The sequence below is a fragment of the Miscanthus floridulus genome, chromosome 3 (assembly GCF_019320115.1).
Source record: "Miscanthus floridulus cultivar M001 chromosome 3, ASM1932011v1, whole genome shotgun sequence".
NCBI classification, from domain to species: Eukaryota; Viridiplantae; Streptophyta; class Magnoliopsida; order Poales; family Poaceae; genus Miscanthus; species Miscanthus floridulus.
The window spans coordinates 119,072,876-119,140,630 of record NC_089582.1 but is presented as its reverse complement, the minus strand read 5'-3'; the positions used below and the strand labels follow the sequence as shown (position 1 = coordinate 119,140,630).

At 48.2% G+C, this 67,755-nt stretch overlaps 4 protein-coding genes across 4 annotated transcripts; 3 read left to right on the top strand and 1 right to left on the bottom strand.

Annotated features, from left to right (window-relative positions):
• The first annotated feature begins 29,571 nt into the window (after positions 1-29,571).
• LOC136544284 (uncharacterized) lies at positions 29,572-31,041 on the top strand. Its single transcript, XM_066536502.1, has 2 exons — positions 29,572-30,105; positions 30,889-31,041. Exons 1-2 carry the CDS (start codon positions 29,572-29,574, stop codon positions 31,039-31,041), a joined length of 687 nt encoding a protein of 228 aa, XP_066392599.1.
• A 12,208-nt stretch (positions 31,042-43,249) lies between these two features.
• On the top strand, positions 43,250-55,851 carry LOC136542206 (ribonuclease 3-like). Its single transcript, XM_066534535.1, has 3 exons — positions 43,250-43,397; positions 54,589-54,750; positions 55,176-55,851. Exons 1-3 carry the CDS (start codon positions 43,302-43,304, stop codon positions 55,671-55,673), a joined length of 756 nt encoding a protein of 251 aa, XP_066390632.1. The 5' UTR covers positions 43,250-43,301; the 3' UTR covers positions 55,674-55,851.
• Positions 55,852-57,816: 1,965 nt separating this feature from the next.
• LOC136542207 (peptidyl-prolyl cis-trans isomerase CYP21-1-like) lies at positions 57,817-61,041 on the bottom strand. Its single transcript, XM_066534536.1, has 7 exons — positions 60,774-61,041; positions 59,956-60,031; positions 59,760-59,807; positions 59,242-59,265; positions 58,978-59,160; positions 58,330-58,405; positions 57,817-58,254 (listed from the first exon to the last, which is right to left on the bottom strand). Exons 1-7 carry the CDS (start codon positions 60,849-60,851, stop codon positions 58,089-58,091), a joined length of 651 nt encoding a protein of 216 aa, XP_066390633.1. The 5' UTR covers positions 60,852-61,041; the 3' UTR covers positions 57,817-58,088.
• Positions 61,042-62,557: 1,516 nt separating this feature from the next.
• On the top strand, positions 62,558-65,873 carry LOC136544283 (uncharacterized). Its single transcript, XM_066536500.1, has 7 exons — positions 62,558-62,669; positions 63,887-63,967; positions 64,325-64,460; positions 64,628-64,660; positions 64,754-65,258; positions 65,334-65,421; positions 65,575-65,873. The coding sequence occupies exons 1-7, from the start codon at positions 62,558-62,560 to the stop codon at positions 65,871-65,873; spliced, it is 1,254 nt and encodes a 417-aa protein (XP_066392597.1).
• The last annotated feature ends 1,882 nt before the right edge of the window (positions 65,874-67,755 follow it).

The window sequence follows — 67,755 nt, the reverse complement described above, 5'->3', positions numbered from 1 at the left end:
GGAGGAGTCTGAGGGCGTGAGGTCTGTTGTCCTGAGGCCGAGCTCCCTTAGGGCCCCGGTGACGAGTAGATTCAAAGCGCTTCCACCATCGACAAGGACTTTTCTAAAGAGCACCTTCTAGACAGTCACATCAAGGATGAGGGGAAAATGCCCTGTGTAGGGTATGTCCGCCCACTGGTCGGCCCTGCTAAAGGTGATGGGTATTTCAGACCACGGGTGATAGCTAGGGTTGGCGGTAGTTTCCTCTGAAGCAACAGTGAGCACTCATCGGGCGGCGAGCTTCCGTTCCCTTCTGCTCTCGTTAGCGGCGAAACCCCCGAAGATGGTGGCGACTACCTTGTCATGGTCCTAGAAGGCATTGTTATTATCCCCAGGTGGTCGGCATCCTCCATTCCCACCATTGTCGTCATTGTACTTTTTCTCCTGGAACTCCTTAGCCAAACCAAGGCAATCTTTTATCTTGTGTTTGGCATTCTTGTGCAGGAGGCACAGACAATCAAGGATCTTCTTGTACTGCTCATCGTAGTTACGCTTTGCGCGTGGCTCATTGATGTTGGCAAGAAAGTGATCTAGTCAGTGGCGGCAATTCTGACCAGGTTTGAATCCATCTGGCCGATCACGTCTGCTGTCTCGATGGAAACTATGGTCATCGTAGCAGCGATCGTTGTACTGTCGGTTGTCGTTGCGGTTGTCGTGGCGGCGAACGTTGTGTTGTCAGTCGTCGTTGCGGTCGTTGTGGTGGCAAGGCGGGCGATTAGTGCCCGTATCTTCATTAAAACGCACCTCCACTTCTTCAGCATCTATGTACTGGTTGGCGGTTGTGACCATCTCGCCAATGCCGGTAGGTGGCTTTCTGTTGAACTTAGAACGGAGTTCTCGGTGATGAAGTCCTTGGACAAAGGCGGTGATGACTTCGGCCTCCGTGATGTTGGGAATAGAATTCCTCATCTCGAAGAAGCGTCTGATGTAGCTGCGGAGTAGTTCGGACAGCTTTTGGTTGATGCGGTTGAGATCGTGCTTGGTGCTCGGCCGCCTACATGTGGCCATGTAGTTGTCGGTGAAGACTCTCTTCAGATCCTCCCAAGAGCCGATGGAGTCTGGGGCGAGGCTTGTGAACCAGCTCATGGCGGCTGGCATGAGCATGACAGGGAGATAGTTCACCATGACGTTGGTGTCTCCTCCAGCAACACAGATGGTGGTGGTGTAAGCCTACAGCCACTGAGTTGGGTTCATCCTTCCTTCGTAGGGCTCGACTCCGGTGATTTTGAAACCACGGGGCCACTAGAGCGTTTGGAGTGCCCTGGTGAACATAGGGGGGCCTTTCGGGCTGTCGAGGCTGACTTCGGTAGTATTGCCGGCGATGATCGGCTCTAGAGCTGAGTCCGAGTTGCCGTACTCTTGCTCGTACTCCTAGCGATGTCGTACTTCATCTTCATGGCGCCCGAAACATCGTTGATCGATACGCCATCGTGCATCCCGAAGGTTACTAAGGTGCACTTGGGCGTCCTGTTTGACCTCTTGGTCATGCTGGTGATGATGCTCGGCATGGTGGCCTCCAACTCCCCCCTAGGGAGGTAGTGACTGGTCGGCGAAGCGGCTTTGACTGGGGCGGCGATTAGATCTAGGATCGGCGGATCACGCTTGTGGAGCATGAAGGTCTCTAAACTTCTTGGATCTCGTTGACTTGATAGTGTGCCGCTTTAAGCATAGTGGGAGGTGAGCAAGTTTGTTGGCGGCCATGGCCAGATTGGCGCTCGGAGTCTTGAAAACGTCGTGGCCATCAACGCGGAGGAATTCTTCGTTGAGGTTGCGATGGAGGGGCCTTTCTTGTGAATCGAACTGGTTATCATGAGCAGCCTCAGCCATCGCAATGGCGCATTCATTATCATGCCGTTGCGCGCGGTTGGCATTCCTGTTTTCACAGGCGGCGCGTTCCTCATCTATTTCGACATTCTGAGGGGGGCTATCGATACTGACGTTGAAGATTGCGCCACCTCGAAAAGGCAGGAGAGGAGGTTGCTTGGTGAAGGTCTCAGCGAGGGGCTCGGTGGATCCTTGAGACTCAGAGTCCGGATTTTCCTCAAGGATAGTTTGGAGGGATGCTCCGAGACCCCGGCTGGCGTGCAGCATGTTGACGGTTGGTGGAAGCTAGTCGACGAGCCGGTCAGCGAATTTGCCCCTCAGGGCGTCCTGATATGTAGCTACGATGTTGGCGAGCCCGAAGGGCAGGGCGGCGAGCCCTGGAGTTTGCCGAGCATTGAACATCGACAGATCAGGATCGAAGGGTGCTCGGTGCTGAACAAGGGTGTCTAGAGTTGACTCAGCAATGGAGAGGCAATTGATGAGTTTCAGGCCAACCCAATCGATAGATTCGATTAGATCGTCATTGTTGACATGCCTCCTCTGGTAGCAAGGAAGCGAGCGGCGAGTGGCTGATGGAGTCGACCTCGGAAGTGGTTCTAAGATTGGATCTACGGTTGTAGGTGCAAGGGTGGTCGGCGCAGAATGGATCTGCACCAGCTCGAGAAGCTCTCCAACTCCATCGGCGTTGATGACCCACGTGATGGATCCGACCATGAAGATCTGGCCGGGCTGCGGGAGGGATGAAGAGCCTATGGAAAAAACCATCTTATTCAAAAGGAAACAGCATGCACACCCCTACCTGGCATGCCAACTGTCGATAGAATATCGTCGGTAGTCCATCGAGGGGCACCCCGCGATGGTAGATTGATCAATAGAGGAGCGTGTAATCAAGAACAAGAAGGCAACAGAGACACACGAGTTATATAGGTTTAGGCCATCAGTATGACATAGTACCCTACTCATGTGGTCTGTTGGTTTGTATTAGCTATTGTACGATTTGTCATGATTTCGTAGGGGGTCCCTGCCTGCCTTATATAGTCCGGGAGGCAAGGTTACAAGACGGTTAGATCTGAGAGATAACCAGAAAGTAATAACAGATTACAAGAAACACGAGATCATGCATATCCTATCAGGCTACGTGACATCTTCCGGATATCCTTCCCATGCCTTGCGGGAGGCGCTGAGCAGAATCGTGCCCCGCAAGGCTCCTTCTCATGGGCTGGACCACCCCTGGAGGCGTAGCCCATGTGGCCTGCCGAGGGTATCTAGGGTCATACCCCCCACAGGTGGTCCCTATCATCTTATGCAATTGTTCCAAAAAACGAGCAGTGAACTGAGGTCCTCTGTCGGATACAATGGTTCTAATAACACCATGGAGACATACTATTTGGTTAAAATATAACTCAGCATAGTCACTTGGTCGATAGTCAACTCTAACTGGTATGAAATGAGTAGACTTTGTTAAACGATCCACTATTACCCATATGGAATTAAAATTCTTTTGGGTAGGAGGAAGTCCAACAATGAAATCCATACTAATTTCTTCCCACTTCCATCCTAGTATAAACAATGGTTGGAGAAGTCCAGCAGGCTTCATGTGAATTGCTTTGACTCTACAACAATTGTCGCACCTTGCAACATAAGATGTGATTTCTTTCTTCATCTTGGTCCACCAAAAGCGAGATTTCAAATCTTGATATATTTTTCTACTTCCTGGGTGGATAGATAACTTGGATGAGTGAGCTTCTTCTAAGATTTGGTTTCTAAGCTCTTTGTCCTTCGGTACTACAAGTCTATCCTTAAACCATAGAACACCCTTCTCATCAATACGAAAGTGTTTTGTCTCTTGTTCCTTCATCTTTCTTTTGATGTGGAACACACCCACATCAGTTTTCTGAAGCTTGATGATTTTACTTTCCAGAGAGCAACTACGAGTAATACTGTGTAACACAGCAGGATGTAATAGATGTGCCAAATGATAATTTGCTTCCAAGAGAGAATTGCAATGAGATTTTCTACTCAAAGCGTCGGCAACAACATTTGATTTACCCGGATGACAATGGACTTCTAAGTTATAATCTTTAATTAACTCTAGCCATCTTCTCTGTCTCATGTTCAATTCTGGTTGAGTGAAGATATACTTGAGACTTTTATGGTCAGTATAGATATGGCACACATTAACGAGCAGGTAATGCCTCCAAATCTTTAAAGCATTAACAACAGCAGCTAACTCAAGATCATGAGTTGGATAATTGACTTCATGCTTCCTTAACTGACGTGAGGCATAAGCAATAACCCGGCCTTCCTACATAAGGACACATCCTAAACCAGAACCTGATGCATCACAAAACACATCAAAAGGTTTTTCAATATCCGGTTGTGCCAACATAGGAGCTGATGTCAACAAGGTCGTTAAAGTGCAAAAAGCATTCTCACACTCTGGAGTCCAAACAAACTTTACATCTTTTTGAAGCAACCTGGTCATGGGCTTGGCCACCTTAGAGAAATCCAGAATGAATCGATGATAATATCCCACCAAATCAAGGAAACTTCTAACCTCATGCACTGAAGTTGGTGCTTTCCAATCCATGACTTCTTGCACCTTAGACGGATCAACCGAAATCCCTTCATCGGACAACACATGACCCAAGAAAGGTACTTTCTTAAGCCAAAACTCGTATTTACTAAACTTTGCATAGAGCTTATGTTCTTGTAGCCTAGATAAAACAACTCTCAGATGCTCAGCATGTTCTTTAGCATTTGTGGAAAAGATCAAGATGTCATCAATGAAGATAACTACAAACTTGTCTAGTTCCTCCATGAATACAGAATTCATCAGATATACGAAGTATACAGGAGCATTGGTCAGGCCAAAGGACATAACAAGATACTCATACAACCCATATCTGGTGGAGAAAGCGGTCTTGGGCACATCCTCTGGTCTAATCTTTATCTGATGATAACCAGACCTCAAATCAATTTTGGAGAATACCTTTGCCTTAGACAACTGATCAAACAGAATATCAATGCAAGGCAATGGGTACTTATTCTTGATGGTCACAGCATTGAGTGGACGATAATCCATGCAATGCGCAATGACTTGTCCTTCTTCTTCACAAATATAGCAGGACAACTCCAGGGATAAGCACTAGGTCAGATAAGACCTTTCTCTAATAGATCTTGTAACTGAACTTTAAGCTCTACTAACTCATTGGGCGGCATCCTATAAGGCCTTCTAGAAATAGGTGCAGTGCCCAGCACTAACTCAATCTTGAATTCTATATCTCGATCCAGCGGTAAACCAGGTAAATCATCAGGAAATACATCTGGAAATTCACACACTACTAGGACGTCCTCAATTCTTGGGGTCTGGATAGCATTAGTAGTGTTGTGGAGTTCTAGCTCTCTAGGAAGTGGCACTAGAAAAGCCTCCTTACTAATAGGATCCCTCAACATAATGACCCTAGTGGAAGTATCAATGAGCACTCCATGATCGCTCATCCACTTCATTCCCAAGATTACATCTATCCCTAATCCCAGCAAAACTACCATATCGGCCATAAACACTCGTCCCTCAATTTCAATACTCACCCCTAGCACTATTTGATTAGTCGAGATATTACTTCCAGCTGCACTAATGCAATAACTACCCGAGGATACTGTAATTATCTTTTGATTGTATTTTGATGCAAAAGTTGGACTCATAAATGAATGCGAAGCACCAGAATCAAATAGTATAACTACCGGATGTTGATTCACAAGAAACTTACCCATAGTAACCACCTCTCCGGAGGGTATATCTATCACATTGGTGTAGTTAACATGTCCTTGACAAGCACCAGAATTCCCTTGCTTCTGATTGTTCTTCTGAGGATATGGACAATTCTTAGACCAATGACCTGTCCTGCCATAATTCCAGCAGGGCCTATTAGCTGGCGGAACAAAGGAATTTCTTAGTCCTATGGTGCCCTTTGGAAGAGGTACAGTAAATGCCTTCTTAAAACCAGTCTTTGCCTAATTCTTCTTTTGTGGCGGCCGGTACCTAACGGCTGTAGTCGGTGGGTGAAATTGAGTCTTCGCTACTGGAGCTTTAGCCTAAGAGACACCTGACTCAAAGGCCCTCTTGTGATTTTTGGAAGCAGCATAGACATTATTGTTATTCTCTTGAGTAAGAGCATCGCTTACGAACACATTGAAAGTGACACTCTTGTTGTTCCCCATGGATTTCATCAGTTTTGGACTAAGCCCTCTCTTAAAGCTGGCGATTTTCTTTGCTTCTGAATCAATGAATTCTGGAGCATACCTTGCTAGATGATTGAAGGCATGAAGATATTCAGTGAGTGTCTTGGTGCCTTGCACCAACTTCATAAACTCATTGTGCTTTATGGCCATCAGCCCGGGAGGAATATAATGACTCTTGAAAGCCTCCTGGAATTGATTCCACGTGATCTGGGCATTCTCAGGTAAGGTGGACCTATAATTACGCCACCAAATACCTGTTGGTCCTTGTAACTAATGCGAAGCATACTCCGCCTTCATCTGTTCCATCACCCTGAGCAAACAGAACTTGTGCTCAAGCGTGTTTAGCCACTCTTCTGCTTGGAGCAGCTCTTCAGCTTCCTTGAATACAGGCGGCTTAGTATCTTGGAATTCTTTGAAATCACTAAACTGGTTGGGCTCTGGTCCCTATCGTTGATTGTGGCCCTAGGCTTGATGTTGGGCCAGGGTACGCATAGCGTCCCCCAACACACGCTGACCTTCCACGAGCATGGCCAACAGATCAGACGGTGTGGGTGGTGGTGGCGGTGGAAGATCATCATCACCACTACCCCCAGCACGGCCTGAACGCAGATTGCGCGACATCTACAAAAGTGCATTTATGAGTAATGATGGACGATGTCGGAAACATTACAGAAGGATTGTAGAATTATGCCAAACTGAACTTAGTGGAGAGATTAATTTCATACAATAAACAGAGGCACAATAACTCATCATCATAACATCGCCATGACTTTACTCCGCACATTCACGCGATGCATATGCTTACATGCTAAATTTTTGCCAACATCAAAGCTAGACTTTTATTTAAAGCTCACATCCATATGGAGCCAACATGCAAGTTTTAGAGATTACATCACAGCATAACGAGGCGGCTCCGCATGTCCTACTAAATGTAGCACCCTCCACAATAGGGTTGGGGTGCCAAACACATGAAGGAATGTGTTGCTCCAGGGTGGTAGTGCTAGTGCGGCCATCTATAGTAGCATTGTAACTTGGGTGTGAGAGGATTACCTTATAGGATGAGAAATCTATAACGTAATAATTAAAGATAAGGGAGGGAGTGATGCAAAAATGTAATGGCATGAGTAAACATGATGCATGCACATTTCGTATGTCCTCATGAATCTTAAGAAAAATTTAACATTCTAGCGACATAGACGGTGGCATACATACGTCCTCTCATATATGTATCTAGTCGAGCTACACATCGCATTGTTAGTGTACCTGCAGACAAATTCATTGCAGCCCATCCCAACAAAAGAGAAATAAGCACACAATGAAAGCAGTAAACTAAGATACTCTCCATATATACATCCCTGGATATATATACTTCGGTATCCAAAGCTACCCGATAGATGCACCCATAATTAAGTACCTTCATATGTACATGTGTGCAACATGTAAACATTCCGGTAACCACAACTAACTCTCCCCTCGACCGATAGTTGGACGGTCATGCTCTCACAACTCACTTTACCTGGGCGTAGAGGCAATTGATCCATACATTACCACCCAAGCGGATGGCATCCATACAATAGCACGCCGTATGGACGACGAAATAGAATGCAAGCAATTTCCCCCCAAAGTCATTACTTAAATAAGCCACCTAAAAGTCCTTATTTGGGCATAGAGGATATAACCACTGGCACACTTAAGTAAAATTTCAGATTTGAACACACCTATATATAAGTAGCTATAAGTTGTCAAAACTGATTTTCGCAAACAAAAACCTTTGTTTTAAATACACAAGTGACATGTTTAATGTTGAATCTAGCTCTGATACCAGCTGTAACAGAACCAACCAATTTATAAGAGCATAAGTACGAAAGCAATCACCGGAGTGATCGAACCGTCATACTTGAACCCGTATAAACCCGGTAGTCAACTGAAACCACGAAGGATTTCAAACCAACTTGCATACAACCAAGATCACAGTAATTCAACATAATAAGCCACAAGTTACATCCATTTCATAAGTAGTTCACAAGTACCTCATACATCAGAGTACACATAGTTATTACAAAACGAGTTCACAAATAGCGGAAGCAAAGTAGTTTGAGACCATCACCCACACTTAGTTCAAATACAAGCCAGTTCCATAGTCATATCCAGCAAAAGCAGTAAGATAAGATAGCATAGATGATCATGCCCATAATCTAGTCTTCATCCCTCGCAGGGTGGAGACAATACTTGCAGTAGCCATTATAGAGCATGTCATCTGCAACAAGGGGGAATAAACCCTGAGTACGAGAATGTACTTAGCTAGACTTACCTGCCGTAGACCAGAAATAAATGACACCAAGGAGTATGCAATGCTTTATCGGTGGATCTTGCTTGACATCCATTTTGCATAAAAGCTTTAGTGATAAGAGAGCATAATTTAATTTATGAGTAAGTAGCAAGTTAATAATATTAACCTGTCAGCTAGGTTAGCACCTGTACTAGAGCAAGGAATTGATTAACTCCAAACATTAGTAACCATATCCGGTATAATGTTGTATCATCATCATCATCGATTTAACCATCAAGTTCAATTAAGTGCATCTACGTTGCCACTGCTCAGTCAAGTTCTCACTATCCGGGAGAGACGGCGATTCGAATCGATTCCTATCCAGCTAGAGGGGTATTCCTAACACAAACCCAGGCATACCGCGCAAAGGCAGCCTTAGGTCACCATTGGTACATCTCAGGAATCGCGGCTCCGAGCAGCGCTGCACCCTTAGGGAGTCCACGCTGCCAGGTGGTCAACCTCACCTTGGACTAACGCAATAGCTCCCCACATATCCTTACTACCTCCAGGGTGCGCACTTTCACTTCTCGGTCTTCCGGCCTGAGTTGAGCTACTCGGCTTCGCGGTCGGAACGAGTTATCCGGCCAACTAAGTGATAGGCATGCGTTCAATATGACATGAGGACGTACAACGAATTGGTCCTTAACCGACACAAACGGGGATAGATCCACACCCAAGACCTCCTTGCCTTGTTGCTTCTCTATCAACATCCCGCCCGGTCATAATTCATTATTAACACATGGTTATTTTCCACGATAGCAAATATAGCCAATCGTAACCAGACATCATCCTAACTTGCAGGTGACAGAAAATGACCTGACTTTTACCGGTCTAAGCAAGGCTAAGCTTTGATTTGCTCCTGGACCTAAATAGGATTCAGGGTACGTATACTGGCCAAGGAATAGATATATATGCAACAAGTGTTTGCATCCAATTCCTATCACTTAATGCATCAACAAATAAAGATACTCAAAGTAACCATTTTCAAAACATAGGAGACTTAGAATGCTCCGGGGCTTGCCTTTTAGAAAAGATGAAGGTTGGTGATTGGGGCACTCAAGAACTTCTTCATTGACTCCTTCGGGGGCCTGCAGCTCCTGCTCCTGAGCTTGCTGCTGCTCCTCCGGAAGTACTGGCTCGAATTCCAGAAGCGTGACTCCCTCTGGAACACATATTGCATGCATATGCATAGTATAAGAATCATGCATGCACACAAGATGGAAGGTGATGATGAAATGTACAGCCATGTATGAATGGACGCATGAAATACATAAGGATACAAGATTAACATCGATTTTTACCGAGTAGGTGCATATCTCTTTCAGAAAACAAGAACGGCACACTCACCAAGTTCTAATAACCTAAGATAAAGTTGTTTATCTTTAGTAAGAGGTCTAGCACCTGCAACTAACAAATTATCTTAATTAGCCTAGCATCTAAATTACCACATCAACTCATATAAAGCGAGCAAGTCATTCACTGCGCTCAACAGTTTTCAGGCTGCAAACAGTAGCTACAAGTTTGGTCCATAACTGGAGTTCTATAGATCTAAATACCATGATTTAAGACTTTCTGGAAAGCTTATCAAATTGTCTACAACTTTCATTTAATCACCAAAGACTAATTCAAACTCAAACTAGGTCACCCAGACTGATCTTGCAAAACTGTCCATGGATTCCAGAGAGTAGGCAGTTGGGAGTGCTGTCTTCCAACTGAGATAACTCTCAAACTACTAGGCCAAATGTCTCGAAATTTTGACACAAGCTATATAAACAAGTTTCCTACCACTTTGTTATTGACCAATTTCACAGCAAACATCAAATTCACCAGTTAATCTGCTTAACTCTAAAATTTGTCCAGAAAATCACTATAGTAGAATTATAGTGAAAATAATATTTTATTACATACACGAATAGCACCACGAGTACTACCAATATTACCAACAGTTAACATACATCAAATGAACAAAAGCAAACATAGTGGCCCTTCCTAAATAAATCATTTTCATTCCTTTATTAATTTATTTAGATAATTAGGTTAAATAATAAACACATATCCAAATATACAGAAAATTCTACAAAAATTATAGTAGCTTAGATATGTCTCCAATAGGCTACTACATAAATTTCACATCAATTGAACAAGTATCTCATCCTACACAAAAATGACAAGGCATAAAAGCTTAAAATGGCATAATTAGGAAACCCTAGTGAAAAGTGTCAAACAATAGATTTTATATTTTTCCTAGCATCCTTAAGGTACTAGGACATCCTCAAACAATTTTCATGGTCATTGGATTCATAAATAAATTACTAAAATTCCTACAAGGATCATCCAATGATAAAAGGAAAATCTATAAATCAAAAACCATACATGCTCTGACTCTCAGATTTTTACCAGAGCTTCTACTAAACAAGAAGAGCTCACCCACAAAATTTCATAATTTTTGAAGCTCAGAAACTCAAAATATAATTTAAACAAGTTTGCATGCTTTTAAAAACACATTTCAAGTTCCTATTTAATTCATCCAAAATTTCCACTTCAAGTGCTCATGTCATATTTTTATTAAATACTAGACTTCACTATGATTCTACCAAAATTAGAATCACTCCATTTGGATCTACCAATTTGGAGATACAAAATTCACAAAACAGCATCAAAATCTGAAATAAAGAACTAGCTTCACTGGCTTGAGTCACTGGCGTGTGGGACCCACCGGTCAGGGGACCCCACATGTCAGCGGCGCCAAAATAGAGCACGGCGGGGAATCAGCGCAGGAGAGATGGAGCTCACCGACGGTGGCTTCTCCGGCAAAACCGACCCTACCACGGCATTCACCTCACTCCCCCCGCATCGTTTCATACCGGTGGCCAGCCTAGAGGTGCACGGAAGGGGCTCGTCGCCGGCCATGGTGGCTAAGCAACGCGGCATGACGGTGCTCCGGTGAACCCCGGTGCTAGGTGCCCAGACAAGGTGCGCAAAAGCTTCAAGGGACCAAGGTGGACCTCACTACACTACTAGCACTGGATGCGATGAAGTGGTGGAGTGCAGCCACATGAGGTCACCGGTGCGGCCATGACGCACGGCGGTGCGCGGCCGTGATCTAGCTCGGCCAGACCAGCATTGATGAAAATGTCTATGCTAGAGCAACTACACGTGATGGAGAAGATGATGTAGCAAAAAAGGGACACGGAAGAGCGCCGGTCAGCAAGTTCCACGGCGAGCCCGCACTCCGGCGAGGCGCCGATCATGGCGGGGGTTACAGGATCGGCCAAAGGACCCTCACCTAGCCACGGACACGACTGTGGAGAGCTCGAGCGAGTAGAGCAGTGTAGGGCGCTTCTATGTGCGTGAGCGATTTCTCAGGGGCTGGCCAGCAGAGGAGCTACGCGACGGTGATGCTAGCTCGGCGGCAATGGTGCGACGGCGGCTTTGCTCTTGGTGGCTCAGACACACGCGAGAAGGAGATAGAGAGCAAGGGCGAGTGGGAGGGCAAGCGGGCGCGGCCTTCAAGCGATCGCCAGTGGGCAGCGGTGTCAGGCCGGCCACGGCACATGGTGGCCACACGGTGGCCGGTGTCTGAGCCCGATCGGCACAGTGCCGAGTTCAAAATTTTAGCATTCAGTCGCCGAACAACCGACTGACAACGCCTTTTCATCGCCTCCAAACTCAAAAACGGTGGCGAGTTAGCAATTTCTTCTTGAATCAAAGTTGTAGATCTACAATAGGGCTACAATATTGCTTTAGCAAGTATCATCTAACTCTCAAACAATCACGAGTTACATCAAGCCAAAGTCAGCTTCAACAAACTGTAAATGCAATCCAGACTTAGAAATTTTTCAAGTGTAGAATCAGCCCCCAAATCTAACTTGTGGGCCATGTTTGGGACTGTTGCAAACATTTTCATGACTTGACCTCTAAACAAAGTTTGTTCCATATATAATTTTCTAAAACTTTGCTTTAGGTTGCTTAGACATGCAAACACTCTAGGCTATACTTTTTAAGTGGTCAAACAACAGAGCTCTAGGGGTCAACACAAGTCAAGCCATTACTTGGAAGTGTAATTAGGCAATATGGTCAACATGAACATTGTTCCTAATGATATTCTAAGTATAGCTAAGTTGTTTAAGAGGATATTTGACACACATTTGCATAGACCACACATGAGCACACACAATTGCTAGCATAAAATCAAGCAGTTCAAATAGAAACACACATGAAATGATAACATTCATAATGGTATGATGCTTATGAATGAGATGATGATGCACATGCTCAAGTGATGCAAGTGTTTTAGTGCAACCATAACACTAAGGTGTTACAATCCATACCTCCAGATTCTGAGAAAACACCAACGGAGCTTTCTTTAGGTTGAGCTGGTGGTCGTGCGTCCACCGTCGATGGCCAATCATTTTTTGGCACGCCCGAGAAATACACTGTCCTGTCCTATGAATGGATCTTCACATGAGTGGATCAGTCTATTGCTCGACAATGACAAAATAAAAACTTCTCAGAAACACACAGTTGGGATATTCACCTGAGGAGGCAGATTCTTGCAGTTAAAGGGCTTTGTGTACCCTAACAATCTGAATGAGGCAAGCTGAGCGAACAGCTCAGCAGTCCACTCTTTAACGATGTTCCTGAATAGTATTTCTGGCCCCTCTCGGGTACAGTCGGTCTCCCCTTTGAATTCGAAGCCTGGGTGTGCCCTCTCTTTACAGGGCTAAACGCGACGCACTATGAAACTTGCCGCTACTAATCCGCCATTGGTCCTAACACCTTTTATTAAGCCAAGGAATTCCTTCACTTGCTCCATATCGTCGTTGCTCGGCAGCTTTGACCAACTCCTCTGGCTTTCTGGGATGTGGTCGGCGTCATAGCGAACCACTAGGTGGCTTTGTTTCATGTAGAACCACTTGGTGTTCCACCCCTTCAGTGATGTGTTCAGCGGCACGGTAAGGTATTTGCTCACCATTCCATCTCACAGCTGAAGGTACACCCCGCCGACCACCTTGGAACCAGTGCCGCCTCTTTTCTTTAGCCAGAATAGGTGACGGAAGAGATTGAAGTGGGGTTGGATTCTGAGGTATGCCTCACAAAAATGGATGAAGATGGAGATGTGCAAAATGGTATTGAGGTGGAGGTTGCACAGAGTAACCACCCAGAGCTCCAACATATCCCTCAAAAATGGGTGAACAGGAAATCCTAACCCGTGCTAGAAATAGTCCTCGAATACCACTGCTTCGTTGGTATGGGGTGTTGGGAAGGACTCACCGAGGGCTGGCCACCATCCGGCGGTAGCACGGTTAGGGAGAACGCCGGCTTCCACCAATCTGTTTAGCTCTGCTTCTCCTATTCATGACGACACCCACTCCTTGTCGCGTTGGGCCACGATGCCCGTCTTCTTGGGACTACTCTTCTTCGATTTCACAGCTCCCTTCTTTGGCGTCATCTCCCAGATCTGGTTAGGGTTTGGAGGCAGAAAAAATGTGGTTGTAGATTCAGCAGTGCGAGAGATGAGGAGGAAGATGAAGTGGAAAAGGTGGGAACGGCGTATGCGGCGGCACTGTTATAAAGGACTTTCCCCACCATTCCAAATTCAAGGGTTTTTTGGGAACCGTTCCTATGATCTACACTGCTCCGATTTCTCCACAGTGGTATATGGGCCGTTACCTGGGCTTCTGCGCAACCGTAGCCCATGTCGCCCATTTATCGCTGCCATCAGTTGCTACTCGCCAATAATATCGCCGACTTCTTTGCCATTTATTGAGGCTCAGTAACCGACACTATACAGCCGTTACTCCAGTTTTTTCTCCACGGTTTGATTTCTCCGATGTCTCTGCTTATAGCTCGAGGACTGGCTGCCTGCTCGGCTGGTCTTTGATTATTTTTCTATTTCTGATCCTAGCACCATGTGACTATGTCACCTACTATTAGGCTCGGGGACTAAGTGGGCACACTTCACCATACGGTGAATGTGTTTTGTCTCTTTTTGGGCCACGCCCAGTGACTAGCTACCTGCTCGGTTGGTTTTCTACTATTCTTCTAGTTTCTGACCCTGGCACCACATGATTACATCATCTACTATTAGGCTTGAGGACTAAGTGGGCACACTTAACCTCACGGTGAGTGTGCGGGATTTTTCCTTGAAGACTACATGCCTATGGAAGAAGATTAACTTCTACTACTTTGTTCAGACTCTAAGTGGGCACACTTGGTCCACTGTAAAGAAATTTTTGATTTTGAACTTGAGCTCCTTACACCCTTATGGCAAGCCATACTTGGGTCATACTGCTCGGCGACAGGTCACGCTACTCGGCGGCAGGTCATGCTGCTCGGCGACAGGTCACATTGCTTGGTGACAGGTCATGCTGCTCGGCGATGGTTCACGCTGCTCGACAATTCATCATGGTGGTTGGACCATGAGTCTGACTGCTCAGTGTTATTCATCACGGTGGCTCAAGATGGCGTTGCACAATGGGTACAAGGCACTCAGGGACTAGTTGTGGGGTGTACAACCCCAGATACCCATGACAGGCCACATGGGCTATGCCCCTAGGGGTGGCCTAGCCCACAAGATGAAGCCTTGTGGGGCACGACTCTGCTCGGCACCTCCTACAAGACACCAGAAAGATATCCTAAAGATACTACGAGATCTATTAGGATATGTACGATCCCAAGATTCCTGTAATCAGTTCTTACTTTTTGGTTATCTCTCAGATCTAACCGACTTATAACCCTACTCCCTGGACTATATAAGGTGGGTAGGGACCCCTCCAAACTCACGCAATATCATACGATAGCTAATATAAACCAACAGACCACAGGAGTAGGGTATTACGTCATACTGATGGCCTGAACCTATCTAACTCGTGTGTCCCTATTGCCTTCTTGTTCTTAATCTCATGCTCCTCTGCTGATCAATCTACCTTCATGGGATACCCCTCAGAGGACTACCGATGATATTCTATCGACATACTAATACATTCATTGAATTCCTAAAGAAACAAATAAAATTGAAACTAGTTACATCTCTGGCCTGTTCAAATTTACGCTGCTCGGACTATCAGACAAACATACGGTTTACGCTGCTTAGGTAAACATCATTTTGTCTAATATCATAGAGGTACATGGTCGGGGGGAAAAGTTGTGATCGTTTGCTGTAGAGTAAACATCCGTGGTATGGTAACTAGTTGCCATCTATAAGCATGATTTTGGTTAGAATAAATGTCAATCGAGATCCTCAAACCAGCATGGAACGCCATAATAAGTTCATACAAATAGTACGGTTTGATATGAAGCACATTACCTTTATTTAGATCCTCAAACCAGCATCGAACGCGGATGGGAAAATACAAACAGGTGAGGGGGAGCCAGAAAGTAGGCGATTGATGCAAATGTTATCGGATGAGGGAAGGGGGCGCTCCTTTCATATACTAGACCTTACACGGCTAACAAGAGTGAAGCGAATGCGGTAGGAAAGCTAGACACAAGAAGTGAATCTAGAGAAAGAGCTTTTGACCACCATGACACGCTTGACACCTGAATGCCTGGTGCGATTGTGATAGGTCTTTTCTGTTCTTATTTCACTCCAATCTAAGCAGTCATGATAGTCAAGGGGTAGACCGATTGCTATTCCTTATGATGCTTTATTCTATCCTATGAGATCAAATACTCAGCAGGTGGACTTTCTTGCATTCATAGTAAAAGTCAATAGCTATGGCTCCTCCATTCTACATTAGATCAAGGCAAGAGTTGTTCAGATGAACTCCTCGCTGCATGGTTCTTTCAAGGTCAACAAAATTTATCGAAGACATGGGTTGGCTTCAACAGTGACCAAAGGCACTCATGAATGTTTAGGATATTATAAATTAGATCAAAGACAAGTAGAAAGAAATCTGTAGCGAAAAACAACCAACAGAGGCTAGAAACCAGCAACAAAATGACCAAAAGACCTAAGCTACACCACCACGCTAAACAGAGTTTAACCCACCTAATACAAAGTTCAACAAAAGTTAACACCAACATGCAAATAAGAGTTCACATATTTGTAAGGGCATCCCATAGATCAAACCTATTCATGACTACTAATACTACTATTATGTCCCACAGATCAAGGGTCGAGGTTGGCATGCAGGATCAGCTCCATGTCCACCTTTGGTAAGATGACATTGGTGGCCGGCTCAAAACTCTCAATCACATTGGTGATGTCATTGTCCATCGAACCTAGTGGAAAACCCTACTTCACTACCTAGACGTTCACCACTATGCCAATCTATAGCTAGGCAGCAGCCAATGCCGTGGTAGCCCCCTGACGAATAGCTTCGGTCACCATGGCTCGAAGACGGGCCAGCAAAGCTCGAAGGTGCTCCTCTATGGTGACCGGATTGTCCGCTGTTTCCACAAGGAAGGCCATGTCACAAGCAGTTTGCATGCACTGCTGTAGGGTCTAGACCCATGTCCTCAGTTCCACAACCGGGGATCGTGCCATCATGCAGCGACAAGATGACTCCAGCAACACCAGGTGGAAGCCCCATGGCCAAGGATGGCACCATCATGGATAAAGCACTGCACAATGCACGCCAAGTTCAAGCCCATATAGGATAAAGGGGAGAGCAATCGAATTGAGAATGCAAATGACTTTCCGAACTGACTGGCGCAGCATGGCATGGAATTACGGGTGGTTGCCCCCATTGGGGGATGCCTTGTGCAGATGCTTTTCGAGCATGATCATGGATGAAGAACCAGGCTCTAGTGCCAACGAGGCTCAGGACGCCATCACACCCATGTTCACCTGTTGAGAAAGCAGGCAAATTCCAAATACTAGTTAAATTATACAGCATGAACACATACTAGCAAGTGTGAGCATTACTCGCATACTCAGTTAAATGAAGATAAATGACATGAACAATGGTATGGTGATGATCCACCTTTGAAGGGAGAACTGGTGGTGGGTGAGAGACCACACCGATGAGAGGTCTGTCTGTTAGAGGAGGATTGCTAGCATGGAAGGCATCCGGGGCCTCCCTATCACCATGATCCAGCGTGGACACTCCAATAGCTATCATCATCAGATCATCTACCTCCTCCACGTGGATGGGATGCTTGACTTGATTGTAGCATCCCTTGTGCCCTAGAACTCCCACTAGGGGTGGCCCCTCATCTTCAAGGCGAGTACCCGATGGCTGAAGAAGGTATAGATCACCCTCAATGCCATCAGTCCCTCATCCTTTAGTTCCTCGATTGCATCAAGCAATAAGTGCAAGTGTTGTGGTTCCAATAGGGTTGGCATCCTCGACCATGATTCTGGCATGTTAGGACACAGCCGGTCATGAGAAAAATTCGACAGCGGCTACCGCTCATTGTTGTTGACATAGAGCCACCTATGCTCCCAATCTAGGTTTGTGGCATAGTGGCAGTCAAGGCTCATGTAGTGCTCCTCCAATCTAGGACAAACTTCGATCGAGGCACCCCCCATCGGATAATGACGATGCCAAGAGCACACTGATGGAACCACCTAGAAAAGAATCTGTCATAGATCATAATGGACAGGTATTCCTAGGAAGCCCTCACACAGCATGATGAAGACTGAGAGGTGGAGGATCCCCTCTAGGGTTAAGTTGCGGAGGCAAAGCCTATAGTAGTAGAGCAACCAACTGAGTAAGGGGTGCGTCGGTAGCCCAAACCCAAGAAGGTGGAAAGGGACGAAAGAGACGACCTCATTTTCCTTTGGCCTCGGCTCCACTTTGCTTCTCGCCAGGACTCTCCACCCGAGCTCCTCAGTGGCCTCTGGGATCAACCCCCTCTCTCCGCCATGGTCCTAGCTAGAGGCATCAATGGCATAGTAGGGTGGAAGGAAAAGGCTTTGGGATGGAATTAGGAGCTCTAGAGAGAGAAGGCAGTTGGTATAACCTTCCCTCTCGCCCCTTGTCTCTGTTGCTATAGTTTGGGGGCCATCGATCACCCCATGACCGAGATGTTTGTGTGGATGGGCAGCGAGGCTTTGCCCTATCATGTCAATGCGATGGTTCTAGAGGCAACATCCCCTGCTATACCAGGCTACTGAGCCACCCACACGCGTGCACCTACGTGGGAATGCAGGAGCACGTCGTTCATCAATTACACTATTTGGGTAGTCAAGATTTTAGACAGTCGAACCTTGAGTGATCCTATGAAGTATAGACAGTGTAGTCTAATCCAAGCAGTCATGACAATCGAGGGGCAGACTGAGGACTTGCTTCAATTTCTCTTGGTTTGCAGAGGCACGCATCAGATTATACAAACCGAATTCTGAATAAAATTATCTTTGATGCTTGGTTCTTACAAGTTCAACAAATATTATTGTCGGGTTCATAAACCCAAGGTCCCTCATAGACCGGCTTCCCAACTGAGGCTCGGCCTAGTAGGCAAATGTTGCAAACAACATGCAACTCATGGGCTGGCCCAAGTACCTAAATAATAGGCCAGAAGGGTGATCCAATCACCGACCGAAAGGCCTGGCCGAGGAGGAACGGCGCCCATTTCTGACTCTAGCCCACCTCTCCGACTAGAGTGCTTGTTTCGGTCTCCAGCCCACATTTGGATGGCCTCTTTGACTAGAAGGCCTGGCCAAAACACCACTTCTGACTTCGACCCGCACCTCTGACTGGGATGCACCAAACCCCTACTCACTGCTCTTCTCCAACTAGCGCATTTAGAGCCAACTAGGACTAACCGACTGGGGACACCCGCTCAATAAGGATCAGGGAACAGACGGATAAAGTAAGGTAGGACGCATAAGTCAAACCGCAATACCGAGGACCGTACCCTGTCCACCTGTAGGAATAGTACCCTGCGACCTCCCTAGCATGACAGAACCCAAGCAGTGTTGTAGGTGTCAATATTTTCCTCTACAGTATTATGGGCACCAATAAACTCCCATACGATAAGGTTCCCCCCCACATGCCTCTAGGCATCGACAGTATTGTGGACGCCAGCATTTACCGTGAACATGGTGAAACTCCTCACATGCCTCTAGGCATCAATAGTATAGTAGGTACCGACATCTCCCATACTTGAACAAGACGATGCAACCTCCCATGTGCATCTGACATTTAAACAGTGTTGTGGGCGCCTACCATCATCTTGTACTTGTTGGCATGGGCAACAAGGCTTAGAAGCATACATACTCTCTCCCTCTCACTTGTAAGGCCATCCCCTTCATCTATAAAAGGGGATGCGCTCTCTCCCAACATTCAAGTCAATTCAGATTTGTTAGATTGATCAAGTTCACTAGTTCACAACCACAGAACTGCCAGGTTCGAACCACAAGCACATGCTTGAACACTTAGCTCATAGCAGGGCTCTCGTCACTCTCGGCCCTTTCGATAGGAGTCCAACCGGACCTCTTGTAGCCCCCATCTTTCTCCTACTCGTTTGTAACCCCACTACAAACTTTGAGCACCTAGGCTCAAGAATAAAGTCACCGACCGACTTGAACTAGACGTAGGGCACGTCGCCTAAACCCGTATAAACATTATGTCATTGAGTGTTAGGCCACCTCCGATCACAACGTACGGCAAAACTACAAATATTTACTTGTTGGTCACTTTCTGCACCGACAGTTGGCACCATCCGTGGGGAAGACGTTGTATGTTCAACACTTTTTGGTCATCAGATGGCCCACTTTTCTATCACCTTTGCCATAGAGGGCTCAGGCGATATGACTCACTTCGTCCCACTAGAATTTCCCACACTCCCATCGGTTGGGATGTGGGTTCCACCTGTCTTCAAACCATCCTAGGACTTCCTCTTCGGAAGCCTGGACTTCATCGCTAACTGGCTCGGCATACTACACCTCCATGAGGAGGCACTCATTCTAGTGCCCATCGGAGGGGCGCCCTCCATTGGCTCCAGGACACACAATGACTTCAATGACAAGGCATCTGTGCTTCATTCCGAGCAAACTCTCTGCTCAAACCCCACTATGAGTAATGTATATGCTATTATTTACTTGCTATTCTCTATCTTTTGCTAACTATCTAGAGGGACCCCATTGTCCCCACCACGATCGCCATGTGACCAGTTCCCCTATGACCCTGCTATGAGTAATGTACATGCCGACATCGCCCCCTCTCATGTTTGAATTCATAGGGATGGTGAGCTATGCTCCCACCTGTTTCCTCGACCTCATGGATGATGATGTTGAGAGTGACGGCTCTAGCATCAGTGATGTGGTGCCTAGCCACCGTCCTTATCGGGAGTGCGCTATGGTGGATGCTCTGAGACAGCCACCGGTGGTGACGGAGGCCTTGTAGACTCACCACTTTAGACCCTCATGTGGAGACCCCCGATCTCACATAGGAGCATGGCGAGGAGCTATGACAATAGTGGTAGAAGAGGAGAAGGAGACCGAGCCCCTCGCCTCACTAGGCGAAGGGCTACATGGCTCACCCTCGTGGTTGGAGCTGGAGGCGTCGGTGGGAGGCATGGTCGAGACAGAGTTGAAACACCCGTCAATGGCCTACACAACCAAGGTGGTGGAGATCCCATCTGACAATGAAGCGGATGATGTGGTGGAGCTATCTGTGCCGTCATGGGAGCAGGCGGTGGTTCGGTCAGAGGCTGGGCCCTCCGGTGGGTTGTCGGAGGGTGACCTAGAGTGGCCCTACCCCGAGGACCCATCAAAGGTGCGGTTCATCCTTCGGGATTCCTAGGAGTGTCAGCTCTAGGACATCCTTGGGGTAAAGGACTCGCCATGGAGTCTAATCTCGCTAAGCTATTGGTGAAGCTTGAGGACACCCAGGAGTGGGTTAAGTCCACCCAGTAGTTGGTTAAGGTTGACCTATAGCTCGTCATGGAGGTGAGTTTCCCATGTTTGTCCTTGATCTCTTAGTCTCTTGTTAGTTGCCTCAGCATGCTTGTTTCTCGTTTTCATAGGGTTTGAAGGAGATCTCATCCTGCAAGTCCCATTTCCTTTGGATGGAGCATGCCTGGATGGCCAAGCTTGAACGTTAGCTGGAGTTCGGCCACCATGATTCCCAGGACCGGGCGGCCAAGGTGACCACGGTGCGGGCGAAGGAGCAGCGTGTAGTGGAGTAGGCAACTGTTGCCGAGCGGGGGCTTGAGGTGGCAAAGGCCCATTAGGTGGAGACCGAGGTGGTGCTCCAAAAATCACTGGAGACCCTTGAGTCAGAGTGGAATGCCCTAGAGTTGGTGTGAAAGGCCCTGGAGTTAGAGCGAAAGGCCCGGTCAGAGGCAGACTAGGAAGTGCTCATGCTTCGAGGCCGGGTGATGGGGACAGAGGAGGCGAGCGCCCAGCTGCACGAGTAGGTGGCCCAACAGGTGGAGGAATTCTCCGCCCTTGAGAACTTCCACCTCGGTACATACCTTTTCTATTTTTCATCATGTTGGTTTCTTCCTTCTGCTTGTTTCTGAGCTTGACGCCCTTCTTCTAGAGCTGGGCGGAAAGGTGAAGTCATTGGAGCGGGACCTAGAGATGGTCAAGGCGACTTTTGGCTAGAATGTAGAGGTGCTAGCCAAGTCCCCTGAAGAGCGACATGCTCTCGAGGGGGAACTTGACCAGATCCGCAATGTTGCCTAGCTTGTCATCTCGGAGGTCTTTGGGTCAGTGCCAAGTACTAGCGTGCCCACCATCTAGCTAGCGGAGGTCTTGGATGAGGTCTGAGCCCTCATCACACATGGGTTGTTCTATGAAGCATCAGGGGTGTTGACTTTGGTGGTGACATACCATCCAAACCTAGACTTCGCCACTATCTGCAGCGGGTATGCCGATGGCTTGAGCACGGAGGCATCCAATCTCTCGGGGAGAGCTTGCTGCTGCATGCAAGGTTGGTGGTAGAGCAAGTCTCTGTGTAGTGGGTGATGGATTCCTACCATGAGGACATGGCTAGAAGTGTGCGTTGGGGGGACATCGCCTAGCCTGCAGATGGCATGGAGCCTGGGTTAGAAGTGGACATCGCCCCGCCTTCAACTGAGCCAAATGTCGTCCTGTTGGGGAGTGAGCAGCCCACGCCTTTGCCAGTCGCACCAACAGCAGATGCCACCGAGCAGCCCTAATAGCTTGTAAAGTATAACTAGTTTAGTCACTGTTCGCCTAAAGGGTTGTTTAGCCCGTTTAAACACTGTGTAAATGATACACGGTGGTGCGTCGTTTCTGTTTAATCACCCATTTACCCCGTTTAATTGGCCGTTTAGCCCGTTTAATAGGACGTTTTGCCCGAATACTAGCTAAACGGTAGGTGACCGACTATTTACCATTTAGCATTTAGGAAAACACTGAGTTTAGTAGATGCAAAAAGTTTAAGTTCATGGGGGATCCCCCGTGTAAACATTCTTGTGTACTCAATGACTATAGTCGGTTTCATTTTTTGTGATGGAGTCACTCTGTTTGGGGAAGCTTGTCCCATTTGTTCCTTAGTTTTACCTTAGCATAATTTTGTTTTTTATTTCCTCTTTTTCATACATGCCCGTTTGTCCCGTAGGCTGCAATCTTAGGAGCCCAGAGGTGGCCCGCGAGGCTCAGCTACTCGTAACCATAGGTAGAGATAGGGTGTGATTAGTCGGAATATTTTAAATCAAAGCTACGTAAGGCAATTTAAAGGAACGAACTACCCTTTTGTTTGGGTAGGAAGGAGTTTCACCATATGATAGTAAACAAAAAAGAGAGCTAGTAGTGCCCCCCCCCCCCGTGGAGCCCCCAAGTGACCTGGGCCAAAAGTGTTCGGGTCGGGGTGTTTTTATAGCAGCAAACGTTAAGTAAACAATGGTAAGACTAAATTTTAGGGGAAAAATTGACATAGCAGTTCCAAGCAATGGTGAAACTGTTGTCGTTGTCATCCTTCAGTCTGTAGGCGTTCGGTCGGATCACCTTGACCTTCAGTCGTTCGGATCCTTGCCTGCTATGCCCCCTTTCTTGGCCGCTGCCTCTTCCCCTTTTTCTTCCTTTGGCTCGCCAGCCTATCGCAGAAGGCGCTTGAGGAGCTCGCAGTCCATTTAGAGGAGTTTGATAGGGTAGGCATGGTTGGTGCATAGGCTCTCCATGAGCACATGGAAGTGGCCCAAAAGGTCCTACTGGGGTTGCTTGCCCGTGTGATCAGCCGTGGCGACCAACACGGAGTTAGCCGATCGGCGGTGATCTTTTCTGTTCTTTTTCCCCCTCTACGAGGAGGGGCCCTTGTCCTGATCCTAGCACTTGGCCTTGCCTTTGCCTCGGCCTCCATTGGAGCGCTGTTGGAGTGGCGCTCACTAGAAGCGTTGGACAAAGGCCCATGGTCCTAGGCCATCCGGGCTAGGACTCTGGTCGCTGCTACGAGCATCTCGGTTTAGCCTGACCCACTCATGTACAGGCTATTAGTGTGGAGCGGTCACCAAGTCAAGATGAGGCAGAGATGTGGCCTCTTGTGCCATGCTTGGTGGCTGTAGCGGTGAGCGTGTGGAGCGATTCATCTGGTGTGTCCCCACTCCCCTAGTGGGGAGAGAGGCCACGAGTTGGTGTCATGATGCAGAGCTCTCTGCCTGTTGAATAGCGGTAGTCTCCACTAGTACCTAGAGGTTCTGATGGATCGCCTGTTCCTAGGGTTCGTTCAACTCAAGAAGGCCACGAAGAAGCATTACTGTAGTGGCGATGTTCTGATTGGCCCGAGTGAACTATGGGGGATCATTCCCCCTATCCATGGTGTTGCGCTGGACCCCACAGGCATGACACTGGGCGCTGCTTGCTAGTTTATGTGCACAGGGCATAGTGTGGTGCATCGAGCGCACTATGCAGTCGGCAGCTGGTTTAGCCGCTGTTGTCATAGCTCCTCGCCATGCTCTCATGTGAGATTGGGGGTCTCTGCATGAGGGTCTAGAGTGGTGTGAGTCTACAAGGACTCCATCACCACTGGTGGCTGTCCTAGAGCATCCGCCATAGCGCACTCCTAGGATGAACAGTGGCTAGGTGCCACATCGCTGATGCTGGAGCCATCACTCTCAACATCATAATCCATGAGGTCGAGGAAACAAGTGGGAGCATAGCTCGCCATCCCCATGAATTTAGATGTGAGAGGGGGTAGCGTCGGCATCCTTGGGAGCCCCCAGGCATATGCGTCCATGAGAGACGCGAGGTCGTAGGGGAACCGGTCATATGGTGGTCATGGTGGGGACAACAGGGTCCCTCTGGATAATCAGTGGAAGATATAGAATAGCAAGTAAATAATAGCATGTACATTACTCACAGCAGGGTTTAAGCAGAGAGTTTGCTTGGAATGAAGCGCAAATGCCTCATCATTGAAGTCATCGTGCGTCCCAGAGCCGATGGAGGTCACCCCTCTGATAGGCGCTAGAATGAGTGCCTCCTCGTGGAGGTGTAGTACGCCAAGCCGATCGGCGATGAAGTCTAGGCTTCCAAAGAGGAAGGCCTAGGATGGTTTGAAGATGGGTGGAACCCACATCCCAACTGGTGGGAGTGCAGGAAACTCTAGTGGGCCGAAGTGAGTCGTATTGCCTGAGCCTGCCATGGTGAAGGCTGCAGAAAAGTGGGTCATCCAATGACCAAAAAGTGTTGAACATACAGCATCTTCTCCACGGACAGCGCCAACTATCGGTATAGAAAGTGACCAACAAGTAAATATTTGTAGTTTTGCCTATATTGTGATTAGAGGTGGCCTAGCACTCGATGACATAGGGTTTATACTAGTTCAGGCGATGTGCCATACGTCTAGTTTGAGTCGATCGGTGACTTTATTCTTGAGCCTAAGTGCTCAAAGTTTGCAGTGAGGTTACAAACAAGAAGGAGAAAGATGGGGGTACAAGAGGTCTGGTCGGACTCCGGTCAGAAGGGCTGAGAGTGATGAGAGCCCCGCTATGAGCTAAGTGTTCAAGCATGTGCTTATGGTTCAAACCTAGCGGTTCTGTGGTTGTGAACTAGTGAACTTGATCGATCTAATGAATCTAAATCAACTTGAATGTTGGGAGAGATCGCATCCCCTTTTATAGATAAAGGGGATGGCCTTACAAGTGAGAGGGAGAGAGTACGTATGCTTCTTAGCCTTGTTGCCCATGCCAGTGGGTACAGGATGATGGTAGGCGCCCACAACACTATTTAAATGTCAGATGGACATGGGAGGTTGTGTCGTCTTGTTTAGGTATGGTAGATGTGGGTACCTGCTATACAGTTGACACCTAGAGGCATGTGAGGAGTTTCACCATGTTTACTTAGTATGGTAAATGTTGGCACCCACAATACTATCGATGCCCAGAGGTATGTGGGGGGAGCCTTACCATATCGAAGTTTAATGGCGCCCATAATACTATAGGGGAAAATGTCGGTGCCTACAACACTGCTTGGGTTCTGTCATGCCAAGGAGGTCGCAGGGTACTTGTTGGGTTCATAAACTCGGGGTCCCTCAGGGACCGGCTTCTACGCCAAGGCTCGGTCCAAGAGTCTAAAAACAATAGGGCATAGGAACGGTCTAGCAACTGGTTGGAAGGGTAGGCCCAAGAAGAGCAATGCACACTCATCGGCTACTTTGGCCCACCTATCCGACCGAAGCACTCAATTCAGGCTTTAGCCGCCTCTGGACAGCCTCTCCGATTGAAAGGCCTACCTCGAGCCCTACTTCCAACTCTGACCCCATGTCCCTCCGACTGGGAGCTCATAGGAACCTTGCTCACTGCTCTTCTCTGACCAGCGCACTCAGAGCCGACTGGAGCCATCTGACCGGGGGCACCCGTTCGGAAGGAACCAGAAGACATGTGGAGAAAGGCAAGGCAAGGCTCACAAGTCAAAACCACTGTACCAGGGACCATACCCTGTGTGAAACAGTACTCTACAGCTATCCTAACGCAAACAGTATTGTAGGCGTTGACATCTCCCCCTATAGTATTATAGGGGCCGCTAAAACTCCCATACGGTAAGCCCCCCATGTGTCTCAGGACATCGATAGCGGTATGGGCACCAGGATTTTCCGTACTAGGTGAACATAGCATGACTCCTCACATGCCACTAGGCATCAAATAATATTTGTAGGTACCGGCATCCATCCTTCCTGAAGAAGATAGCACGACCTCCCATGCACATCTGACATTCTACAGCGACATCAACAGTGTTGGGGGCACCTATCATTATCCAATCTTCATCAGCATGGGTAGCAAGGCTTAAAAGACATCCATACCCTCTCTCTCTCACCTATAGAGCCATCCCCTTCATCTATAAAAGGGGATGCGCTCCCTCCAACAAAGGGGACCGATTCAAGGAGGCCAGAGTTCCTTATATCGACATTGACACCTCAGAACCGCAGAACCACCAAGTTCCAACCGCAAGCACACGCTCGAACACCTAGCTCGTAGCGAAGTTCCTGTCACTCTTGGCCCTTCTGACCGGAGCTGACCGAACCTCTTGTACACCCCATCTTTCTCCCTCTCGTTTGTAACCCCACTGCAAACTTCGAGCACCTGGGCTTAGGAATAAAGTCACCGACCGACCCCGACTGGACGTAGGGCACGTTGCCTGAACCACTATAAATCCTGTGTTATTGAGTGCTAGGCCACCTTCGATCACAACATACAACAAAACTACAAATATTCACTAGTTAGTCACTTTCTGCACCGATAGTTGGCACCGTCCGTGGAGAAAACGTTGTACGTTCAATACTTTTTGGTCATCAGATGGCCCACTTTTCCGCCACCCTCATCCCAATGGGCTCGGGCGATACGATTCACTTTGGCTCATTGGAGTTCCCCGCACTCCCACCCATCGGGATGTGGGTTCCACCTATCTTTGTGCCATCCCAAGCCTTCCTCTTCAGAAGCCTAAACTTTGTCGCCGACCGACTCGGCATACTCTACCTCCACGAGGAGGCTCGCGACCCGGCACCCGTCGGAGGGACGTCCTCCATCAACTCCGGGATGCGCAACTTTGATGGTGTGGCATCTGTGCTTCATTCTGAGCAAACTCTCTGCTCAAACCTGCTATAAGTAATATGCGTACAACTACTCACTCTTTATTTACCATCTCTCACCAATCACCCGGTGGGAATATACCGCCCACGCCACAAACACCGTACGATCGGTTCCCCTATGGCCTCACATCTTCTGCAGACACACACGCTCAGGGGCTCTGAGGGATGCTGGCACCATCCCCCCTCATGTCCAAGTTCATGGGAATGGCAGGCTGCGTTCCTACCATTTCCCATGAGCTCTCAGATGCTGTGGGCGAGAGCGATGGTTCCAGCATCGGTGATGTGGCACTCCGACACTGTCCATCCTAGGAGTGCGCTATGGCGAACGCTCTGGGACAGCCACCGATGGTCGCAGAGTCTGCGCAAACTCACACCCCTCTAGACCCACATGCGGGGGCCCTCGTGTCTGCACAAGCACATGCTAAGGAATTACGACAACAACGACAGAACTAGCAGCCGCCCACACCGGCACCATTAGTATGGCCCATTACGCCCCATGCGCATGGCCTGGTGGGCAGCACCAGGGGTCATGCCCATCAGGTCTAACATGACATCATAAACGAGGGGAATGATCTCCCTCAATTCGCTCGGGCTGGCCAGAACATCACCGCTGCGGCAATGCTTCTGCATAGCATTCTCAAGCCCATCGACCCCTAGGAGCGGGCAGTCTATCGAAACCTCCGAGTTCTAGTAGAAGCCACCACCATCCAATAGGCAGAAAGCTCCACGTCGTGACTCCGACCCACGCCCTCTCTCCCCACCAGGGGGATGAGGACGCACCAGACAGATCGCTCCATTCACTCGCCGCCACAGCCATTAGGCCTGGCTCAGGGTGCGGTAATCACGCCATGCTCCAACCTAATGCCTACTCCACACCAACCACCAGTACACGGGTAGCCCGATCTACACTAGGACGCCCACAGCGTCATCGACAACCGACGTCAGGCTCGATGCAATAGTGATGTCCACCGTGCGGTAGCAGGCAACACGGACCCTGGCCAAACCATCGAGGGAAGTGGTGAAACGTGCCCCAGGTGCGGCCGCCAGCCAAACGACTGGAGCCTTAGCCCTAAGGGCCCAGGGCCATGGGCCTTTAGTTGGTGTTTCTAGCCGCCCACCAACATCACCAAATACACTAGGGAGACCAACCTAGGCATTTGGCTCGAAGACTTCCGACTCGCCTGTCGGGCCGGAGGAGTGGATGATGACAATTTCATCATCCAATACCTTCCCATTTGCTTGGGGGAACATGTTCGGGCATGGCTCAAATTCCTTCTGCACAACAGCATCCGCAACTGGACAGACCTCAAGAGGGTCTTCGTCGGGAATTTCCAGGGGATGTATGTCCGCCCGGGAAACTCCTAGGACCTCAAGAGCTATCACCAGGAGCCTAATGAGTCCCTACGGGATTACATCCGTAGGTTCTCCCAATGATGCAACTCCCTCCCTGATGTCATCGACGCAGACGTCATCAGCGCGTTCCTCTCTAGGACAAACTATGAGTCCCTGATCCACAAGCTTAGCTGCTTGAAACCCTGTACCACCTGCGACCTGCTCGACATTGCCACCAACCACACCTCTGGTGAGGAGGTGGTTGGAGTGGTCTTCGGTGGAGGTCGGGACAAGCTCAAAGCCAAGTGCACGGATCTAGACAACGGCCCCTCTACACCGAGGGGCAAGAAAAACAAAAAAGATCGACGCCGGTCGGACAACCCCATGTTGGTCGCTGTGGCCGATCGCATGGCCAGGCAGCCCTAGCACGAACTGCCTGACCACTTCAACAAGCTCATAGATGGCCCATGCCCCAACCATGCCTACCCCGTCAAACACCTCTACAAGGTGTGCGAGCTACTCAAACGTTTCCTCCGACAGGCCAGCGGGCCAAAGGAGGGAGATGGCAAGGAACCGGCAGCCAAGAGGGGAGGTGTGGGAGGCAAGGATGGAGACGGCTTCCCTGAACCCAAAGAGTGCATCATGATCTTTGGCGGGTCTAACGCCATCTGGACTAAACTCCAGCATAAGGTACGCTACAGGGAGGCATGTGCTGCCAAAACGGTCGTCCCCTCCTTCCTCAGCTAGTCGAAATCTCCAATCACTTTTGATCAGAGGGACCATCCCTCCTACGTCACAAGACTAGGATGCTACCCGCTCATCATCGACCCCATCGTCCGCAAGAAGCGCCTCACCAAGGTGCTAATGGATGGAGGTAGTGGCCTCAACATCCTATACATCGACACCCTCGATGCCGTGCGCATCCCCCAATCAGAGCTCCGCCTGATAGGCTCCCCCTTCCATGGGGTAATACTGGGAGCACAGGCATACCTGCTTAGACAGATCGATCTGCCCATCACATTCAGTAGCCGGTCCAACTTCCGCTCGGAGGTCCTCACCTTTGAAGTGGTGGACTTTCTAGGGTCCTACCATGCCATCTTCAGGCGGCCATGCTACACAAGATTCAAGGCAATCCCCAACTATACTTATCTCAAGCTGAAGATGCTGGGACCAAATGGCGTCATCACCGTGAGTAGCGCCTTCTCGCACGCCTTCGAGTGCGACCGTGAGCGCTACGAGCTCGCCACCGCGGTCGTTAACTCGTTCGAGCTCTCGCAGCTCAGGGAGTTGTCAACCCTAGTAGTCCTAGACTACAACAAACCAACCTCCTCGATGACCTTCCACCCACTCAAGGAAACCAAGGCAGTGGGTGTCAACCCCACCGACCTAGCCAAAACGGTACGAATTGGGACCCAGCTCTCGGCCCAATAGGAATGTGAGCTCGTTGGCTTCCTATGCGATAATCACAATGTCTTCGCATGGTAGCCTTCTGACATGCCGAGGATACCATAGGAGGTCGCCGAGCATACACTATGCCTTATCCTAGGCTCAAAGCCCGCCAAGCAATGCCTATGTTGTTTCAACAATGAGAGACGCAGGGCCATAGGCGAAGAGATTGCCAAGCTCCTAGCAGCCGAATTCATCAGGGAGGTTTTTCACTCCGACTGGCTCACCAATCCTGTCCTTGTTAGGAAAAAGACCAGGAAATGGAGAATGTGTGTTGATTATACTGGACTCAACAAGGCATGTCCAAAGGATCACTTTCCTTTACCGCGCATAGACCAGATAATCAACTCCACTTTGGGTTGCAAGATCCTCTCCTTTCTAGACGCCTACTCAGGCTATCACCAGATCGCGATGAAAGAGTCCGATCAACTCGCAACCTCATTCATCACCCCGTATGGTTCATACTGTTATGTAACCATGCCTTTTAGCTTGAAGAACGCTGGTGCCACCTACCAAAGGTGCATGCAGCAATGCTTCGCTGACCAAATCGACCCACCTGATCAGCCTAATCAGGTCAAACGGCTGAAACCAACAATCACCGTCTATGTTGATGATATAGTGGTCAAAATGGCTTGAGCGTGCAATCTGATCACAAACTTAGCCGCAACATTTGCGAACCTCTAAAGGTTCAACATCAAGCTGAATCCTGAAAAATGTGTTTTTGGGGTTCCAAAGGGGAAGCTGCTCAGATACATTGTATCTAAGTGCGGCATCGAAGCCAACCCCAAAAAGATTGTAGCCATCTCCAACATGGGTCCCATACGCAATGTCAAGGGCATACAGAGGCCCATCGGCTACCTGGCTGCCCTAAGCCGCTTCATCTCCTAGCTCGGCAAAAGGGGGATGCCACTCTACAAGCTCCTCAAAAAGACAGATGCCTTCGTCTGGACCGAGGAAGCCCAGTAGGCTCTCAAAAGCCTCAAAACATCCCTGATGTTGGCCCCAATCCATGTCGCTCCTGAGCGGGGAGAACCCCTCCTCCTTTACATCGTGGCAAGTAACCACGTGGAGAGCGCCGCCCTGGTCATCGAGAGGGAGGAACCAGGACACCGGCTCAAGGAACAGTGACCCATATACTTCATTGGAGAAGTACTTACTAACCCCCAAGGTCTGGTACCCTTAGGTGCAGAAACTCCTATACGCCATACTGATGGCAACCAGGAAGCTCCTACACTACTTCACCGACCACGAAGTCACAGTCGTCACCTCATACCTGCTCAGAGACATCATCCACAACCGCGATGCCATGGGACAAATCTCGAAGTGGGCACTTGAACTCATGGGCCATGACATTAGATATAGCCCTCACACCGCTATTAAGTCTTAGGCTCTCATGGATTTTGTCGCCAAATGGATAGAGGTCCAGCTGTCGACCCCAGACGTCACCCACGAGTACTGGACAATGTACTTTGACGGGTCCGTAATGGCACCTGGCTCGGGGGTGGGGGTGGTTCTGATCTTCGTGGATGGGAGTAGGCTCTGCTATGCCATCCGCCTCCACTTCCTAGCTTCAAACAATGCCACGGAGTACAAGGCCCTTATCAACAGGCTCTGCATCGCTGTCGAGCTCGGAGCTACGCGACTCCACGTCCGCGGTGACTTGGAACTAGTCGTTGATCAGGTCATGAAGGAGTCCTACTGCAAAAGCCCCCTCATGACAGCATACTACCAAGAGGTGCGCAAGCTCGAGGACAAATTCCAGGGGATCGAACTACATCACATCCCTCGAAGGGATAATGATGCTGCCAATTTCCTCGCAAAACTGGCTGCCAGGCGGGAACCATCCCCAAGCGAGGTCTTCATCAACGACATCCATGAACCGTTTGTCCACACCCTAGAAGGCCCAACCTAGACACACCCCGACGCCTTGCCAGTGCTCAGGGGCTCTGACCCTAGCACCCAGCCATTGCTCGGGGACCCCGACCCTAGTACCTCTACGACACCTGTGAACTTCGCCATACTGGCACTCAATCAAACTGACTAGCGAGTATCGCTACTCACCTACCTCCTCGAGGAGGTTCTCCCACCCAAAAGGGCTGAAGCCTGATGGATCGCTCGACGTGCAAAGACCTTCATCGTGCTCGGTGACGAGCTCTACAAACAGAGCCCATCAAGAGTACTCATGAGGTGTATCCCCACCGACCAAGGGAGGCAGCTCCTCCTCGAGGTCCATGCCGACATTTGCAGGCATCACGTGGCCCCAAGGTCGCTGGTCAGAAAAGCCTTCCGCCAAGGTTTTTACTGGCCAATCGCGCTATGAGATGCGGAGAAGGTCGTCCGCAGGTGTGAAGGATGCCAGTTCTACGCTCGACAAACCCATTTGCCAGCACAGGAGCTCCAAACCATCCCCATCACCTGGCCATTCATAGTCTAGGGCCTCGACATGGTAGGACCCCTCAAAAAGGCCCTAGGCGGTTTCACTCACCTACTCATACTAATCGACAAATTCACCAAGTGGATAGAGGCCAAACCCATCACCAATGTCCTGTCAGAGGAGGCAGTCAAATTCTTCCTCAACATCATCTACCGGTTCGGTGTTCCTAACTGTATCATCACTGACCATGGGAGCAACTTCACTAGAAAAAAGTTCCTAGACTTTAGCAATGGATACGATATCAGGATCGACTGGGCTTCAGTCGAACATCCATGAACTAACAGTCAGGTCGAACGTGCCAATGGCATGGTCCTCCAAGGACTTAAGTCATGCATCTTCAATCAACTCAACAAGTACGCTGGGCGTTGGCTAGCAGAGGTTCCAATGATCCTCTGGAGCCTAAGAATGACCCCAAACCGAGCCACGAGATTCACACCCTTCTCTGGCCTATGGGGCTGAGGCAGTATTGCCCTCCGACCATGACCACGGCACACCAAGAGTGAAGGCTTTCGACCACGACTGAGCCATGGAGGCTCAACAAGATGCGGTCACCTACTTGAAGAGGCCCATGAAACAACCATCGTTTGCTCCGCTCGCTACCAACAAACCCTCCGTAGGTACCATGAAAGGAAGATTAGGGGAAGGATACTTGAAGTCGGTGATCTCGTGCTCTAGAGGACCCAGTCAACAAAGGAAAAGCACAAGCTCTCTCCACCATGGGAAGGGCCCTATATGGTGATCGAAGTAATCCAACCGGGCACCTACCGACTGGAGGACAACAACGGCAACGCTCTCACCAACACTTGGAACAATGAACAGCTACGTCATTTTTCCCCTAAATATGGTCTAAACCGCTTTTTAGTTAAAACATGCTCCCATAAGAGCACCCCTGCCCGAAACACTTTCAGCCAGGGTCGCTCAGGGGCTCCATAAGGGTATAATATTGTATATTACCTCCTTTTTCTTTTGTCATCACATAACAAACAACTTTGTCCCCGAACAGAAACACATTCCATGTCCTTGATTACCCTACGTAACTCTATTCTTACTACGAACCGAACGCACCCCGCCTTTCCCTACAGACGCGAGCAGTCGAGCCCTACGGGCCACGCCCTGGACTCCCAAGGTCATACCCTATGGGACAAATGGGTAGGTATGAGAGAGAAAGGGTAAGAACAAAGGTTATGCTAGGATATAAATAGGGAAAGCATATCGTGGTTCTGTCACAAGGTTATGCTACGAACTCACCCACAAACTTAACTTTTACATTTTCTACTATTGCAAATACCACTGCGACCGCCAAGGACCTGCTCGGTTCCACTCCCTTGGCTTCGGCAAGCACAAATGGATACCTCAAGGGCATCGCACCCATAGATGTTCAGTAGGAGAACAGGGGATCAAGGTCCTGGTCAGACATTTCCAACTAAAGCCCTCCAAACCCTGTCACTCCAATCGTCAAGGTAAGTACTATCAAACCCCCTCTATTTCATTACAATCATTCATACATCCATATGCGCATTCATCTCATACGCCTGAACCCCCCGGATAGTTAGGGCATGAACCGCCCAGGGGCTTAGGAACTAAGCATCACACGTGCAGCGAAATGCACCAGAATGCTCCGTGTTGCACCACGAAGCGGCGGTTGCCTCATTTGACATGAGCAAACTACAGAGCCAGGGGAGAAAACCGTAGATGAGCACCATGCGGCCTTCGCCTGGTCTGGCAAACTGGGTCATCTCAACCTTCTTGTTCGATCCTAAACCTCTCGCCAAGCCCACAGAATCTCCATCAAGGGGAGGCCATTAGGCCACCCGGGTCGATCTCTGGAATGACCTAGGCATCTACCAGGTTGTAGGTAAAGGAGTAGTGGAATGCCACAAGAGGGCTATGCTGACCCCGTCACAAATGATGGACCCAGATTTCGCTCGATCACACCCGTTAGCGAGCTCACCGAGCTAGTCTTTGAGCCCGAGCGATCAGGATAGGCAACGAAACTTAGCCCCTCTGGTTGTGAGGAACCAAATGGGGTAGCGCAAAACAACTCACATCGACCCCCATGAAGGCCCAACAAGGCTCGGGGGCTCAAATGCTAAAAACCTTGGGACCGCAACTCTGAACTCACATCGATAGGATCTATGACATCCGGCTATGGCTTGGGACCGTGACTCCAAACTCGCGTAATGACTTCACTTCCGACTACGCTACAAAAAAATCCAGGGACCGTGACTCCGAACTCACGTAACAACTTCACTTCCAACAAAAACCGTGGGACCATGACCCCAAACTCACGTCGATAGGATCTACGACAACCGGCTACGGCCTGGGATTGCGACTCTAAACTCACATAACGGCTTCACTTCTGACTACACTCCAAGAAACCCTGGCCAAGGATCAGAACTCCAAACTCACGAAAAAACTAACTGAACTAACTACCTCGGCTGCCCAGGCTGCATCAACATCAGGACCCACGGGCTCTGTCTCGTCCGTCTCCAGAACTAACCATTTCAAAACCACGGCGCGCACCAACGCCCGGGTCTATCCAAACTAACTTCCTTGCCCGATCCATGGCACACATCGACACCGGGATCAATAAGTTCTGTTTCAATCCGATCTTTGCGCCTAAAAATGCCTCGACTACACAACGTCACCTTGGTTGACAAAATTCCATCTCAGACTAAAAACATGCACACACGCTTGCTAAAAATAAAACCCCCCAGATAGTTCCGCCCGAACCGCCTAAGGGCTTGGGGGCTACACCCGCGGGTACGCTCGCGCGCACCCGTCCATAAGACAAAAATCCCCCAGACGATTCTACCCGAATCACCCGGGGGCTCGGGGGCTCCTATCGAGTTCATAAACCCAAGGTCCCTCGGGGACCGGCTTCTGCGCCAAGGATTGGTCCAAGAGTCTAAAACAACAGGGCAAAGGAATGGTCCAGCAACCGATCGGAAGGCCAGGCCCAAGAAGAGCAACACCTGCTCATCGGCTACTTCGGCCCACCTATCCAACCAGAGCACTCAATTCAGGCTTCAGCCACCTCTAGACGGCCTCTTCGATCGGAAGGCCTGCCTCGAGCCCTACTTCCAACTCTGACCCCATGTCCCTCCGACTAGGAGCTCATAGGAACCCTACTCACCGCTCTTCTCCGACCGGCACACTCAGAGCCTACTAGAGCCATCTGACCAGGGGCACCTCGTTTGGAAGGAACCAGAAGACATGCGGAGAAAGGCAAGGCAAGGCTCACAAGTCAAAACCACTGTACCAGGGACCATACCCTATGCGAAACAGTACTCTGTAGTAACCCTGACACAAATAGTATTGTAGGCGCCGACATCTCCCCCTACAGTATTGTAGGGGCCGCTAAAACTCCCATACGGTAAGCCCCCCGCGTGTCTCTAGACATCGATAGCGGTATGGGCACCAGGATTTGCCGTACCAGGTGAACATAGTGCGACTCCTCACATGCCACTAGGCATCAAATAGTATTTGCAAGTACCGGTGTCCATCCTTCCTGAAGAAGATAGCACAACCTCCTGTGCGCATCTAACATTCTACAGCAACATCAATAGTGTTGGGGGCGCCTACCATTATCCAATCTTCATCAGCGTGGGCAGCAAGGCTTAAAAGACAACCATACCCTCTCCCTCTCACCTGTAGAGCCATTCCCTTCATCTATAAAAGGGGATGCGCTCCATCCAACGGAGGGGACTGATTCAAGGAGGCCAGAGTTCCTTAGATCGACATCGACACCTCACAACCACAGAACCACCAAGTTTTGACCGCAAGCACATGCTCGAACACCTAGCTCATTGCGAAGTTCCTGTCACTCTCAACCCTTCTGGTCGGAGCCGACCGGACCTCTTGTACACCCCATCTTTCTCCCTCTTGTTTGTAACCCCACTGCAAATTTCGAGCACCTAGGCTCAGAAATAAAGTCACCGACCGACCCCGACTAGATGTAGGGCACATTGCCCGAACTAGTATAAATCCTATGTCATTGAGTGCTAGGCCACCTCCGATCACAACGTACAGCAAAACTACAAATATTCACTAGTTGGTCACTTTCTACACTGATAGTACTATTCCTACAGGTGGATAGGGTATGGTCCCCGGTATTGCGGTTTGACTTGTGCGCCCTACCTTACTTTATCCATCTGTTCCCTAGTCCTAACCGAGCGGGCATCCCTGGTCAGTTAGTCCCAGTTCGCTCTGAATGCGCCAGTTGGAGAAGAGCAGTGAGCAGGGGTTTGGTGCATCCCCAATTGGAGGCGCGGGTTAGAGTTGGAAGTAGTGCTTTGGCCAGGCCTTCCCATCGGAGAGGCCGTCCGGAGGCGGGTTGGAGACCAAATCGAGCGCTCTGGTCGAAGAGGTGGGCTGGAGTCAGAAACGGGCGCCATTCCTCCTCGGTTAGGCCTTCCAGTCTGTGATTGCATCACCCTTCTGGCCTATTATTTAGGTACTTGGGCTAGCCCATGAGTTGTGTGTTGTTTGCAATATTTGCCTACTGGGCCGAGCCTCTATTGGGAAGCCGGTCCATGAGGGACCCCGGGTTTATGAACCCGACACTTATCAAATACACAAAAATAAGACGAGTTGGGTTTAACACAGATCAAAGCCAATCAAGACTACTAGTACTACTAATATAAATGTTGGGACCGAGTGCACTCCGTTGGCAATAGTTTTACTCATAGCTCTATACCGTATAGTGTCCGACGAGATCAAATGTGCCGCATCTGGACTTTCTTACGAGTGTAGTAAAATATGAACAGCTATCTAGTTGCTCTGTTTTGGTGGCTCATTTCTCGATGTGTATCTCGAAAGGCGTGCTCCTCAGAGATCGTGGAGATGTGGCCTCACCTTACCTCCCACTATCGCTCGGCATTTGCTGGAACTCCATCGGCCGTGCGTGTCCCTTCTATAAAAGCAGAGGAAAAAACAGGGGAGTCAGTACAGTTGCCTTATAACCTTGTGAACTCACCTTTCCTCCTCGCCGCCTCCTCCCTAGCACCTCGTTCTTCAAGCTTGAACTATGGCGGCAAAGAAGCGTCCAAGGAAGGAGATGATGGTGCGGGACCTAGACATGACTAGGTAGGCTCTCCATGTGGAGAACTGGGAGGCGGAGCGGTTGTGGTCATGCCTCTCTGTTGTGGAGACGACCTCATCACAACTGATAGGGAGACGATCGTGGCTGAAGCCGCAGCGGGTTAAGCGTAGGCGCAGCTTGCTAGTATGGCATTGTCATTATCATATCTTCTTGTTTTATGTGGCTCCACATCTTATTAATTGGTAGGGTTTTCTTTGTTCTTGCTCTTTCAGCCATCATGGAGCAGCTAAACATCGTGTCCATGCTACCGGTGGGGCCAAACTTCCTTGAGCACGTCCATGCTCTGCCGGTGCAGATCTGGGAGCTAGTGACGCATGGCATTCACCATAGGGCTATGTTAGCCCTGGCCACCGCCCACCTCCATTTAGACACAGACTTGTATGCGGTGGAGCTGAGGTTCCCACCAAAGCTGCCAGTCCAAAGGGCTTCATAGGGTTTTTCCTATAGGATTTGGATCCTTCAAAAATCCTATTTCTCGTCCATTTCAAAGGAGCCATAAGTTTTTGAGTTTTTTTGTTCATTTCTCGGGATTCTATTTTTCAGTGTTGGTGGTCCCTGAAACAAACGAGGAGATCTGCCCGCACAAAAAATTGATTTTCGGCAAAAATTTCACACCGCGCCGAGCAATGTCGCCAACACGCACAAAAAATTAGATGTCTCTCTTTTGCCCTTCGCTCAGAAATTAGGTCTACCATGCCATCGCTTTCAGACAAGGGTATCTGTGGTACTATGATGGCCATGTAAAAGCGCAAGGAGTTGCCGTCTCCGCCTCTATTCCATCCTCCAGCCACCACCGTCTCTCCTCCCGCTCCAAATCCTAGCCCCATGGCCTTCCTCTTCACTCTCTAGCTGCCCCCTCTACCACCCCTCTTCTAACCCTAGGTGTCATCAATCTCCACTCTCTAGTCGCACCCTCTCTCATAGCTTTCTGAACCCTAGCTGGAGCCAGATCCCCTTTGATTCATCGATAGCAGGTCAGCTAATGGCGGAAGGACCGCGTCGATGACGGTATAGGCTAGATTCAGATCCCCTACTTCGACACCTGTCATGACCAGCCAGATCTAAACCCTAGCCAGAGCTAGATCTGGTACCCCTTCGTCAACGCCAGCCACACTAGTTCTACGACCACGATGACAAGACGGTTGTGCCGACAACGAAGCATAGCTAGGGTATGCGGAGGAAGAGGTACCCAAATTCCTTTTATGATGTGTGTTGTATTGTAATGGTTCAACCTGGGATATGTAGATAGCAATGGGGTTATATATTTCCTATAGTTGAGTGTAGCTGACATGTGCTTTATTGGATTAATGACTTCCGTATAAGCTGTAGTTACTAGTTAGGCGCTTATTTGCATACTGTTGCTTTCTGTTATGTTGACATTCGCTAGAAGCTTTAGTTAATAAATACCTTTGTAATCTAGATGAACAACCGCTAACTACTTTTGAATGAGAGCGGGAGGCACAAGTCACAAAGAATCATAGAAAGATGGAAGAACCAGGGATGGTTGTTGAGGGATTTGGTGATACAGATTAAACATATTCAGATTTATAAGATGAGCCAGTGGCCCTTGTAGTTGAGGTGCTTGTTCTATCTTGTATTGAGTTCGGGCGAAAGGGGCCAGGGGGTGGGGAGGTGGGGTGCAGATAGCAATGCAATGCTCTGGTGTCTGGATAGCAATGCAATTCGTATATGTTTTCTGCTTAAATTTGTTTCTCCAATTTCAGTGTCTGGTTCGAAGAAGCTGCGGAGGAGGCTTCACCAGTAGGACAAAAGGCAGCACTGATATCAGTCCTAGAGGAAGGCAGTCCAAGAGAGTGAAGTCACATGACCTAGAGAGTTGACTCATGAATCTAAGAAGAACAAGCAAAACTGTGCAAAAGCGAAGTGCCACCAGGCTACAGGATCTCGCTCCTATGCTGTCTAGCTGCAATCATTTGTAAGTGATGGTTGTATTTTATTATTACTCTAGCCTTTGTATAAATAGAAACACATATGCGTTGTTAATAGAAGCAATAGTGGCAGGAGCCTAAGGCCTCCTTTGGAACGCAGGATCGGAAAAATGTCAGAACAGGAAAAATACAATAATATGATTGGAATGCATATGAAAAAACAAATGAATAAAAAATAAAGGAATTTTGTTAGAAGGGGCATTTAGTTTGGTACAGGAAAAACATAGAAAACCAATACAATGAGGTTTCACTGGATGTTTTTCCTTTATTTTTCCTATGAAAGTTGAAGGATAGGAAACTTTCCTATGGTTTTTCTTCCCTCATTTCTTCCTGTGAACCCAAGGCCTCTACTGTGCTGATTCCATAGGATTACTGATTTCTACATTTTTTCTTTGAAAATCCTATGAACCAAAGGGGCCCTAAATTTGGCATCATCATTTAATTTTGAAGTTGCAATACCTGTGCATTGTGCTTATGTAATTCATATATGTAAACTATTGTTTACTATTTGAATTTCATAGTATATAATCCATATCAGTACCTGTGTGTTGTGCTTATATAATCCATATCAATATGAAACCTGCATTACCTGTTATGAACTGATCTCTTGGGTTTTCAATTAAAGTCCTCTTCCACTATCTATAACCTAATGTTTACTGCTTGAATTTCACAGGAAGCTATGGAAACTATGCGAGCAGAACCTATTGCTGATGGGCACAAACCAATGACAAGTGCTGGTATTGTTCCCATGGTGCTTTGCCTCTCCCATGACCAGGTCCACTCCCAGGTCAGCGGCAACACCCTTTTTTTGAAGAATGCTTGTATCCTGATAAGCTCCGCTAGAACAGAGACATCGGCGGAGAGAATGCTTCGAGAACAGCTTGTTGCTAAACAGCAAAGTTCCGCTAACCTTGTCGAACAAATGGATGAATTGAAGAGGAAGACAGAAAAGACTGAAAAGGAGTTTGAGGAGTTCAAGATACAGCAACAGGAGGAGTACAATGAGCTACGTGAGGATATCATGCACTTTAGCTCTTCTTCTAGTAACTCTCAATCATCAACTCTGCTAGCTTGATGTAGTGAACATTTGTGGTTTGATGTGTGTACTCGTGTGCTGGTTTGATGTGGTGAAACTATCAGCGGGTTGCTGCTGATGTGTAAACAACAATTTATTGTATTTTATTGTCATGCTGAAAAATTATGTAGACATCATCGAATAATTATGTAGTCAATCTGTGCAGCAGTGACGATCTTGAATTACTTTTATGATGAATTGATTATTGGGCACGTGGTAGAACCTGGGCAGGTCACGTGATCAAATAAAAATACAACACGTGGACGAACCAGTGCATGACACATGAAATAGCCATGGCACGACAGTGGCCTCATAAAAATTCAACACGTGGAAGGAAGTCGTCAAGCCACGTGGCCGAATAAAAAAACAAAAAGTGGACGAACAGCACCATGACACGTGGACGATAAGAAACGACCACGTGGACCAATAAAAATACGACACATAGTCTAATGAAGAATTGACATGTGACCCAATCGCAACACGACACATGTGCCAATAGAAAACTGACATGTGGAACAACAGGGGCCCGACACGTAGTCCATTAAGAACATGAAACGTGCAAGAACTAGGGATGGCCACGTTGTCCAATAACAATGTGACACGTACCCGAACCATCCTCAATGCAACCGGCTATAGCAGGTACACATGGAAAACATCTCCAATGGAAGCAACCGTCAGCTTGGATGCCCCCTTGCCACACATGCCAAAGCAGTTCTATGACGGTCAGTTTTCGTCATAGATCTATCCACATCTATGATAAATTTCTAGAATCGTCATAGAAGTTAAGGAATGACACGACTTCTATGACGAACCGTTTTCTGTCATAAACTCATCATAAAACTAAAATTATGACGAATTTAGCTCCTTCAGTGACGAAAACTATTCGTTATAGAAGTGGATATTTCTAATAGTGTATGGGGTACCCTACGTTCCGTGGAGATCGGTCTCTTATCTTGTATGCTCAAGAATTACATGGGCGCTGATGTGTTTGTCTAGCTATGAAAGCCTAGATTGTCTCGATACTAAGGGCTCCCTGCCTTACATTATATAATCTGAGAGGCAGGGTTACAGTTCAGATCCCGATCAGTTACAAGGAAACATATTGAATCCTATAGGATCTATGGGTACATGTTGGCTTCCAAGTCTCCTCTGTCGGTAGCTTGCTTTTCAAGTCGGTGACATACCACGTCTGGTTTGGGCTTCATCTTGGACAGCTTTGCCCCCCATCTGTATTGGGTCTTTCTCTAGGCGGTGAGGTACCTTAGGCTCGTAACACCAACAATAGCTCCCATGGACTTGCATGACGAGCTATTTAATAGTTCTATCCATCGGTTACTACCCTAAAGAAACGGTCTTCAGTCCTCTAGATAACGTGCACCATCAAGGTACTGTTTAAAATGAGGTTAAAGACACCTAGGGAACCCAAGGCGCCTCATCTTCCCCCACCCTTCTTGTTACGCTTGCGACAACGAGAATCTTGGGTCTGCACAGATCAATCCACCTACCCTGTCTCAAGGTTCAACTACAAAAGTCCAACGGCACTCCACAAAGCTTAGGTTCTCACATGTCAGACCTAAGAAAGACATCCAAGAGTAACAAACATGTTGAAAACTTGGCTTGATGAAGAACTCAAGTGCTTAAAATGTGGGAATGAAGCTCAAAGCACTCAATATTTCAATATCTAAACCTAATTGACTAATCTTCTCATATCCTTAGCCAATTCCGAGTGGGCTAGATGAACTTGGGCTCCAAGGAGTAGTTTTAAGTTTAGAACAATAGCAAGGCTAAAGAAAGTGGCGAGGGGGTATTTACACCAATAATGGACTTGACTGGTGACCAAAGAGGGCCAACGGGTGAATTGGGTCAGCAAAGACTTAACTATGTGTACTATTCATCGTCATGTGCTTTATCCGATGGAGAATATTGACCTAGAGTCTATAGTACTATTCACCATTAGCTCGTAGTCAGTTCTTCCAGTCGCACTCTTCTCAAGTCATCTGGTGCTCTCAATTGCACCACCGGACCGGACGGCACCTAATTATCCGTTAGATGTTAATTCCTTGCCGCTAGACCTTTCGATACGTGCAATCTTTACACACTTCATCATTTTAACTAGGTTTCTCCATCAGTCTTTGCACCACTTCTTCTATTGCATCCCTAGAACCTATTACAGCATGTCATGTCTAACACATCTAACACACAACTTAGTCGTAGTACTTGTGTTGTCATCTAAATCACTATAAAACCATATATGATCGTATATATGGGCACATGATTCTTACCGCCTCTATCATTCTAGGACTATGCTACAGGACAAACAATTTTTGCGATCTTATATTGAACAAATTAATTAAATATTCAAGCAAGAGTATATATGATTATATTCATGGAGGAAAACAAACCGAGAAAAACTATTGGAGGGTCGTCACTCCTTTGCGCTTCATATGAGGTCGACTTCTATGGAGGATGCTGCTCTGCTCCGGCCTTGACACTCGACCTCCTCACTATAAATACCACCTACAGGATCGCTTGAACAGGCAGGCAGCCAGCAGCAAACAGCCTTTCCCCGTTGCCAAAGTAGCAGAGATGGGAGGCCGCAGAACAATCGTGTTGAGCCTAATCCTCGGCTTACTGGCAGCTGCCAATGCGGTGCCCTTTGATTTCTTTTACCTTATCCTCATGGTATGGACCTTTTCAAATGCTTAATCTCGTGCACACGGTTAACAGTCTACTAACATTGCTAAATCTGATGACTGTACACAGTTTACTTTTCTGTGGCGGAGCCACCGGCCGGCCCGGGCTCCTCGCCAAAGTTTAAAAGGAAAATTTCTTTATATCCATGTAGAATTCTATAATTTGGTAGCTAAATAATTTTGCATAATGAGAATCGTCCGGGCTCCTAAAAGTTTCTGGCTCCGCCACTAATTTCTTGACTAAATCATTATCTGCAATCACAAAATTACATTTATTATTATTTTCTGTCTGTGTAATATTTCTCTTCCATTACATGGTGACGCACATACACCACTAAGCACACTTGCGTTCCTGATACTACATTTCAAAGTGCATTCATATTAAACAAAATTATCATTTTGAATTTTGTTTGTTCTACTGTAGAATCGTGTTGTACAACAAAAGTAATAAGTTCCAAACTGACAATTTTGTTTAATATAAAAATGATGTGTGTACCTCTAATCTTTTTACTCTCCCTGGCGGGTTCATAAAACCCGGGGTCCCTCGGGACCGGCTTCCACGCCAAGGCTCGGCCAAGAGTCTAAAACGACAGGCCGGAAGGGCGGCCCAATCACCGACCGGAAGGTCTGGCCGAAGAGGAACAACGCCCGCTCGTCGGCTACTTCGGCCCACCTCTCCGACCAGAGCGTTCACTTCGACTCCAACCACATCCGGACGGCCTTTCCAATCAGAAGGCCTGGCCCAAAACACTACTTCTGACTCCGACCCCGCGTCTCCGACCCGGGTTCGCAGGAACCCTGCTCACCGCTCTTCTCCGACCGACACACTCAGAGCCGACTAGAGCCATCCGATCGGGGACGCCCGCTCGGTGGAAACCAGAAGACGTGCGGAGAAAAGCAAGTCAAGGCTCACAAGTCAAAACCACTGTACCAGGGACCATACCCTGCACAGAACAGTACTCTGCAGCCACCCTTACACAAACAATATTGTAGGCGCCGACATCTCCCTCTATAGTATTGTAGGGGCCACTAAAACTCCCATACGGTAGGGCCCCCCACGTGCCTCTGGGCATCGATAGCGGTATGGGCGCCAGGATTTACCGTACCGGGTGAACATAGCGAGACTCCTCACATGCCTCTAGGCATCAAACAGTATTTGCAGGTACCGATGTCTACCATCCCTAAAAAAGGCAGCACGACCTCCCGCATGCATCTGACATTCTACAGTAACATCAACAGTGTTTTAGGCGCCTACCATTATCTTGTACCCGTCGGTGTGGGCAACAAGGCTCGGTAAGCATGGGAAACAAAGCTCGGTAGCATATGTACCCTCACCCACTCACTTGTAAAGGCATCCCCTTTATCTATAAAAGGGGACGCGCCCCCTCCAACAAAAGGAGAGCCCTGCTTGAAGATAACAAGCACCGATCAAGTTCACTAGCTCACGACCACAGAACTGCCAGGTTCGGACTCCAAGCACACACTTGAACACTTACTCATAGAGCAGCTCCCGTCGCTCTCGGCCCTTCCGACCGGAGCCAACCGTACCTCCTGTACACCCCTTCTTTCTCCTTCTCATTTGTAACCCCACAGCAAACTTCGAGCACCTGGGCTCAGGAATAAAGTCACTAACCGACCCAAACTAGACGTAGGGCACGTTGTCAGAATCAGTATAAATCCTATGTCATTGAGTGCTAGGCCACCTCCGATCACAACGTATGACAAAACTACAAATATTCACTAGTTGGTCACTTTCTGCACCGACAGTTGGCGTCGTCCGTGGGGAAGACGTTGTACGTTCAACACTTTTTGGTCATCGGATGGCCCACTTTTCTGCCACCCTCGTCGTGGCAGGCTCGGGCGATACGATTTGCTTTGGCTCGCCGGAGTTTCCCGCACTCTCACTAGCTGGGGTGCGGGCTACACCCATCTTTGAGCCATCCTAGGCCTTCCTCTTCGGAAGCCTAGACTTCATCGCCGACCGGCTCGACGTGCTACACCTCCGTGAGGAGGTTCACATCTCGGTACCCGTCGGAGGAGCGCCCTCCATCAACTCTGGGGCGCATGGCTTCGACGACGCGGCATCTGCGCTTCTTTCTGAGCAAACTCTCTGCTCAAACCCCGCTGTGAGTAATGTACATGATGTTATTTACTTACTATTCTCTATCTTTCGCCAATTACCCGAAGGGACGCGTACCGACCGAAGGATGACAACGACGCCCATCTCTCCGAACGACTAGAACAGCTATGTCGTTTTTTCCTAAAGCTTCAATCTTACCATTGTTTACTTAGTATATGCTCTTATAAAAGCACCCCAATCCGAACACTTTTTGGCCCGGGGTGCTCGGGGGCTCCACTAAGGTACACTACTATGATTATGCTTAATGACTACCTCCCTATTTTGTTTACATATGGTGAAATTCCTTCCTACCCAACCAATGGGATAGTTTGTTTCTTAGTTTTTCTTTACATAGCTTTGCTTTAAAAATATTCCAACCAATCGCACCCTGCCTTTCCCTACGGTTACGAGTAGTCGAGCCTCACGGGCCACGCCCCGGGCTCCCAAGATCGCGGCCTACAGGACAAACGGGTAGGTACGAGAAAGAAAGAATAAAAAACAAAATTATGCTAAGGGAAAACTGAGGAACGAAAGGGAACAGGCTCCCCCGAACGGAGCAATTCCATTACAGAAAACAAAACCAACGGTAGTCATTAAGCACACAGTAATGTTTACACGGGGGCTCCCCCACAAACTTAAACTTCTACCTTCACTAAATTACTTATATTTTGCAAGCTATTGGACCGGCTCGGCGGCATCTGATGTCAGAGCGACCAATGAGGGCGCGGGCTACTCACTCCCTGGCAGCACAACATTCGGCTCGGTCGGGGCCAGGGTGATGTTCACCTCTGACCCAGGCTCTGCGCCGTCTGTAGACTGGGCAGCGTCCTCCCCACGCATGCTTCTGGCCATGTCTTCACGACGGACGTCCATCACCCACTGGGCAGAGACTTACTCGGCCACTGACCTTGCATGCGACAGCAAGCTCTCCCTGATCGATTGGATGTCCTCCATGCTCAAGCCTTTGGCATACCCACTACAGATGGCAGTGAAGTCCAGGTTTGGATGGTGCATCACCACCGAAGTCAGCACCCCCGACGCTTCGTAGAATAGCCCGCTCCTGATAAGGTCCCAAACCGCATCCGAGACCTCCACCAGCTGGACCATGGGCACGCTAGTGCTAGGCGCCGACCCGAAGATGTCCGAGACGACAAGCTGGGCAATGTTGCGGATCTGGTCAAGATCCCCCTCGAGAGCACGTCGCTCTTCACGGGACTTGGCCAGTTCCTTCGCATTCCGGCCGAGGGTCACCTTGATCATCTCCAGGTTCTGCTCTAGCGTCTTCACCTTTCCACCCAGCTCTGAGAGAAGAGCGACAAGCTCAGAAACAGACTGAAGGAAAAAACCAACAACAAAGAACAGAAAAGGCATGTACCAATGTGGAAGTTCTCAAGGATGGAGAGATCCTCTGCCTGTCGGGCCGCCTGCTCATGCAGCCAGGCACTCGCGTCCTCCGTCCCCATCACCTGGCCTCGGAGCGCGAGCACCTCCTGGTCCGCCTCCAACCGGGCCTTCCTCTCCGCCTCCAGGGCCTTCCGTGCCGACACCAGGGCGTTCTGCGCCGACACCAAAGTGACCCGCTCTGGCTCAAGGGCCACTAAGGACTCTCGCAACGTTGCCTTGGTGTTCACCAGGGATGTTCACAACCTCGCCTCAGTCTCCGCCTAATGGGCCTTTGCCGTCTCGAGCCCTTGCTCGGCGGTAGTCGCCCGCTCTACTGCACACTGCCCCTCCGCCTGCGCCGTGGTTGCCACGGCTGCTCGGTCCTAGGACTCACAATGGGCGGACGCTAGCTGACGCTCGAGCTTGACCATCTAGGCATGCTCCATTCAAAGAAAGCAGGACTTGCAAGACGACGTCCCCTTCAGTCTCTATGAAAAAACAAACATGCTAAGGCAACCAACAAAAGATTCAGAGGTCAAAGACAAGTCCACGAAACTCACCTCCACAGCAAGCTATAGGTCAACCTCAATCAATTGCTGAGCAGACTTAACCTGCTCCTAGGCGTCTCCAAGCTTCATTGATAGATTGGTGAGTTTAGACATCGTGGCGTGCCCCTGCTCCCTGAGAATGTCCCAAAGCTGACACTCCTGGGAATCCCAAAGGACGAACCACACCTTCGCCGGGTCCTCAGGGCAGGGCCACTCTAGGTCACCCTCCGATAGCCCACCGAAGGGCCTAGCCTCTGATCGGACCACCGCTAGCTCCTGCGATGACACCGGTGGCTCCGCTGTATCATCCACCTTGTCATCGGATGGGATATCCACCACCTCGGTTGCGTGGACTACAGTCGGATGTTCTAACTCCATCCCGACCATGCTCTCCCCTAGCACCTTCGACTCTGACCACCCGGGTGAGCCATGCGGCCCTCTGCCTGGTGAGGCAGGGAGCTCAGTCTCCCTCTCCTCTTCCGCCACGACCGATGGAGGAGGGGCCACGAGGGTTACTTTCGACGTAGCCCCCACTATCGGCACCAAAATCACCACCAATGTCGACGCCGCCGCCGTCACTGTGGCAGCAACCACCCCCAAAAGGGAAGGGCTCGCCGCCGCCATCCTGCTCCCCCCGTCGCTCATCGCAACACGCTGCAAGGTGGGCCTCCATGCCTCCCGCATGGGAGTTGGGGCGATGCTCAACCCCATCATCCCCCAGCCACTGACAGAGGGTGCAGGTAAATCACACTCTAGAGATAAACTCAACGGCAAAAGATTGGAAAGAAACAAAAGAGAACATACCGGGTGGTGAGCGGTACGACTCTGAAGGCAAGACCCGACATCGATGGGCCTGTAGGGCACAGGCCGCTCCCGGGCTATGACCCGTGCCCCTCGCTTCGGCCAGGGGTGGAGTCATCCCAACCGGCTCCTTCCCGACCTGCGGGTCACCCCGGCCCTTGGCTTGGGACTCCCCGACCGGAGCAGGGGGCAGGGCATCCTTCGGCCGTGAGTCGCACAACGCGCGGGCGCCAGTCTGCTCCTCAGGCTATCCAGCTTGCTCGACCGTGTCCGCCATAAGCGGGGCCACCCCTGGCTGTGAGTCGCGCGTCATCATCGGTCCCGACGACGCACAAGTGCTAGTCTGCTCCACGGACCGCCTGGCTTGCTCGGCCGCGTCCGCCATAGGCGGCGATGTGACCAATGACGCCACCAAAGGGTGCGGTGACCGCGTCCGCTTTACCGCTCGTTCACCAACAACGTCTACGCTCACCGCGCGCTTCCACAGCGTGGAAGCTGCCGCGCACCGCGCGGCCTCCCGCTCATCCTCAACGGACGTCGCTGTGGGGCCACGATGCTCCGCCGAGGTCACAACAACCTCCCAACTTTCCTCCTCCTCAGAGAAACCATGTCGTCCACATCTATGGGATCCTCCGACTCGAGCTCGAACTCGATGTCGCTCATTCTCTCCCCGACCTTCATGCGTCGGGTCACCTCCTTCTCCTTCTTGTACTTCCGATGGGCCACCTCGGCCTTCTTCTTCTTCCTGGCATCTGCCACCTCCTTCTGAGCGGCCTGCTTGGCCACGCCCTCCAGACCCTTGGGAAGGTGCAGTCGGGACTTGTAATTTCCAAGCCCCTGCGGAACGTGTGACTCCCAATCAAAAAAGAAAAATACACATAGGAAAAGTAGAGGAAGACATGCGAGCTAAAAAGAAGGGAGCATACCAGGGTGGACACGATCGAGGATTTGAAAGGCACGGGCCTCCCTTCGACCTTCTCTCTAGGCTTCAGCTGCAGCACTCGACCAAGGCGACTCTAGACCTTATCGTCTGGCAGATCCTCCGACAACGCGCGGTCCAGGTCCAATGGGCCACTGTACAGCCACATCGGCCACGTCCTCTCCACCAATGGTGCGACCCGGCGATGGTATAGGGTGTGGAACACCCATACCCTATGAAGGTCGTGCTTTATGAGCTTTTGGAGCTCCTCCTCGATGATCCCCACCTTATGCTTCTCCTTCTTGGCATAACCCCACGTCCAACTATTCTGCTTCTCCGGCCTCCCACCGGTGAACGCCGGGAATGGCGCCATTGCCGGATTCCTGATGTAGAACCAGTCCCCATGCCACCCCTTGTTGGAGTCATAGGGGAGGTATGTGGGATACGAGTCTCCCATGCCCGGTTTTCTCTACAGGGCGAAACCCCCCACCAGCGTGACCTCGGCCGGGTCCCCCACCATCAAGGCTCTCAAGGAGAAGAGCCGCCAAAAGAGATCCACGTGCGGCTCCATCCCGAGGAAAGCCTCACAAACGGTGATGAAACCGGTGATATGCAGCACCCCTGTCGGATTAAGATGCTGCAGCTCCAGACCCCACTCGTTTAGGAGGCCACATAGGAACCAGTGTGTGGGGTATCCTAGCCCGCGCTCATGGAAGGTAAGGAAGGAAACCACCTTGTTAGGCCAAGGTTGTGGGGACTCCTCCTGCCTAGGAACCCTCCAGTGCGCCACCTCCTTCGGCGGTAGAAATCCCTTCGCAACAAAGGCCTTCAACACCGACTCCCTCATGGTGGACGACTTCCAGTCCGATATTTTGCTCTGGGATCGCAGAAGGATCGGTGAGTTCTTCTCCCTCGCTCTCTCCCCTTTCTTTCCTAGAAACCACCGCGGCTCTTAGGAACGTTCACGACAAGAAGGAAGAGGAAAGACGGCGGCAGATGAGGAACATGCAAAAGAACAGGTCGAAAACCCTTTCCCTCTCCTACTTAAGGAAAAGGGAACAGTAGTTAGGGAAGGGCGTGCCGATTAGGAGAAGGCAAAACAGCGGAGCGAGGAACTCTCTCTCTCTCTCTCTCTCTTTCCCATTTAATTCAGATAAGACGCACCCTGACCGATGAGATGTGCCCTGCCCGATGGAATGGCTCCTGATCAGACGGGACGTGGCCTAGACCGAGCCCACCACTATCGCATGACCAACCACTACCACACGCCGAGCACAAAAACTGAAGTGCCACCACACGCAGGGGGCACCCCGCTTCCCCAGGCCAGGCCTCGAGAAACCCAAACAAAATCTCCGCCAAGGGAGATCACCGGGCCCCCTGAGTCGATTGAATCACTCAGGATAGACACCAAGAGACAGGTAAGGAAGCGAAGGGGCACCCCATGTAGGCCATGCCGACTTTGTCACGAACGATGAGCATGGGTCCCAGTCAGACATTTCTGACTAAAGCTCTCTAAACCCCATCACTCAGGTCATCAAGAGGCTCACCCACTAATGACAAGCGTGGGTCCCGGTCGAACATTTCCAACTAAAGCTCTCTGAACCCCGTCACTCAAGCCATCAAGGTTAGCATGTGTTCATTAATACAAAAATTGTTCACACAAGGGTTCACCCACGAATGACGAGCGTAGGTCCCGGTCGGACATTTCTGACTGAAGCTCTCTGAACCCCGTCACTCAAGCCATCAAGGTGAGCACTACCAACCCTCTCTATTTTCTTACAATCATTTCATACATCTATACATGCATTCATTCCATACACCCAAACCTCCCGGACGATTCGGGCCCTGAACCGCCCGGGGGCTTAGGAACTAAGCATCGCACGTGTAGCGAAATGCATCACAACGTTCCATGTTGCGTCATGAAGCGGCGGTTGCCTCATTCGACATGAGCAACCAACAGAGCTAGGGGAGAAAAACGTAGATGAGCCCTATGCGGCCCTCGCCTAGTCTGGCAAACCAGGTCATCTCAACCTTCTTGTTCGATCCTGAACCTCTCACCAAACCCATAGAATCTCCATAGATGGGAGGCCGTTAGGCCACCCAGGTCGGTCTCCGAAATGACCCAGGCATCTGTCGGGTTGTAGGTAAAGGAGTAGTGGAATGTCACAAGGGGGCTATGCCGACCCTGTCATGAACGATGGACCCAGATTCCACTCGATCACACCCATTAGCGAACTCACCGAGCGTGTCACTCGAGCCCGAGCGATCGGGACAAGCGACAAAACTCAACCCCTCCGGTTGTGAGGAACTGAGGATGGGGTAACACACACAACTCACACCGACCCCTACTAAGGCCCAACAGGGCTCGGGGGCTCAAGACAAAAAGCCTAGGACTACGACCCCAAACTCGCCCCTACCGACTACGCTCCAAAAATCTGGGTTTGCGACCCCAATCTCGCCCCATCCGGCTACGCTTCCAACTGTGCTCCAAAAAACCTAGGTTTGCGACCCCAATCTCGCCCCATCTGGCTACGCTTTTGACTGCACTCCAAAAACCTGGGTTTACGACCCCGATCTCATCCCATCCGGCTACGCTTCCGACTGCGCTCCAAAAACCTAGGTCTACGACCCTGATCTCGCCCCACGACTCTGACTCACCTAATCCCACGGCACGCATCAATGCCAGGATCAGTGAGCTCTGTCTCGTCCAAGACTAACTCCCTCACTCGATCCCACGGCGCACATCGACACTAGGATCAGTGAGCTCTGTCTCGTCTAAGACTGACTCCCTCGCTCGATCCCACGGCGCGCATCGACGCCAGGATCAGTGAGCTCTATCTCATCCAAATCCCTTGACTGACTCCCTCACTCGATCCCACAGCGCGCATCGATGCCAGGATCAGTGAGCTCTGTCTCGTCCAAGACTGACTCCCTCGCTCGATCCCACGGTGCGCATCGACGCCAGGATCAGTGAGCCCTGTCTTGTCCAAAACTAACTGCCTCACCCGATCCCATGGCGTGCATCGACGCTAGGATCAGTGAGCTCTATCTCATCCAAAACTAACTGCCTCACCCGATCCCACGGCGTGCATTGACACCAGGATCAGTGAACTCTAGCTCGTCCAAATCTAACTGCCTCACCCGATCCCATGGCGCGCATCGACGCTAGGACCAATGACCTCTGTCTCATCCAAAACCCCTGACTAACTCCCTCGCTCGATCCACGGCGTGCACCGACGCTAGGATCCACAAGCTCCCTCTCACCCAATCTCTCAAAACGACTAAAAACCCACCTCGGCTGCACAACGACGCCATGGTCGACAAAACTCCGTCTCAAACAAAAAAACTCCCCCGCTGACAACACAGGAAACCCCCTAGATGGTTCTGCCCGAACTGCCCAGGGGCCCGGGGGCTACACCTGCCGGCAAGATAAAAAATCCCCCGGACGATTCTACCCGAATCACCCGGGGGCTTGGGGGGCTCCTGTCGGGTTCATAAAACTCGGGGTCCCTCGAGGATCGACTTCCACGCTAAGGCTTGGTCCAAGAGTCTAAAATGATAGGCCAGAAGGGCGGCCCAGTCACCGACCGGAAGGTCTGGCCGAAGAGGAACAGCGCCCGCTCGTCGGCTACTTCGGCCCACCTCTCCGACCGGAGCGTTCGCTTCGACTCCAGCAGCCTCCGGACGACCTCTTCGATCAGAAGGCCTGGCCCAAAACACTACTTCCGGCTCTGACCCCGCATCTTCGACCCGGGTTCGCAGGAACCCTGCTCACCGCTCTTCTCCGACCAGCATACTCAGAGCCGACTGGAGCCATCCGACCGGGGACGCCCGCTCGGTAGGAACCAGAAGACGTGCGGAGAAAAGCAAGGCAAGGCTCACAAGTCAAAACCACTGTACCAGGGACCATACCCTGCATGGAACAGTACTCAGCAGCCACCCTGACACAAATAATATTGTAGGTGCCGACATCTCCCTCTACATTATTGTAGGGGCCACTAAAACTCCCATACGGTAAGGCCCCCCACGTGCCTCTAGGCATCGATAGCGGTATGGGCGCCAGGATTTACCATACCCGGTGAACATAGCGAGACTCCTCACATGCCTCTAGGTATCAAACAGTATTTGCAGGTATCGACGTCTACCATCCCTGAAAAAGGCAGCACGACCTCCCGCATGCATCTGACATTCTACAGTAACATCAAAAGTATTTTAGGCGCCTACCATTATCTTGTACCCGTCGGCGTGGGCAACAAAGCTCGGTAGCATACGTACCCTCACCCTCTCACCTGTAAAGCCATCCCCTTTATCTATAAAAGGGGACGCGCCCCCTCCAACAAAGGAGAGCCCTGCTTGAAGATAACAAGCACCGATCAAGTTCACTAGCTCACGACCATAGAACCGTCGGGTTCGAACTCCAAGCACACACTTGAACACTTACTCATAGCGCAGCTCCCGTCGCTCCCGGCCCTTCCGACCGAAGCCGACCGGACCTCCTGTACACCACTTCTTCCTCCTTCTCGTTTGTAACCCCATAGCAAACTTCGAGTACCTGGGCTTAGGAATAAAGTCACTAACCAACCCAAACTGGGCGTAGGGCACGTTGTCTAAACCAGCATAAATCATGTGTCATTGAGTGCTAGACCACCTCCGATCACAACGTACGGCAAAACTACAAATATTCACTAGTTGGTCACTTTTTGCACCGACACTCCCCGTGTGTATCCATAAACTTCATTGTCATGATGCAAGTGTATAACACTCTTCTTTATGACAGCATACCTAGAGTTGATGCCTTGATGGCCCTATAAATTATTTGTAAGCTAAATTTGCATTTTTTTTACAACATTTGAATGCTTTTTTAGCTTATTTGAATGTTAAAATTGGATTATTTTCGAGACGGAGAGAGTACGTTAACGGATTGAATCTGTAAATGAAAATGAACCTGAAGAACATATTGCCGTTGACATTTTTTTCCTTAAGATAATCGTCAAAGTAGAAAACCCAAACAAAGGTAAGAAAAATGTGTGAATAATGGGGAGGTAAAGAAAATCCTTGATTTTATTGTCTTACCAAAAGTTATCTTTTCAACTACATGGCCCCTATTTATATTTATAGGTAAAAGTGAATCTACTCGATCCGGGTTGTTTTTCCATTTTGCTATTGTTATTACTTCCTACCATTTTCGAAATATTCGAGTGCACACACTCGAGGGCAAAGTGGTTATTTTGATAAATTCAATTTACATTACAGAACTGGTGGTATTTGTTGGCTTCATGTCATCTTCATCGAGAGCTTCCTAGCTAAATCATCAGTAGTGTGGTTATTATTAGTAGGCCAGTGAGATCATTGCAAGCTTAATTCCTAGCTCAATGTATCGACGGATGGATTGATTGATGTGTATGCACAGTGGCCTGGAGCATACTGCGAGGCCAGCGACAATGGTTGCTGCGTGCCCAAGTACGGCTATCCGGCGGAGGATTTCTTCGTCGAGTTCTTCCAAACCTTCGACGTGTCCATTAACAAGCCCGTAGTCCGTTGCAGGAACGGCAGCCCCTTCGATGCTGAAAAGGTTAACTAAGGGACCGTTTGGTTCTATAGTCGCATCTAAAATTCACGTACGTTTAGATACTAATAAGAAGCATTAAATACAGATTAATTACAAAATCAATTACATAGATGGAGGCTAATTTGCGAGGCGGTTTTTTAAGCCTAATTAATTTATCATTAGCACATGTTTACGGTAGTACCATGTTGTTAAATCATAGACTAATTAGGCTAAAAGATTCATCTCACAAATTAGTCGTAAGTTGTGCAATTAGTTTCGTAATTAATCTATATTTAATACTCCATGCATATGTTCAAATATTCGATGGAACAGAAAAAAAAAAAAAAAAAAAAAAACTGGACATAACTCACCTCTCTCTCTCCGTGTCTATATGTTATTATAAACTTAAACCCCCTTAATCAACCACCATGCGTCGATGGATCGATCAGCTGGACAACATCGAGAACAACATCAACCACTACTGGAGCAAGCTCAAGTGCCCGCCCACCGACGGCGTGAACGCGTGGAAGAGCGCCTGGGACAGCTACGGCGTGTGCTCGGGCCTCAAGCAGCTGGACTACTTCAAGGCGGCGCTCAACCTCAGGAAGCAGGCCGACCTCCTCGGCGCTCTCGCCGACCAGGGCATCCTGCCTGACTACAAGCTGTACAGCACGGCGAAGATCAAGTCCGCGGTGACCGCGAAGCTGGGCGTCGAGCCGGGGCTGCAGTGCAGGGACGGACCTTTCGGCAAGAAGCATCTGTACCAGGTCTACCTCTGCGTGGACACGGACGCCAAGACCTTCATCAAGTGCCCCAAGCTGCCGGCGACGCTGAGTTGCCCCGCGTCCGTCGTCTTCCACCCGTTCTACACCTGGATGCTCAACTCCACCGCCGCCGCCGCCTTCGACTCCAAGATCCTGCTCCCCACTCAGACCATGTTGAACTGATGAGCGGATCGGACTCGATTATATAAGTATATATTCCAATTTCCAAGCGCTAGCTAGGCTTGCAACCGCATGCGTGGCTAGTCCTCAGTAGCTTAATTAATTTGCTCTGTCAAACCGACCGGCCGGCCGAGAGCACCATGCAGCCTGTTCGTTTCGGGTCAATTGGTTTATAAGTCATAACTGGAAATATTATTAATTAATTTAATATAAAAAAATATTATTTAAATCATGAATTATAAGTCAGATAAACGAATAAGCCGAAACAAGGCTGCATGCCTGTTGCTCTCGGTGAATGGATCGATGCTTTTTTACTGTCCCCTGAATAAAATAATAAACCATCCTGTAATGGTATATGTGTAAGATCTTTCAGGTCTGCGAGCTACATGTATGCATGTATATGTGCAAATGTAATATCAATAATACGATAAATTTACAAGAGTGTTATGCATATGCTACGATGTATCCAGGGGCGGATTCAGGGCCCGGGCTGCCCGGGCTGTAGCTCGAGACGAGTCCATGTAGCCCCTGTAACATATGTGGTGTTTAGCCTAAAAAACTATGATCTTAATTAGACAAAAGGAGACCTAGGAAGCAAGATCAGACTGTTTTGAACGTGAATCAGCAGCTCAGCCCGGGGCTCAGCCCGGGGCGCAGCCCCGTTCTGGATCCGCCCCTGGATGTATCGTGTTGTTGTATTTCATTTGACTATATACGAGGCACAGCGCACCATTTTGTTTACGGTGCCAAGAGCGCCCGCGCCGGACCCGTTCGGATCATAGTAAAGCCGCCTGATAAGCCGGCTGAAACTGTTTTGTTGTGAGAGAAAAATACTGTAGATTCTAGCTGATAAGCCGACTGATAAGTTCAAGCGAACACGCCTCGGACTTGTTAGCACTTGATGTCCGATCCAGAGCGCTAGCGTCGAGCGGTGCCGCGCACGCAAGAGAAATGGAACCTGCGCTGTCTGTTTTTCACGCGCCTCCACCGCGTGGGCCCTCATGCCTACGCTCGGTTTCTCACACGCTCGACGGCACCCTAGCAGCAGCCCTGCGCCGCCCGAACGTCATCCAATAGTTGCAGCAGCTGGGTTCCATTGCAACATGCGCAACACCGAATCTACTTTTGCAACACTTAGATGAAATATTTGCAACATATGTCCGAAACAGCTGAAACACTTACAACGTACGTCTAAACTCATAAAACACTTGAAAATCATTGCAAACATAATACAACATCCAGATAAAACACTTGAAACATACGTATGAAACACTTGAAACATTACACTTGCAACTTACATGTATAAGCATCATCCACTTGCAACATATGTACGATACTGATGAAATATTTGAAACATATACTTGAAACATACGTGTATAGCCATTGCAACATGTGCATCATCCCAATCTACTTTTGCAACATCGATATAAACGCTTACGACATACATCTGAAAACACCTAAAACAATTTAAACATACGTTTGCAACATGCTCCTTCAGCATAAACGTGTCTTTACTCGTCTTCTGCCCATCTCATGCCGTGTTCCCGTGACAGCCTACCATTTTGTTTATCCTGCTAATCATCGAGATGTTTTGGGCGCCGGTGCCGACAGCCATATAGGCGAGATGTTTTCACCGTATGATTAGATTAAGGAAAAAGTCCCTGAACTATCTTCTTCGAAGGCTAGATTTTCTCCTTAACTCCAAAGCCAGATAAATTGCATATCACCCTCAACTCTCAATACCGTTTAAATTATCTTCTTGCCCGGTTAGAAGTGGTTTCAATCTGGTTTCATTTTGTAACTTATTAAAATAAATCCGTTAAACACCATATAAGATTTTAAATCATGAAAATGTAAGCATCCGTTAAGCACATTGTCCAAGAGCACATCACCCACCACTAAAAACACAGCCGGATTTCTTCCTATCCAATAAATGCAAGCATCCGCGCCAAGATGTTTGGTTTAAACCAACTATTTCTTCCCGTCTAAGAAAATGTGAGCACTCAGACCAACATGATGAAACCGGATTGGCCAGATTCCACCACAAACCAAATCAACTCAATGCTCAGTTTGTGCTTGGCGTGATGCTCTAAACTGCGTCCACTAGCATAAGTTCAGGTTCAACAAAAAAGGAAGGAGGAAAAAATGGTCCTTATGTACTATATATATATAGCAGACGAATTTCATACACAAGATGAGCAATTCAGGTATCAAGGTAACAAAGCTGGCTAAAGACTTTTCACGTCTCCACATCACAACTCAAGGGATCAGGGTCAGTTCGACTGGCCATAAACTAGCTACGATATACAACATTCTATAAGTCTCGTTGAACTGTGGCACGCCATGGAGGTCAAGGAAAAAAGAAGTATATGGCCGCCTGATTTGAAAATGGCATGGTGACAAGGAGTAGAGAACAGCCTATGCTTCCTGATCACCCCATTTCTCCTTGGGTATCTCACCAGAGTCAGTGATCACCGCCTTCTTCCTTGGCTTGCCATTGTAAGTCCCAGCACCCCCTTCAATGGCGTACACGGTATCCATTCCCTGGATCACCCTGCCGAAGACAACATGCTCCCCATCCAACCTACAAAGCTACCATTTCAGGAGCTGCAGCTTCTAAGTTAATCACTGGTGAGACTTGGTGTGTAACACAACTCACCAGCTTGTCTTGATAGTAGTTATGTAAAACTGGGATCCATTGGAATCAAGTCCAGAATTCGCCATAGCAACAACCCCTGCAAGACAGCAAAGCAGGGGTAGAGTTGGAAATGACCATTCTAATTTAATAATTTTCAGATAGATACCTGTCAGAAGATCAAACACAGATTCAAGATTTGGCCACACTGACTAATTGCCAACCAAGTCAGGATGAAAGAAATATACACCCCGTTCCTTTGGGCTTGTTTGGCTTATAAGCCATGGCTGAAAGTATTGTTGGCTGGTTTGGTGTGAAGAAAAATATTGTTCGTTGGCTGATAAGCCATGGCTTATAAGCCAAATACGACCAGGAAAAACACCAGAATATTTAAACTTGTTGCCGACAAACAACTCAGTAGGTCTCTGGTACATAGTTTTCTTGAAATCAGGTGTAGCTAAATAGTGAATCAAATCAGAAACCAGACCCTGTTGTAATCTAAAAAGGATGTCATCAACTAAAAGTTGCATAGTCTTTAATAGATAGCATCACTAGTGTCAAATAAAATAGTGGTGGTTTCCTTGAAAATAAATGTGTAACTAAGTACACAAGAACTTCAACAAACGCAAAGTGCAAACTGGATGATAAAGTTCACTAGCTGAACAATCGCACCTGGATGTGTATGTTTTACAGTGAAATTTTCATCTGGGAAGATGCCTCCATATATAGACTCGCTTCCTTTCCCGTCGCCTCTAACTATGTCACCACCCTGAATCATGAAGCCAGGGATAATACGATGGAACGGTGTTCCTTTATAATGAAGAGGTTTGCCATTGGACCTGACACCCTTTTCACCTGAAATGATGAACAAATGGACATGAACGATCAGCTCAGGTGAGATTTTGGTGGCAACAAAATAAGCCATGGAGAAAATACCTGTACAAAGGGCCCTAAAGTTTTCTGCAAAGTGTAGAACAAAGAAATTTAGTAGGTGAACTATAATCTGTAAAGGCAATTTTATTTCATATATGTTGCAAAAAATAACTTCGACAGGATAATTGTAAGTTTGAAGCAGTGAGGTTGGTCTCAGCCAAGAAATTCTTCTTTCAAGAAAAAAAATCCATTAGGCATATATAATCGAAATCATGAAAATAGGAAGAGTGCTAACAATTAGATCTTCAATTCTTCATTAACCACACAAAACAGCACACTGACAGGAACAGAAGGATGGAAGAAATCGATATGTATCAACTAAACTTCTTCTACTTCTTCGAACAGGGTAACTTTTAACCAAAACAATGGAGAAACTCACAAATGCGTGAGTTCATGACTATGCCACGTGTCAAGAGTCTAGAACAGAAGCACAAGAAGCACCAGCTGTGCAAAGACACAAACTTTGAAAATCAAAATCAATAAAAGAAGATGCTGGAAAAAGAGAAGTATAATAAGAATACCAACTGTTTTTGGAACAACCTCCCCATAGAGACCAATAACGATTCTACCTGCAATTAGGGGATTGGGTCAATCAAGAATTAAGCCAACAATGTAATTATGGTTAAGAGTAATGAAACATGAAGAAATATTGCAAGCAATAGGTGACCAAAGATTTCCATTGAAACACCCAACAATGTGCTGTTAATTGCAATATACCTATGTGTTGGCCATCAATTTCTACATCTAGGTAGACCCTGTGAGTAACTGCTGGTAATTGAACCTCTGCAATGCTCTGTGCAACATGAGAAAAAAGATAAGATAAATCTTTTGAAATCCATAGCATTCATCACAGTACTGTCACAGTAGTTCCTTTTTTTCCTTTGATTTTCTCTAATAAAGTGCCATAGTACTTCCTCCATCCCAAATTATAGACGTTTTGGCATTTCTAGATTCATAGCTTTTACTATGTATCTAGACATTACATATATCTAGGTGCGTGGCAAAAGCTATGAATTTAGAAAAGCCAAAACGTCTTATAATTTGGAACGGAGGGAATAGTACATACAATGCATCTCCAGTGTCTTGGGTAATAAAGAAATAAATACGTATTATGCATCATTCAAAATGTCACGCAACATGACTAGATGAATACACATGATAGTTCCAATGCTGGAGCCAAGCCACACGACGACACAATTCAGCAGTAAAGATAATGGCATCGACAAGGTAGAAAAACAAATCGCATGTATGCCTTACCACATCCACTGCAAAAGTACCGCCGACAGGGGAACCAGCTCCCTAAAATTACTTAGTGACATCACATTGCAAAAATGCTACTACGAACAGCTAGAGCTCGAATCCCTACAGGATAAAGCGATCCCGGCACAGAGAGATCCACTAAATTCCCCCTTCAGCGTTGCATCTCGATTCGACACACTAATCGATCTGAACTATCTTAAAAAAACTGAGTATAATCAGTCAGACATCTTAACGACCGAACCTAACCAGACAAACTGGAGAGCGGAAAGCCACACCTGGCGACGGGAGTAGGCGGAGAAGGCGAGGTACAGGGCGGCGCAGGCGAAGAAGGCGACGACGGCCTTCCGCAGCATAGCGATGCCCGGATGGTTTAGCCTTCTATCTCATCAAATCGTCGAGAGCTCGGTGCGAATCCGGAAGGAGCTGCTCGCGATTGACGGGGTAGCGGCGGCGACGGGATCGGCACCCTCCGCTCCGGCAGACCGGGCCTCTCCTCTTTTGTTTTTAATTCCCTTTTTTTTTCTTTTCTTCGATGAGCGGGCCTGGATTTGGTTGGTTCGATTGCACGTCAGGCAGTCTCCGTGAACTCATGGGCCTGAATTTTCCATCCCTCAAGACAACATGCATGACTGGGCCCAAAACTTACCTTTATAGCACTGCGGCCCATTACTTCAGGCTCATCAAACCGCATATAAATCATAATATAGTAATACTCCGTCCAAAAAAAATGCAAAACAATTTCAACTTTAACCATCTGTGTACAGCAAAGTACTAACAAATTTTATATCAAATTATTATCATTAGATTCAATATAAGATATATTTTTATAGTAAATCTATATAGAGACATAATAAATGTTGGTATTTTTTTCTATAAAATAGGTCAAACTAGAGAAAGTTTTGTTAATTCTAAATCTAGAATTACATTCTTTTTTGACATAGGTACTATTAATACTCCCTGCATCCTAAAATATTTACACTTCTACGGTTCAAATTTTGTAATCTGGTCTGGTCTAGAATTATTTCAGTTTATTCTCTCTCATAAAATACTGTTGAATCAACCAAAAACAGCCGAGTTACTATTGAAATCTGTACCAATCGAACACCCGTAGGAGTAGTGGACAAAAGTTTGTGGATGAGCGTGGGACCAACGGAAAGTCGACTTGTAAATAAAAAATATAAAAAAAGAGGAAAGGATGGTGTGCGGATGTTCTCGTCCACTCGTTTTTGCACTGCAGCACGTGTCCTCTGTTCCCTGTTCTGCTCCGTGCTTCGGCGTCTGTGTTTTCGACGTCTTGTTTCAAAAAAAACTTTAGCTGTACTACTACGTAATTTGCCACCTCGAATTATACAAGTGCGATTATTATGGGATAGGGGAGTAGTTAGGTACAGATTGTTCGGCTGAGATAAAATAAAGCACTGTTTATATTAAAAACACTGTTTAGGCTAAAATTTTATGAGAGAAAAATATTGCTCCAGCTAGAAAAGACAAACTGAACTTGCTCAGCCGAACAAACTGGTAAACGGTAAACCCAGTCTGGAGTAGTTACGTAGGGCGCGTTTGCGACCCTGGCCCGGAGGCCCGGCTGTGTCCGTGGGCTGCAACTTGCCATGTTTGTGGTCGTGGCCCGCGAGCGAGCCTGGCTTCCCAAAGCCAAAACGCCCTCTCCGCCTGGCCCTCTGGAAACGACCAAAACCCTCGTTTCTTTGGAGCCAAGCTCGTGGCGGCGCACGTAGGCGATTTTGGGCGGCGGTGGGGTGGCTCGCGCGGGCTCTGGCGAGAAGGGGAAACTTCTCCACGCGCGTCCCCGCTCCCCGCTCCCGCTCTAGCCGCCGCGCGCGAAGCGAAATGGCAGCGATTTCGTCGCCATTTATATACGGGTTCCCACTCTCCACTCTCACCTTCTTCCACTCGGTGCTTGCTCTTCCACCTCCCTCGTGAGAGACCGGCGGTGAGTGGTGGTGCATGGCGGCATCGACGACCTCCGGCTGGTTGTGGGTTCGGTCACCGGCGCCGAGGTTCTTCGCCGCGTCCCCACTCCGGCGGCTGCTGGGACTCCATGGTGGTGGTGTTCCTCTTCTTCTCCGTCCACATCTGCTTCGTCTTCTTTCCGATCTGCATCCTCTACTTCCAGATCTGCCTCCTCTCCGTTGTTTGGACCCCGAGCCAAGGTGAAATCGACCCCCAATCTTCATTTTTGTGGTGCTTCTTGAAGTTCTTAGGGTTTCTTGTTCGTTGTTGTTCATGATCTGTTAGGGTTTCATACTTGTTATAACTGCTTCATGCTCTTATTAGGGTTACTTGTACCTTGCTGTTTTTGATCTATTGGGTTCGTGATCTGTTAGGGTTGTTGATCTGTTTTAGATTAGTATTGTACCTTGCTGTTCATAACTATTTGATGCAGTTGTTAGTGTTACTTGTACCTTGCTGTTCTTGATCTGTTAGGGATGTTGATTTGTTTCTGATTACTATTGCTCTGAGTTTTTTGTTCCGTCATTGGTCGATGATGTTGTCCAAATTTAGCACTAGGAGGCATCACATACAAGATGCAGCCGTGCTTTTGTTCATATACATTCATTTCACATTCATGTTGATGCCTAGCAGGGTACATTAAGCTAAAATCATGTTACATTTTTATATGCTTGTAGATGGATCTGTCTTTGAGCCATGACATGCTGTGTAGGAAGGCAGCTGCCTTGACTATTGTTATGGTTTCCTTTGTATCCACTAGGCTGAAAAGGAAAACCCCTGAACCTGAAACCTCACTGCCTGATCCTATAGCACTAGCCCTGATTAGGGATGAAAATGAATAGCACGGACAGAGAACACTAAGAATGATATACAACTCCACTGATTCATAGTGTATTTTTATGATTAGGATGAAGAGAGCTACTTTTTTAAGTTAGTGAGAACTTTTAGAGAGAGGAGTCTTGTCACGGATAGGGAGGGGGTGTCAGTAGAAGAGCAGGTTGCCATGTTTTTACATGTTGTAGGGCACAACCAAAGATTTAGGGTTGTCCACCAGTCCTTTAGGAGGTCCATCCAAACTGTCCACAAGCACTTCCATCAGGTGTTGTATGCTATGGGTGAGCTTAGGAATAAAATGATAAAGCCAGCTAGCACTACCACTCACCCAAAGATTCTTAGAAGCCATACATGGAATCCATATTTTAAGGTAATTGTATACCCTGGGTTCATTAGTTACATTAGACCTATTGCAATGACTGACCCATGCTTTTTAGGATGTCATTGGCTTTATAGATGACACTCATTTCCTAGCAAGGGTTCCTAGGCGCATTCAACAAGCTTTCAAGGGTAGGAAAAAAGGATCCCACCCAAAATGTGATGGTAGCTGTGAATTGTGATATGAAATTCACTTATGTCCTAGCTGGCTGGGAGGGCTTTGCCCATGATGCAACTGTTTTGGCAGATGCTGTAGCCAGGGAAGATGGCTTGAGTTTGCCAGAAGGTAATTGCACACCAACACTAATTATATATTCCATGGCCTATTAACACACACTCTCATAGTAGATGTCTTGTGTAGGTAAAATGTTCTTGGTAGATGCTGGGTATGCAAGCAAAAATGGTTTCCTACCTCCCTATAGGGGGGTTAGGTACCATTTGTCTGAGTATGGCCCAAGGAACAGGCCCACCAATGCAAGGAAGCTCTACAACTTTAGGCACTCATCACTTAGAGTGACTGTGGAGAGGGCTATAGGTGCACTGAAGGGTAGGTTTAGGATCTTGGACAACAAATCCTTCCACAAGTATAGGACACAAGTGAAGCTTATAGTTGCCTATGCCATTTTGCATAACTGGATCCTAGGTTTTGGCATTGATGAAGTTGTGCCTGATGAGGAAGGTTTTACTGCTTTTGCTGATCCAACCAACCTGCCCCCAGCCCATCTGGACCAAGACTCTGTTGACATGGCTAAAATAAGGGATGCCATTTGCAATGCTATGTGGGAAGGGAGGGGAACAAACACTATTTGATGTAATATGTTCTTGAATTTAGCTTCTGTACCCAGCTATGGAACTCATGTATGTGTCATGGTGATGTAATAATTTGGTGGACAAAGTTGAGACCAATTTTATGCTTCATTTATTCTGTTATTAATCTTACTATCAGTCTGTTCTTGAATCATTATGTTCTTCATGATCTGTTAGTCTGTTGTTTATTCATACAACTGTTAATATTGTTGTCAGTCTATTCTTGATTCATTCTGTTGTTGATTTTATTACATGCCAACCCTAGGATGGATTCAGGTGCATTTGAGGGTGGGTTTGTTGCTGGTACTTCAGTGATAGAGCAGCTCATCAATGGTGGTTCTGCCCCTATTGTAGCTGGTGCTGGTGCTAGTGCTGCTGCCCCTGTTGTAGCTAGTGCTGGTGCTGGTGCTGCTCTAGGTGTAGCAAACCCTGTTGATGTTGCTGCTCCTGTGGCTGGGAATTGGGCTATGAGGGCAATGAGGTGGACCAACACCACCTCTGGCTTTGTGCTAAGGAGGATGGCTGCCCTTGTTAGTAATGGTAGCAGGCCTGACAAGGTTTTCAAGAACAAAGATGTGAATTCTGTGGCCAAAGCCCTCAAGCTGTTCTGTGGGGAGGTTGTTAGCCTAACTCAAGTGTACAACCACTTGAGGAAGTGGAGGCAGAAATGGGCTAGGGTGAGCAAGCTGAAGGACCTTAGTGGTGCTCTTTGGGATGACCAGGCTCATGCTATCATGCTTGAGCAAGAGCACTACCTTGCCCACTACAAGGTAGTAATTTGATCTCGTCTTTGCCTTGACTACCTACATTTGCCTTTCTTAAACTACATTTGCCCAACCCTGCAGGACCATCCTAAAGATGCAGAGTTTCTTAACTGCCCTATTAGGTTCTACACTGAGATGGAGGCTATCTTTGCTAATGCCATGGCCATAGGCAAGTTTGCACTTGGGTCTGGTGAAGCCTTAGGGTAGAACCAGGCTGACAGTGTTGGTGCTAAGGCTGATGGTCCTCCTTTGACCCACACCACAGTTCCCAGTGAATAGGGAGGGGATAGCAAGGCCACTGAACTACTTCCTACCTCCTTAGCTGCTGGCCCAAAGAGGAAGAGAGGGAACTTCTCTAAGGAGGAGATGCTCATGTTGACTAACATGTCAGATGCTGTGAACAATGTGGCCAATGCTCTTAGGGAGACTGGACCTACCCATGTTGATGCCAATCTGTATCTTGCTGTGATGGAGATGCCTGGCTTTAGTGAGGAGGCACTTATTGTTGCCTACACCTTCCTCCTGGACAATAAGGCCCAAGGCAGGGGCTTTATGAACATGAGTGATATCCACAGGGCCCTTTGGCTTAGGACCTTCCTGGCCAAAAACTACTATGTGTAGTTCCACTACACATGAAGGGCTAGAAGGCCAGGAGGGGGTTGACTGTAGAGATGTATAGTTCCTCCCCCCCTCACCCACTCTCTCTTCTTTTGACAACAGGAGCTTTTGTACAGTCTGCTTATTCTTTTGACACCTGACCTTGATGGTGTAGTTTTCCTAGGAGGGTGGCTAACAATAAGCAAGGATTTGGGAACATTTGAGCTCTTGGCTGTTGGGCTGAACTTGGTATTGTAAGAAACTTATTTGTAGCCTCTATTGGCTACTTTTTATTTGATAACTAGTTGCCTATTTGTGTTGTTTATGCCCTAGTAGTAACTGTGGGATTTAAAGGCCTATGATGCATAAAACAAACATGAGGTGGCTACCTTATTCTTGTTTTGATGGTTTTGTTGTGCTTTGTTCTTTATTTGCCTATCCTTCCATTCTACACTTATGCTCAGTTGTACTCCATAGCAACAACATCCACTTGTGATGGCTGATGGCAGTGAGTGCAACTGATCAAAAGGTCTGTATGGCAGTGAGTGCAACTGTTGTTTATTTGCCTCTTTATTTGGTTCTTACAATTCTTGGTAGCCACCAATGACTAAACAAGGAAAAAAACCACCAAACTACTAAGCTGAGGCTAATTTTTTTTATCAAGTAGCAAATGATGTTCACCATCATTCAAACTGAATGGTCGACTGAGGCATGTCATTCAGACCACTTACATGTTCTACATTTGGTTGGTTTCAGAGAATGCCTCCTTGCTATGTGGTCTTTGAAGGGAAGAAACCTGGAATTTATTTTACATGGTATGAGTGTGCTAAGAAATGCTTAGGGAAGAAGGGGCTATCTATCAGAAGTACAACAACTATGATGATGCTCTTAGAGATTTTAATGCAAGGGTACCTCAAGAACCCTTGTTGTTACCAATTGATGCCCCTTATGGGGATGCATCAGCATCCCATGAACTGGTGACAGCTCAAGGTTATGAAATCTATCCTCATTCACCTAGGCTGCAAGGCTATTGCAAAAATACTATCATCTTGATCTTGTTTATGGTTGTAGTTGGTCTGTCACTCAAGCTGTTCATGTGCCACAGCTGTTGTTTTAATTAGGCCGATGATGACACAATAGGATGACTGCATTAGCTGGCTACATGCCACTTTGATTCATGTACTCTCTTTTCTGTTAACTTGTTGCCCTTCTCGGCTTGCCAAACTACTTAATTCTGCTACTGTTCTTAATTTGCTTCTTTGATTATGCAATGTAGCTGGCAATGTATGTGTTGATTAAATAGAATTAGTCTGAGGCCTATGTCTTTTGTATATTTTTCATTCAAAGTGTTTGCTTCTCTATTGATCATGTTGTTCCTCCTTCTCTTTGGGCCAGGCCGAGCACAGCAGCTGGCAAACACAATCTGTGCTCGGCAGTTGGTGGCGGTTGGCGTTTAAGTCAGGCTGAGTATTGGGTCACAAACACCAGCTCACCTAGGTCGGGTTGAATCGGTATAGGTGCGCAAACAAGCTGCGTTGCAGCAGTTGGGGCAGGCCTGCCCACGCCTGGTCTGTTTGGGCTAGCTAGGCCGTGCTGGTCTAGGTGCGCAAACACGCCCGTAGTAACATTAGCAAGCAAGTAGTATCAAGCAGCGACCTCGTATCAGCAAGGAGTACCCGGTTCGATGGATCCATTTGTTACGATGCAAATAAAAAAAATACTCCAAGTAGTATCATATATGCCACGTTTATTTATGTACCCACGGGCTATGATTGAAACTTATTATTGCAAGTCGTCAAATGCAAAGAATGTGTCTGGCCAACAACCAGTTGTTTTAGCCCTCTCAACGACCAGATTTTTCTCATGCACTTATATTGTTTTATAGCTATATTTACACCGCTTTATT

Excerpts from the sequence above, each read along its gene's own strand:
- LOC136544284 (XM_066536502.1), top strand. The coding sequence starts at position 29,572 with ATGGATGGAGGTAGTGGCCTCAACATCCTATACATCGACACCCTCGAT. Across the intron at positions 30,106-30,888 it reads CCACCGACCTAGCCAAAACG|GGGAAGCTGCTCAGATACAT; the intron begins GTACGAATTGGG and ends GGGGTTCCAAAG.
- LOC136542206 (XM_066534535.1), top strand. The coding sequence starts at position 43,302 with ATGGGAGGCCGCAGAACAATCGTGTTGAGCCTAATCCTCGGCTTACTG. Across the intron at positions 43,398-54,588 it reads TCTTTTACCTTATCCTCATG|TGGCCTGGAGCATACTGCGA; the intron begins GTATGGACCTTT and ends GTGTATGCACAG. Across the intron at positions 54,751-55,175 it reads GCCCCTTCGATGCTGAAAAG|CTGGACAACATCGAGAACAA; the intron begins GTTAACTAAGGG and ends TGGATCGATCAG.
- LOC136542207 (XM_066534536.1), bottom strand. The coding sequence starts at position 60,851 with ATGCTGCGGAAGGCCGTCGTCGCCTTCTTCGCCTGCGCCGCCCTGTAC. Across the intron at positions 59,161-59,241 it reads CTTTAGGGCCCTTTGTACAG|GTGAAAAGGGTGTCAGGTCC; the intron begins GTATTTTCTCCA and ends TCATCATTTCAG. Across the intron at positions 58,255-58,329 it reads ACTACTATCAAGACAAGCTG|GTTGGATGGGGAGCATGTTG; the intron begins GTGAGTTGTGTT and ends GTAGCTTTGTAG.
- LOC136544283 (XM_066536500.1), top strand. The coding sequence starts at position 62,558 with ATGGTGGTGGTGTTCCTCTTCTTCTCCGTCCACATCTGCTTCGTCTTC. Across the intron at positions 65,259-65,333 it reads ACTACCTTGCCCACTACAAG|GACCATCCTAAAGATGCAGA; the intron begins GTAGTAATTTGA and ends CCAACCCTGCAG. Across the intron at positions 65,422-65,574 it reads TGCTAATGCCATGGCCATAG|CTGCTGGCCCAAAGAGGAAG; the intron begins GCAAGTTTGCAC and ends CTACCTCCTTAG.